This window comes from Cottoperca gobio, chromosome 13 (genome assembly GCF_900634415.1).
Source record: "Cottoperca gobio chromosome 13, fCotGob3.1, whole genome shotgun sequence".
In the NCBI taxonomy this organism is placed as follows: Eukaryota; Metazoa; Chordata; class Actinopteri; order Perciformes; family Bovichtidae; genus Cottoperca; species Cottoperca gobio.
Genome location: NC_041367.1, coordinates 11,626,964 through 11,690,144, shown reverse-complemented (window position 1 = coordinate 11,690,144; position 63,181 = coordinate 11,626,964). Strand labels below are relative to the sequence as shown.

At 40.4% G+C, this 63,181-nt stretch overlaps 3 protein-coding genes across 3 annotated transcripts; 2 read left to right on the top strand and 1 right to left on the bottom strand.

Moving 5' to 3' along the window:
• Positions 1-237: 237 nt before the first annotated feature.
• On the top strand, positions 238-6,923 carry rhoub (ras homolog family member Ub). The gene is made up of 3 exons (XM_029446058.1): positions 238-648; positions 2,548-2,606; positions 4,739-6,923. Exons 1-3 carry the CDS (start codon positions 432-434, stop codon positions 5,192-5,194), a joined length of 732 nt encoding a protein of 243 aa, XP_029301918.1. The 5' UTR covers positions 238-431; the 3' UTR covers positions 5,195-6,923.
• A 34,892-nt stretch (positions 6,924-41,815) lies between these two features.
• Positions 41,816-52,133, top strand: rab4b (RAB4B, member RAS oncogene family). Its single transcript, XM_029446148.1, has 8 exons — positions 41,816-42,010; positions 45,245-45,325; positions 46,314-46,428; positions 46,726-46,788; positions 48,400-48,554; positions 49,134-49,229; positions 49,364-49,540; positions 49,643-52,133. The coding sequence occupies exons 1-7, from the start codon at positions 41,995-41,997 to the stop codon at positions 49,477-49,479; spliced, it is 642 nt and encodes a 213-aa protein (XP_029302008.1). The 5' UTR covers positions 41,816-41,994; the 3' UTR covers positions 49,480-49,540; positions 49,643-52,133.
• A 743-nt stretch (positions 52,134-52,876) lies between these two features.
• Positions 52,877-58,833, bottom strand: ap2s1 (adaptor related protein complex 2 subunit sigma 1). Its single transcript, XM_029446149.1, has 5 exons — positions 58,675-58,833; positions 57,553-57,702; positions 57,016-57,129; positions 55,131-55,190; positions 52,877-54,382 (listed from the first exon to the last, which is right to left on the bottom strand). The coding sequence occupies exons 1-5, from the start codon at positions 58,675-58,677 to the stop codon at positions 54,281-54,283; spliced, it is 429 nt and encodes a 142-aa protein (XP_029302009.1). The 5' UTR covers positions 58,678-58,833; the 3' UTR covers positions 52,877-54,280.
• Between the last annotated feature and the right edge of the window lie 4,348 nt (positions 58,834-63,181).

The following is a 63,181-nucleotide window of genomic DNA, read 5'->3' as shown; positions in this document are numbered from 1 at the left end:
ATGGCAACTTCACAGTTAGTTGAAAGTGACACAGTTGGTTCCGCTGTGATGTACATATTAATAGCAAATAGCCCAGTACGAGTATAGATTTTTTTGTAAAGAAAACACTTTTTTAAAGCAGATTTATCAACCTCAACCTGTCTGTTCAGCCCTGTTGGGAGGTGAAGTGGGTGGGATTAGTCAAATCAATGTGAAGATATAATGCCTTAGACACGCCCTCGCATTGTAAACGGCATAGTTCCAGCCAGTCTTGATGCAGATCTTCCACAGTGGATTTGGTAGCGGGCAGGACAGGAGGAGAGGTTTTACGCACGAGTCCCTCTCGCGATTTTAAGCAATTGGCAAACTCGTAGTAGAGAAGGAATCTTGTTCTCATGGTGGGTCCTCCATCTGCCCGTCGAGGAGAGCACGGTGACGTGCTGGCTGATTGAATGTCACCTCCAGTCACAATGGATTACGGACGGACCATGGCCCCTCCGGTACCCCCGCACAACCCCACACAGACCCGGCCAGGGGAGGCGCAGGAGCGGCTGCTGAAGTGCGTCCTGCTCGGCGACGGAGCGGTGGGCAAAACCAGTCTGGTGGTCAGCTACACAACGAATGGCTACCCAACCAAATACGTCCCTACTGCATTTGATGACTTCTCAGGTAAAATTAAGATTTTGCAATTGCTTATTGCATTAAGCGTCTAAAATAGGGAAATAATCCTAAACTGGCTACAGTGAATATCACACCACGTTCCTGGACTGGAGGTTAGATTTAGTTAGAAGACAACATGAAGTCCAGTGAAAATGTGTGCATTGAGATTTGAGCCTATTTAGATATTAGATAGATAAAGTTGAATGAAACTTTAATGATATTTTTTTCACTTTAGAATTTAGTCCATTTGTGTCCACCTGCCTGACTAGCTCACTCATTTTCACTGAGCTCTTCTTCAGCGTTACACATTTTAAGAGCACCAGTCCTATTTTTCCATTGTTATTATAGATGTGTTTCCTATTATCTGCCTTCCATCTGTGTTAATCAGTTATCCTCCCTGATGTCGCCAGGTTTCCATTTGGCACCGTTCCACTTTCCAAACTGGTTCCACTTGTCCCAGCAAGCTCTGTTTACTGCCAAATAAGAGGAGAGAACAAAATCCTTCAAAGGGGAAACTTTATTTGAACTGATCAGTGTCGGCATGAAAAAATACACCTGTGACCTGTTGATCACCTTCATGATCATATCTTCAGACCGTCCCTCCTTAGCTTTTTCTTCAGCAACTCTGAAAACCTGACTCTGTTAGAGATATATTCTCATTGCTGTATAAACAGACAGTATTGATAAATGAATAAGCACACAAACATAAACACATGTTTATGCTTATCTAGAAAAAAGAAACAAATACTTGACATTGTGTCCTGTAAACTTGTAAATCTAAACATTTTTGTCATTAATCCAACGTAATTTTCTGACACTACGCTGATGAGCAGTAAAACTAACAAATTGGCCAACACACATCCTATAAAACACTTGCTGAGAACACACACCACCCTCCGACAAACACCGGCTCAACCCTCCCGTACAGAACAGAGAGCGTCTCTGGTTCAAGGTTTTTTGGATTGCACAACTCTGCCTATTGTTGTCAGCCTTGACCCGCGAGCCCTCTGCTCTATACTGGAATGGACACATCTGTTGCAGTGGCTCAGAGGCAGAGATTGTCTTTCGCCTTGGCTTGACAGAGAGTGATTGTGCAGTTGGGGCCCTTAATGGTGATGTCATTTCTCGGTGCCCTGGAATCAGAGCGTCCTCTTGAAAGCTGACTTCTGAGCAGTTACGCAATGCCACAGGTGGCAGAGACGCGGAGGAGCGAGAGGCTGGGAGAGGGGACGATAAGAGGGACTTTTGGTCCAGAAAATCAAAGGAGTATCATATGTCGGGGATTAAGAAATGATTGCACAATGGCGGCTCCCTCTCACTTGTCTTTCTTTCTCTCCTCCCGCTCTTTCCCCTTGCTTTTGTAAGGCTACCATGCCTGTCCTACTACATGAATAGTTCCAGCGAACTCTTTGATCAGGTGGTATGACCGACCACACACTCCAGGCGTATTGTAAATGTTTCCATGTGCCTGCTGCTCTGCATTGTGCTCACTCCTCTGAAAAGAATAAATGGCCCTATAATGAAACTGTAAAATTACTCATCCACTTTTCCAATCTGGAAATGAGGCCTATTGGAAGAGAGTCCCTGAACAAACCTCCTATTAGTAAACCTTGGAATGGCCTCTATCAAAACACAACAGAGAACAAAGCTCACAGAGTGGTCCGAGCAACAGTAAAGTGTTATGGTCTCAACAGTAACTGGCAGAGTGGGTGGGCGAGACGGAGCAGGCCGTCTGTGAGCGGGAAGAGCCGAGCAGGGGTCTTTGTGTTTTCAACTGGCAGGCTATTGTTTATTTGTGTGTGTGTGTGTGTGTGTGTGTGTGTGTGTGTGTGTGTAGACTACACAGACATGAAATCATGTTGACAGCTGTGACTTATTATCTCTGTGTGTCTGTCTCTATGTCTACAGCTGTGGTTCAGGTGGATGGAAACCCGGTGAGACTACAGTTGTGTGACACTGCAGGACAGGTGAGTTTTGTTCACACAAAAGCATATATTGCACTACATACTCGGCACACAATGTAGCCTATGCCTCTCAACCTGTCACACTTGAGCCATGCTAGTGGTGTGGCTCTGTGGATGGTTGGTCGGTCGGTCCACCACCACTATCTTAACAACTATCGAAGTGAATCCCATGACATTTTGTACAGACATTCATTGCCCACAGCGGATGAAGCCTTATGACTTTGGTGATCCCCTGACTTTTCATTTGACGGCCCAATTAGGTTCACATTTTTAGTTTTTAGGTAAATGTCTTGGATCCGTGTTCCATTCAAGACTCATTTTAAATACTCTGGCGATGCCTTGACTTAACATCTAGCGGCATCATCCGGTCAGAATTGAACTTTGTCCCACTGACATTCCCATTAGCCTCAGATGTACTTTGTGTTTAACATTATCATGTTAGCATTGTTATTGTGCGCATGAGTACAGCCTCACAGACCTGCCAGCGTGGCTGTTAGTTGTTACATGACCATTTTATGAATCTTTTAAACTATATATTAAACATAACTGCCAAACATTCACCCCCCCCCCCCCCCAGCTTCTCATGTGAGGATTTGTTGCTTTTCTTGTTTTTATATAATTGTAAATTCAAACACCAATTTGGGGCTGTTGGTCTGATAGAATTTGACCACGACACCTTGAGTTTTAGGACTTTTGAAGGGTCATGTGGGAGGCTTGTTGGATTAAACAAATAATCGATTAATTGAAAAAGAACAACTTCCAATAGTTTTGATTATTTGCAGATGTGAAGTTTTTGTGCTCCGCCCATGTTGCGTTTACTTCACATGGGCCTCTCTGAGCTTTTTCAGGTAGCTCATCTGTATATAAATGGCAACATTCCTGAGTTCTGCTGTCAATCTTCATTTGGAGTGAAAATAACACCTCTATAGAATAGGTATACTGTATCTTATGGTGGTGCAGTGACAGGGTGCTGAAGGAGAGGTAAAAGCCTGCAGGTAGATTGGAGGTTGGAGATAGGACACGGTGGTACAGAGAGCTTGCCAGGCAAAAGCTATTGACTCATTATTATGTTATTACTTAAGAGCAATCTTTGAAGGAACAGCTTGTGAAAGAGTGTGATTATCTCCCTGGAGCATGGGTGGTTGTTTCATAATCCCAACCCCAAAAAAAAACATGCCCTGGAACCAGCATATTTGACTTTCAAAAATTCTGCAAGGGCACTGCCAATTCAACGCACAATCAACTTGGCTGTAAAGTAGAACCAGGCATTTGAACAAGCTCCTAATACATGTAAAACCTTCCTGCATGTTGCAAGCTGCTGTTAAAACTGCACACACACATATGCACACACACACAGACGCAGGCAAGCTTGGGCAAATACGGGCAGATAGAAGTCGGCAAACACTTACTGTACTTGTGCAACTTCATAAGAGGGGAGCTTGTGCCAGAAACAGGTTGGGTGTGCCAAAAAAAAGAGGAGAGAGCGAAAAGACAGAAAGACAGAAACAGTCTCGAGAAAAATGATAACAGCTGCCGCCAAAGCTGATAAACAAAGTTGCTCTTTGCTCAAAGATGTTGATGTCTGTACGTTCTGCACATAGACGTCATCAGATCGCAAAAGAACAGCCAAAGCTTGCGTGGGAAGTGTCTACTGCAGTCGTTGAGCTTCGCATGTTGACTGTTTACTGATTATTTGGGCAGATTCGGTTTTATTTTAAAATATGGAGGAGCCGACACAGAGCATTGTTTGGGTGAAGCGGCATTAGGAGACGTGAGCTGCGAAAGGAGGGCGTTAAGAAAGGAAAGAAGGAGAGGTTTGTGTCAAGTTTCTGCCAACTTTAATCTGTGTGCTGAAGGGTATGGGAGGCTCCTTGTTAGTCAAAGCTTTGTGGCTCCAAAGTGTTAATTTTAGAGAGATTAGAGATCCAGTCTAGATGGTATAAGGAGTGGGCAGGGCTTGTGTATACTAGGTATTAGTATCAACCCTATGTAGACAGTTTCTTATTTGTTGTTTGCGAATGTACTTTTGTGAATAAGTCGTCACAAAGTAGATATTCAAAGCTAAACAGTAAGAGTAATTTGCCTAATATTTATATATCACCACATTGCTAACTATCTGTTTCTGTCTCCATTAGGATGAGTTTGACAAACTCCGCCACTTCTGCTACAGCCGGACTGATGCCTTGCTGCTCTGCTTCAGCGTGGTCAGCCCGGCGTCCTTTCAAAACGTCTGGGAGAAGTGGGTCCCCGAAATCCGCCGCCGCTGCCCCCTCACGCCCATCCTCCTCGTAGGCACACAGTGCGACCTGCGACAGGACGTCAAGGTGCTGATCGAGCTGGCGAGGCGGAGGGAGACGCCGGTGCTGGAGGAAGACGCCAGGGCGCTGTCAGAAAAAATTGGGGCAGTGACGTACGTTGAGTGCTCGGCGCTGACACAAAAGAATCTGAAGGAGGTGTTCGATGCGGCCATCGCTGTCGGGCTGAGGCAGTCTGACAGGAGAGTGAGGCGGGAGAGGAAGGTGCGCAGCACAGCTGATAAGATGAAGATGCTCTCCAAGTCCTGGTGGAAGAAGTATGTGTGTGTCCAGTAGGGAGGGAGGAGACGCATTTCTTGTACCTGATGACAAAGCTGCTGACTTATTGGCGGGGACAGAGTTGGATGTAAGGACTATTATTACGTTCACCTGGACGACCCCACATGTGGTAGACAGAATGACTTTAATTCAGTGGAGCAATAGCTCAGCAGAGAGTGTGCCTGCCTGAGCTGTAGAGTTGTTGCAGGAAAGCCTTTGTTGATGCCTAAAAGAAGAAGAGCATGAGGCTGTCTGCTCCTCGGAGCCAGTCTGAACTGTTAAATATGACTGATCAGCATTCAACCAAAAATAATGGAGCTAATAAAGTTTTATGGCACATGAACTGTATATCATACTGGACGTGTCCAAAGGAAACGTGAGCCGACTTGGAGGGGAGGTGTTCAGACGGTGACTGTTATGAACTAAAAGTATAGTCCTCCGACGCGTCTGATCCGATGCCTTTCTTTAACAAAGTATATTATTTTCTGTGTGTTACACTGTAATTCAGCCCCCAACACTTCTGATAGATTGATTTCACTGAAATCAGAACATGAAGTTAACGTAAAACTAGCTTGAATCTCCAATCAAAGATGCAATAATTCTACTGTCGAGAGCCAAAGCCAGTCCTGCACCTTGTTTCCTAAATCAGGAGCAACTCCAGTGACAAGTTGTTAAAAGTCAGATGTGGAACCGATCACATTTATTTGAACTCATTCTCTTTTGGATTACAATCAAATGTAAATGAGTATAAATTATTTTTAAATCTATGAGATCTTTAGGAATGTTGTAGTCCAGTTAAATATAAACTGCGAGCGTGTGTAGGGATTTCTCTACGCAAGCTTGTGTCTGTGCCACATTTTGAATTGTTGCTACAGCTGTCACACTTTGAGTCGACACAGTTAGAGGTCTGTGAGCTCCTCACCAATACACACCTACTACAGTTGATTGATGCCACCAACAATGAACAGAGTAAACCGAATGTCTATTGACGTTGATTTCCCAACCTATGCTGGATCACACAGGCCTACCTGTCAGCTTCAGTTTCTTCAGTTAGTTTTGAGAACTTTACCGTTATAATATTTCAGCAATACGTTGGGTGGTGCCACTGTAAATTGCCCTTATCACACACAGTCCAAACACGTCACTGTCGTCTCGCCATGCAATGGCCTGCGGAGCAGTGGTGTGGATTACATATAGAACAGGTAAATGCATCTGTGGTGTTTGAGATTTAGGTTTACTTGGTGTCACTGAAAGAGAAGTGGCTGATCTGCATGTCCCCTGCACTACCTACCGGTTTGGATGATCACAGGGTCTTTCTTTGTCATTGCAGTCAGGACCATAAACAGATAATTATCCATCTTTCTCAGCCAGCATATTGGAGCTCTCACCTCTTTTGAAATGATACAGTAAATGAGGTGAAATCACCAAAGAGACTGATTCTATGTTTGCTTCTTATTTTTCAGAAGCCCGTCATTCAGGTCTGTCTATTTATCTGTTCCTTCTGGGCCAATAACTGATCAGCAGATGTATGAAATATTGTATGTCATTATGTATGTTACATAGTACTCATTTATGATGTTTGTAATGTCATCAGGATAAATCTGTGTGTACATAAGTGACTCAGTCCTCGGCTGTGCTGTCCAACTCTAAATGGTACTTAACGGTATAAGTGTTTCAGTTGATTTTTGGCATGAGAGCAGTTTGCTGAGCTGTATGAGCGGAACAAAATAAAATGTGAAATATTTAACCTGTTTTCAGTCTCGACTCTTCCATGGAGATACAGTATGTTATCTCGACTGTCACACTGAAGAGGAAAAGACAAGAGGGGAGCAGTGTTTGTTACGCGCCTGCTTTCTGAGGTCAAAGGTTATAAGAGTATAAATAGGTGTTTAGAAAGATCTCATATGTTTTGTACTTCAGTAAGAAATTAGCTACACAGACAATTACCAAAAAGAAACAGAGACCTGGTCTGAATACAGATGTTTCCAACCCAAATGTAGATTATTTGTTAAATAGACCTGCAGCCTTGAAACACTTGTATACGTCTTAGGTGGAAAAACACTTTGTAGTATGAGGGTGACGTCCAAATGTATTCACTTAGTTTACTTTAGTATAATCGACTATATAGCATGCTCACTTTTTTGTTGTAAAATGATTATACCTTACATAGTTGACTCATTGTATCCCATAATGCAACGTAAAAAGAGCTAACTACCAACATGTAATACCTAGACTGAAAAGAAAGTCCACTAGGTAGTAGGCAGTAGAAGATGTATAATGACCTGAGTAGTCTTTTTAATTAGTCCCTTACATACATCATTTCCTATATAGTGAGATGTGAATAAGTAAACAATGTGAGCCACAGCCCGTCTCTAAAATGAACTAAAAGCTACATTTTTGCAAAGTTGGGAAAGAGTTAAATGTGACTTCAAAGATTTAGCCGCAGAGGTTTTGTCGGCACCAAGACTTCTAACTATGCGGGATCAGATGATTATAATTGCCTGAAATAGGCTTTTTCTCCTATTCATAGCTACGTGTCTGCACCACAGTATACAACAATGACAGTTAGCTAGGTATCTTATACTTGTTTAGAAGCGCTAATGATAGGGTAGTAGCTAAAAGAGAGTTTGTGTCGTCTGGCAGACTGCAGATGACTATGTTGTCCAGCCTCAGAGCGGGTGAAACTAAGGTAGAAGTGGTGCCAAGAGTTCTAATTATGATAGTCAGGATGGCTCCACTTTCCACCAATATTTTAGCAGGAACCCCCATTGTTGTGTCCTAGCAGAGCAGCCATCTTGCAACATGTCCTGTGATTTAGCATTGTGGTTTGTGTGTTTGACTGTAATATCTACCTGTCTGCTAAAAGTACAATGTCTGTGGTGGAAATCTTGAGCTGTCAATCATGAAACTGACAGACGGGAAACATGTCAGGGGTTAGGTCTACACATCTCTTAAATTTCACGGTGAGATTGTTACTGTGTATCCATGTAAAAGTGTCTCAGATCATCCAGACTGCTCTGCTTAATCCAATTTAATCCAGACTGCCAATGAGGTAGAAAAGTGAATAAATACTTCATAAAAGAGGAGAGATCAGTTTTAAGCAACCTTATGTACCCATAAACATGTCGATGACCCAGCACCACCTAACCTTTGTAGACTATGAAACCAACAACATATTCAGTGACAGTGGTAATCTAACTGAAAGAATTGGAGCTATCTAATGGTCACAGGTTAATTTAGGCAACACTGTAGTTACTCCACTGTGTGTTAGTTTCTCTCCGACTGGAGCTGGACCTTTAGTATCAGTTGTTAGTTTAAAAAGTATAACAACAGCTGCCAACAGCAGGTCCGTAACCAGGACTGTAGAAATACTGAGGTAATGAATTCACATTCCTCAAGCAACCCCACCCACCTACCAACCAGACGCTGTCAAATCTTCAAGAATTACAAAAATACCATGTTTTCTTTCAAAGCATTCTTTACACTGCCTGGTATTATGGTGGAGAAGTCTAATGTTTTAGCCCAAATCAAGTCAAATCCTGAAAGATTAGTTATAAAATACGCTTAGTCGCACGGGTTTAGCATATATTGAATGGACAGATATGAGAGTGGAATCGATGTTGGCAAGAAAGTATATAAGCATTATGTTTTTAACTATTCCTTAAAAAGGATTGACTATAAAAAAAACACAACATACTATATACAATATATTACCAGCAATTTGTTATATGTGCATAATCGTAGAACGTGAACTTCTTCATGTCTTATAACCTCCCAAGATTCCTAGAATTATTCCTGAAGTGTTACTGGTAGCTTCAGCCCTGGATGGAAACTGTTTTATAAATTAATGTTGGATGAGATAACGGTTTGAAATGAGCGGCCCAGCCAACTGTACTGTAACTGCTTCAGCTGTAAAACTCAGATGGTTGTTGAACTTTTCAGTCCTATTAACCCCGAGTCCTTACATAACTTCTGAGAATCATTTAGGTAACAAGTGAACTCTGACTCCACATGAAAGAGCGGCTCTGTAATCAGTCTTGATGTCTTAAAGTTGATGATGGATTTCTTCGGCACCCCTCAGATAATTGCCAGCATAATGACTGGAGCTCAGCTCATGGGGCGCGATTACTGAGGGACATTAACAATGTCGATCAAGTCTGTGGGGTGGATCCAACCAGTAGACTGTGGTCCACTTCGTACAATGTCTTTAGGATTAACAGTTGCCCAAGCTCTTGTAATGCGATGCAATATGTCTGAGGCCCTGATTAAAAGACACCCACACGTAGACTTAACCAACGATTGAGTACACTTCATTATTCTGGACAGAAATCTGATTTCAAAGTATGTTTAATACCTCAGTCTCAAAGTTACTTAAATAACCTGTTCTCATGTTCTCATATGTTCACAGGACTATAAGCGTTAAGTTCTCGGTCTCTTTGTGATTATGACACGCAGCTTTACTGAGGGGGAGGGATGGTTTAAAGCAGGGGTCGGCCATATGCAGAAATATATAAGGAGTCAAGGGCCAAACAAAAGTAAATGCAACCAGTTACATTGCAAGAAAATCAGTGTTTCTAGACCCGAAAACCCCATGGGCCATAGGAAATTCATTTTATATCAAAATAACTAGGCAACACTAATAAATAGTTTAACGTTTGACATTAGAATAGTTTATTGGTGTCCCCACAATCTACAAAAAGCATTTCTGTATCTGTTGCTTTTCTATTCAATTTAAATTAATGAAATACTTTTAACTTGAAAAGTAACTTTAAATATTATGTTATGTGCAAAGTTAAAACAGAGAACGCGTATCTATACGTCTAATATTAAGATGTAACAAACAGAAGAGGCAGAATTGATAAAATATTGGTTTCTGTGCCAATAAGTTAAGACAAAGATAATTTCACTACATTTAGTTGACATCTGTAATTGTATTATGCTGTGGTTTGAACACCCCACACGTAAAGGATTTAGTGTGCGTCAAATGTATGGCACCCCAAAATGTTCAATATTAAATGAAATTAAAAAAAGACACTGAATTAAAAGAATCATGCAAATTAAATTGTTCAAAATATATAAATAAACCAACAATTTGTGAAGCGTATGATCATTTTCATAATAACTCAATTATATTGGATATCACTATTATTACATCTCACATTGCCCTTTTTCAAAAGTCTGACTTTCCCTGCTTTCTCCGTCACCTGACTACCCATCTGCACACCTGCATCTCAGCCGCTCAGTTCATATAACAGCCCAGCTCCATTCATTCCCTGCTGCCAGACCATCGAAGTGGCCACGCTCCAACTGAAAATACCTCATGTGTTGATTTAAACCAGACTTTGAGTTGATATTTAACATTAACAATGAGTCAAATGACTGTGTGTAATACAAAAGGGTATCTTGCAAACCCACAGAGAATTAAAACCAAACTCTGCAGTTTGCCTTTGCTCTACAAAGCATTTTGGCGTCTTTCAGGTCATTGTTTTGGTTTTCCAGACTGAAACTTTACTGTTTTGGCTCACTCTCACTGCTCTCAGGAAAGTGACAAGCAAACAAAAGCTAACAATTAAACCGAAATACAGATGTTTAGCTTTCTCTAAGCGTTTTGCATCTACATCCAACACCTTATGTTTAACAGTATTATTCAGATCATTACAAGTTGTGGGAAATACAGAACTTCTGTACTACTAAACAAATGAATAAATAAAGGTTAAACAGCCATTCATATATTGTATCTGTTAGGTGAACAGAGATTACTGGAGAAAGAAATTAAATTAGTTTAAAAAACAAAAAAGGTGTTTGATTTTAGAAGTTGATTTATGATGATTACAAATGTTTTTGTCTAAGATCTCTTTTAATTTCTTCCGAGGACTAAAACCTGCTGTTAGCAAACACTGTGGTTGCAGGAGTGGCCTGTCTGGCATGCTACAGTATGGCTTTGCTAGCAGGATTATGTTTTAATAAGCTTATATAAACACCCCCCACAGTGCAGTCTCATTATGGGAAGCTAATTGAGTCGCTCTGTCTCGGGGTCAGCAGGGCCTCTTTGAACAGCTCAGTGTTTTGCTATAAAGAGGCCCATCTCTGCCTCCAGAACATCTGTCCTGTGGTCTGTGGAACATGTGTCTTTTCTTCAGGCAAACTATGTGGACATGCACATTTTTGTATCTTTGCACTTGCACACTTGTACAGTATATTTATGTGAAAGTGCTTCAACTGTAGCCTCCAGGTTTATTCATTTCAAAGTTACTAACTACGATACCTCAAGCTAATTCTTTGTAATCCGTATGCTTGACGGTTTTGGTGAATTTAATTAGATTTGTGTTCAGTTTGAATGCCGTATTTGCGCGTGTACTTGTCTATTTAGTAAGGAGAATAGTAGCCGCCGCCGCCGCCGCCGCCGCCCCTTGATTACAAAGTGTTTTACATAAACTATAAATAATATAAGTCTGGATTATTTTTAAATATATCCTAATGTGAATTTTCTCTATAGGGCTAGCAAAATAAATATAATTATGTATTTCCTCAACATTTTGATGGTGTTTTTATTATGCCACATACACATAACAACTATAGATGATAAAAAAGTTACAGAGAAACAACGTTTCGATTTTGCGACGGTTTAAAATGTTCTTTTGGGACTGTTACAGGATGGTGGTGAAAAACATTTGTCTAACACAACAGATAATATATATATATATATATATATATATATATATATATATATATATATATATATATATATATATATATCAATATCAGTAAAACCATTACACAAGTAAGCTTCAGTCCCATTCTTTCTTACAAGTTTAGATTTGATTGGCTAATGTTTTAGTAAACGGTAGTTTGCGATCAAAACTATTTTATGGATTTGTGTTTTTACATTCACATTCCAATTTTCTGTCATCATCGTGATTAATCAGGTAGTAAATGTAGAACATTAAACTAACTTGCAATTGCCAGAAATTCATAATTTGTTTTGCTTGATTCACAAAGAAACACACCTGTGGGCTTGTGACGTCTTTACGACATATTGGCTTTTAAAGAGGAGAACACAGGAGAAGGTTGTGTAATTTCACTCTGTTTATGGTTGAGCTCACAGCTGAAAAGATAATTAACTCGTTTCAAACCGATGAGATGACAGAAGCGGCTCCAAATCTGTTTCTTATCAGCAACTCTGCTTCACAATAGAAACTAATCTCCATTGAAGATCGTAGTTAATAATTGACTTGCGTCGTGTCAGAACGTCACATGTTGTCTCAAACATTCAGCTGTAAACATTTTGGATTTCTGTTCTCTGGCGCTCAGACACTAACCAGATGCTGCATGCTTCTTGATAAGGAGAGCATCTGCTGTTTGCTGAGCTTCTCAAGTTGCCTGCACTGTAGGCTTCTTGGTTTCGGTGTTTAAAGCCAAATTGTATCTGGGGCATGAAAAGTAGTTCCCTGACTCTAGAAAGTGATGTTGTTGTTGAAACTGGAGCACAGGAGTAGAGGCTTTAGGGTCTTATTCAAGTTTTGGATTTCCAAGAGGATCCACCCTTTTAAAGTTTTTCTTTCCTCAGTAGATCATATTCCCTGGTTTGAATCCAACTGTATGTCTGATGTCACTAAGAGAGATTGTGATTGGCTCACAGCTGCAGCCCACTTGGCTGATGTTATCTGATTGGCCTCCAGAGACATACATCGTTCTCTGTGTTGAAATGGCTCATGGGTGTAGTGACCTCACTTACCCTGGGACATATGTGAATATTTTCTTCTCCTTTCTTGTTTCAGTCTTTATCTCCTTATGATTGTATCTCTTCATCCTGAGCTTCCCCTTTCTTTCTGTTGCCTCTATCACTTGCTCTCACTATCAGTTTATTTTGTTGGCGTTCCCTCATTCTCTGTTTGATTGCCGTCAGCATGTGGAGCTTTGATCTCTCATATGGGACAGATAACTATACTGTGTGTGTGTGTGTGTGTGTGTGTGTGTGTGTGTGTGTGTGTGTGTGTGTGTGTGTGTGTGTGTGTGTGTGTGTGTGTTTGGACTGCAGATCCGATAGGCTTCAGTTTGACTGATTTACACAGGACAAAGACACCTCAGATAACATTAGGGTGACTCACTGGTTTTAACATTGATCACACACCCTGACTGTTTCCAAACGCAAATCCGTGCAGAATTGACATTATCGACAAAAGTGTAATTTTATTCTTGGAGTAAACATATGACAATGAAATCAGTCGACAGGTTTAGTGGTCACTGATAATGTCAGAGGTAGAAGCTGATTATTTACCCGCCCCTGTGACTCATCAGTGGCCTGACCAGCTCCACAGGTCCGATGGACCAAAGTGTTCCTTGTTGCGAAAGTAAACAAGATTATTTTGTTCCACACATGCAAGATTTACTGAGTCTGTGGTCGTCAATTCTTAAAATAAATGTTGACTCCTTCAAAAAAAGGACAGTGTCAATTGTTTCAGCAAATGTGTTTAAGTGATAAAGTCATCTAGCAGCTGTAGGAATCCAACTTTTGTCCATCTGGAGCAATGTAGGAAGTATTGTGACATTAATACAGAGCTACAAAGTCCGCAGAGGGAGGAGGTCGGGTTGATAGATGGGTCAGCAAAACATCTGTATTTGACATGGGGAGCATGGGAGAACAATCAGCATTGTTAGTTGTTTTTAAACCTTGACTACGATTGTTCCCTTAAATTAACCAAGTAGGTATTTTTAGCTGTGCCGGTGACAAGGCTCTAGTCTAGACAATGGGAGGGGAATGTTGGTGTATTGGTCAGTCTGTCTTCTGTCCAGACTGAAATATCTCAACAACTATTAGACGGATTGTCATCACATTTTGTTCAGACATTCATGCTCCCCAGAGGATGAAGCCGAATGAATTTGTTGATCCACACCCTCCTCTGGCGTCTCCATGAGTTTGACATTTGTGGTTTTGAGTTAAATATCTCAACATGGATGGATCACCATGCAGTATGGTACAGATATATATGTCGCCCTCAAGAATAACTTTACCCTGACCTTTTTGTATGTAGAGCCATCATCTGATCAAGATAGTTTCTGACCTGCAAAACTAATGACATTCCCATCAGCCTCAGCTGTACTTTGTGTTTAGTGCAGATTAGCAAATGTTAGCATGCTATTTTGCTAAGGAGATGAACAAGATAAACATTATTGCTCAACATTAGCATGCTAACATTGTGATTGTCAGCTTGTTAGCATGCTGACGTGAGCATTTAGTTAAAAAAAGCAGCCTCACAGAGATGCTACCATGGCTGTAGTCTTGTTATAACCCCGACGACGTTAGCCATAGCATCGTCAGATCAGAAAACACAAAAGACACTTTTATTTGTGCAACAGTGATTTGTTACACTTTTGAAAGGCAAATGATCATCAGAAAAAAAAGACATATTTTGTTATTTAATTATTATTTAATTAAGACTTTTTGGAAACAGGAAACTATTATTAGTTATTGTAGGGTTTAAAGGAATCATTGTTCCTTCGTCTAGTTTACCTCACCTTCTCATTTGTCATCTTGCAATGACACATTGAAGATATACACTTTACCTCATGCTAATACATTTTAGTAAACCGTCAGTGCCTGAAGCTGAGAAGTGTTGCATTGCCTCATCACTGTTTGAAATGAATAAGTGGATCAGTGTATTAAAGTGACTGTGTGACCTCTTTCTTAGTTCTTGGCACATGATCAACACATATACTCTCCTGCTGAGACGGAGGAGATGCATCTTGACGGGAGACAGAACCTCTCATGGCCGGGCACTTTCTGTTCTCCTCTGCACTAATTTACTTACTAATGGACACATGAAATCTGGATCTGGACCCATAGAGGCTTTGGCACTGCAAGCCCAGACCAAGCCAGCTGTTGGCAGTTACGGGGCCAGTTATGCAAGCGTGTCCTTCTCTCCCTATGGAGCTCAGCTCCTCACATCATGCCACACTGTGCATAAAGCTCTTTATCGGTAACTGAGATAACACCTGCAGCAGCGCTCCACTTCCCGGTCCCTGTCGTGAAGCAATTTGACAGATCGCTGGAAAACAACTTGTGCTTTTAACGTACTTTTAGTTCTTCACCACTTTTTCTTTTATACATTTTGTTGTTTGATTTGTGCTCCTCTGGATTCTCTCTCACCCTCTTTATCATCTCACTCTTGGCAGTCTTTCTCTTGTCCTCTTTTGTTACTTCCACACCCACACTCCACCCCATTGCCACCCCCCACTTCGCTCTCTTTCTAGAGTTGCCCTTTATCCCACTTCTGAATATCTGCATTCACTTTCCCAATCCAATACCAAAAACAATGACTTATTCTTCAGGCTCTGGCCAGCAGAATGACCTTTACCTTCTCCTCTCTGCCCTTCCAGTCTCTTTCTTTTATTTCTTTTTCATTCACTCTCCACCTCCAAGTTTCAGGGCCTGCTGACAGTGGTGTTTGTGTTTCCCCCCCCAACTATTGTAACACACTTCATCCTAGTATACTTCTTATTCTCTCTCTGTTGTCCTATACTTCTTAGCCACACTCTTCTATAAACCACAATGGCATTTACTAGTCCATCCTCCATCACCACCACTAAAACCACTAACACACACACACACACACACACACACACACACACACACACACACATACACACACACACACACACACACACACACACACACACACACACACACACACACACACACACACACACACATGCACACACTCCTGAAACTACCAGAGCTAGTAGTCTTTCATCCCTGAGAGTGAGCTCACACTGAGGCTGTGTTTGTCCACTGAAGTCAAAAGCAGAGCTGCCCTCAATGATTGATTGCTCAGTAATCTCACAGTAACGACACAACACACACTAAAATATCTATTGTAGCGTGTGCAATGCCGCACATCAGGTAACGAGCACCCAGAGACAGATCACATGATTGGCCTAAACAGCCTGACGTTCATCGCTGTGCCCCTCTTTCACCAGAGGATATATAAATGCTTCCATTTTTAGTGTTTAATTGCGGAAGCCATTACTGTGATTCAGAAAAACACAGCGGCCTTAACTAGAGGCGAACTGCCCTGCCGTGACCCAGCGACCTCAGCCCCCAGCAAGCTTTGAAACCTGAGAAAGCAGCCCTGACCTTTGACCTGCAGCCCCCCACCTCCCACGGTAAGAGAAACCCCCTCTCGCTCCCCCTTCGGACAGGATGTGACCTACGAGAGGAGCTCTGTAGGAGGGCCTTGACCCCAGACACTGTCCAGACTGAGTGTCTGGCCCAACCTGATCTGAGAAGACAACAAGATGCAAGAGAGTCACATCAGTGTTAAAATAACAATTGGTGTTTATATCATGTCGTTTATTTACTATCAATTATGTATACTTTAAATCCCTGCTGATCATTTCACAGGTTATTTTGTAGTGTTTAATCTTTCTGAACATGTTTCTCCCATTATCCTAGCCATTGGTTACCATTCATTTCCATGTGTGTCTTGAAAAACACAAAGAACCGTTTATTCTGGTAAACGGTATGTTATTGTTGCATAGCTTAAGGTGTTGAAAGTGATTGATGTGAAATATGTGCACTGTACTACCAGGCAATGTTAACTTATCTTTGACAACAGACAGACATGATGTTAACTGTGATGGATTACTGATCTCAAGCAGGTTTCAAGTGACTGGAAGATGATTTTCTTAACATACTGAAATAATTGAAAACTAATGTCTGAGAAATGCATCCAGACTCAAAATGGTTAAAAGAGGTGCATTTGTCAGTTTCAATTATGTTTATTATATTTGCTTTTTTATTCACTAAACGTCGTTTTTCTTCACAAAACTATTAGAAGAACATTTCTCCAGGTGTACACTTTTATTCTCTTTGTGTGTTATTACCTCACTCTCTTACACTATTGTTTTCATTCTTCCCAGTGTCCTCTTTGACCCATTCTTCGCTGTTTCCGATCCACCACTTAACGTTATGAATGTATCCAGTCACTTCCAGTAAAGTTTATAAGAGCAAAGACTCTTTGTGATGCCACTGGGTAACATGAATCCACACCATCCATTTGCTTATATCTCTGTATTTAGCTAAGGCTTATCTCAGAGTGCACCACTGAAAGTTATAAACCACCATCCAAGCTTCGCTATACAATTCAGAAAATGGCTTTGATGCTTTTGACTGAGGTGTTTTTGTCCGATTCCTTTTCAGTTTGCACCGTTAATTCTTTTCTTTGTTGGTCTGCAGTGCGTCAGCCAACAAAACATCAGGAAGAGCTGAGTTGTTAAGAACAGGGAGAGGGTTTGGACGCGTTGCGAAAGGGGTCATGACGTCTGGTGTGTGTCAGTAGCAAAGCTGCTTTCATCACCAGGGGAATGAGAACAAAGACCCACTGCAGGATTTCACTGAACCTAAATACCTACAGTTCAATAATATGATGTGGTGATAAATAAATAAAATGGTTTAGTGGTTTAACTAAAAGCTAAAAACATTTACTCGAGTGCTGCTCTTAAGCTCTTTGCTGAACTAGCTTTAACTTCTACTTCACTACATTTCAGGGTGAAGTATTTTACTGTTTACTTCATTACATTATTTGACAGCTTTATTTGATGATGCAATAGTTCATTATTGACCTGTGTTCTACAGTGTTTCCACATTCATCTAATGTTTTACAAGTTAATCAGCGAGTAATGTTGTGTGCAAGGACTGTGACATTCTCCATGATTTAAATGCATAGATGCTTTATTGTGTTTATGCTTGCCCTGTTGCTGCCAATAAAGCACATTGTTGCTGTGGAAAACTTCTCTCTGTACTGTAGTGCTATACAGTAAATTGAATTTACACCACAGAATATATTAAACTGTTAAAATTAGCTTCCCTTTGATGAGCTACAACATTAAAACGGGTTGTCCAGCTATTGTACTGCAATTAAGTATTGTACTTTTATAATGTGGTTGCAAGAGACAGATTGAAAAAAGAATCATCAAAGCAGCAGAATCTAATTTATCCTGTCTTGTATATGGTCCAAGCCGCAAATACTCTCCTCCATTTCCCACAATGCAACACAGGTCTCTTTCTTTAGACCTTCCCTGCCTCCAGAGCCAAAGAAGACACAATTAATTACATCTCATTAGTGTTGTGTTAACTGAACATATGTTGAATCGATTACGTGCCTATTAGTAATAATAATCAAATATTCTAATACATATATAATAATATAATAGTATAACACAGACAAGGGTCATTCTGCTGCATAATTATTACTCTTACTTTAAAATACATTTTGCTGATGATACATGTGTATTTTTACTTAACCTAAACATTTAAATGTACTACTTTTCTGTTAGTATTTTACTTTTATCACCACAGATTAAGTGAATATGCAGAGGTTCATTGTCTCAGTCAAGGTTGAACAGCACGGATGGTTCTTAATGGATACATGCAGGCCACTGTGGGAATCAAATAGTGTGTGTGTGTGTGTGTGTGTGTCTGTGTGTGTGTGTCTGTGTGTGTGTGTGTGTGTGTGTGTGTGTGACTGTGTGTGTGTGTGTGTGTGTGTGTGTGTGTGTGTGACTGTGTGTGTGTGTGTGTGTGTGTGTGTGTGTGTGTGTGTCTGTGTGTGTGTGTGTGTGTGTGTGTGTGTGTCTGTGTGTGTGACTGTGTGTGTGTGTGTTTGTCTGTGTGTGTGTGACTGTGTGTGTGTGTGTTTGTCTGTGTGTGTGTGACTGTGTGTGTGTGTGTGTGTGTGTGTGTGTGTGTGTGTGTGTGTGTTGTGTGTGTGTGTGTGTGTGTGTGATCGTTCATATGGGACACTGGGCTGGTGGGAGTGAACCACAGAGAGACAAGAAGGGAGGGAGAGGGAAGGAGAGAATTAGATACAAAAAGTTTTGGAAAGACAGAGGGAGGTAGAGACGGAGCGCAGTAGACAGTGAGGGAGTGTGATGTGAGTAAAAATGTGAGGTCGAATCATAAGCGGTGCCATTTTGCCCGGCTGTGGGAAAAAGGGTCACATGACAGCTGCAGCCGTCATCCAAATTCAAGGAGAAGCGGTATTTATTGTTTTTAAGGTTTTTGTAAAAATGTGGATCGTTTCCGAGGACAAAGTGAGGCTTTATTCCTGGGAGACACAGAAAGAAAGAGATTGAATACCTCTTTGCGGCAGCCTCCTAATTGCTCTCATTACTGTGTAACTTCCTGGTGAATGCAGGCCGCTCTGACCTTGGCCTTTGAAATATAGACTCATGGCGTCTCCGAGCTCCCGGCCGAGGGAGGACATGGAGGAACAACCACTCTCTCTGTCAGCGTGTGTGTGTGTGTGTGTGTGTGTGTGTGTGTGTGTGTGTGCGTGGATATGTGTGAATGAGCATAATGTGTGTCTTCATGGGTTATTCTGTGTTTCTATGTGCTTGTCTGTGTATCCAAGTAAGACTGGGGCATGTGTGGGAGTTAGTGGTGATCCGTCAGACGTAAATCTGGTACACTGATACAGAATCTGTTTCCACGTCCAGTCTCCTGCTGAATATGAATACCATGGTGAGACTCAGGGGGGCTGAGCCCTGGATTACACAGCCAGCAGCAATAGTTTATATCTGTCACTCAATTCCACAGATTGACTGAGGCTGATGGCTGTTGACACACACTGTGCTTGGACCTCTAACTTTTACATTTTTCTGTAATCCATGGATTTAAAACTTCCACATTCACATCCCTCCACTCTTGTATTTTCACTACAACAGCTCAAAGAGTGTGCATGGTGCACTTTTGCAGATGTTTTTTTTCTGCTGCCACACACAGTGGGTGCCTGTCACTTGAGTGAAGAGCAGGGAAATGTCCCTTAGGCCATACACAACTCCATAACCACTGCTCTGTAATCATACATGATTCATTACATTCTACTAGATCAAAAATCGATTTCTACACTCTTCAGTGTTCCCTCTCTTTCTTTGTATCTGTCCTTCTTGTTCTGGCTTTTTATGAATTTGACTCATTCTGTCTTCTCCGCCAACCTATCATTATCTTCGTCCTTGGGCATAGTTGTGGTAAATTTGAGGTGATGTCTGATGACTTCTACAGTAAAGACATTGAAATTGTATATTCTTGCAGTTTATGTGAGAGATTTATCGGAGTACATCACACATACTACATACAAGAGCATACATTTGAGCTAAAAACAAAAATAAAACATATTGTCAATGAGTGCACATACATTCAGTATAATATTGCAACTTGTTATAATTAAAGTAAAAATCCTTAAAACACTCTAGACACTCTATACTTACCTCTCTACAATGCAGTCTTCATTTTTAATGACCATGCTTGCTGTTACCACTAACAACAGTTGAAATCTGAAGGATTATAACTTTCAAAATGTTTTCTCATAATGTTGACAAAAACACATTTCAGATGGCATTCCCTTTCTCTCAAGATGCGGTTGCAAATTAGTAGTATATATAAAAAGTAATGTTGAGTGGAGCTTCAGCTGTATGTCATGTCCATCCACTGCACTGCTTCAGCTCTCTTTAATTGAAATAAATCCATTATTTATTGCACTGTAACAAAAAGGTTAAAAGACCTCCTGTCATTGTGGACTTTTTGTTTGCTTAATTATAACAAATTATGTAGTTTGCAGCTCATTTTCTATCTCATTACACACTCATACTCATTTCCCTCTTCGCCTTAACAATAGGTTATCCTTCCTTCCCCAAATATCTCATACCTCCCCTGTCATTCCCTCAGAACAACGCTCTTATTCTGTTTATTCCTTCTCTCTCATTTGGACGTCCTGCCATTCTGTGTAGCCGTCTGTAGCCTAAAATGAATGTTTGCCCGGTGACTGCGTTGGCCAGCTGCTGCAGATGTCTCAGTGGGCCTATAGATAGAATCACTCTAAACTGGCAGGTCTATCTCCACACTGAAATCAGCTCATCTAACTACACACACACACACTCACACACTCGCACACACTGTGGAAATCAGTCAGGTAGTAAAAATCCAGACTTATTTAAGGCCGTAATACATTATCAAACTGCTCAAAAAACATCCACGAGTGCATGCTAACATGACATGACTATTGATATGTTGTAACACTACTGTACAGTCAAAGTGATGCATAAAATCACCTTTTACATTGTAGTGTATCAAATGCCAAAGTAACCTGATTGTTGTCGTTAGCATTATGTTGCAGCTGAGCGAGTCAAAGTTGAGCTGGTGCTCTGTTAGACATGGAAAACCTGAGTCCAAGTGACACCTGACATCTGTTTAAACAGTGTTGTCATCGCGGGTGTCGGTCTGACCCTTCCACATGGGTCTGTGCCAATAACAATGTGTTATTGTACAAAACTGGTTTATCAGCTCTTATCTATAACAAGCCCTGAGCAAGCAGCTGACTTATATTAGTTTGTGGATCAGAAACCAAAGAAAAACAGGACACTCCTACGTGTTAATTTAAGAAACATGGGTGGGTTGCTATTTATAAAAAATATTACACTCAGTATGTTTGTGTTTTTGAATGGAGGCGGGACGCAAAATGAGAGCGTTCAGGGCTTCAGGGGTCAGCTGGTGGGAGTGAACGGCAGGTTGACGAATGACACACAGTGTATCTGTGTCTCTGTCAAAGAGCCTTATTGATGAGTTGTGGAGCCAAGAAGCAGATAAACAAAAGGTGGCATTCTCTCATCCCAACATGTCACAGCATGGAAAGACTGTGTACTGTATGTCTGCCCTGATGCATTACTCTGTTCTTCCATCAACCCCCCCCAACCAAGCACTACTGTTATGTACTATTCATCCACACACACACACGCTAATGAACAATAGACTGACACATGCACACAACCCACGTCGTTTGAAAACAGCATTTTAAGCATTTGCAGATCATTTAAAATGTGTTTTAAAGTCGAAATGCATTAAACTTTTATGCAATGACGGCACATTGCAGCTGCTTCAGACCCCACTGACTGTGGAGTGACTCAGACACTAGAAACACCCAGTAACATAAATATAGTAAGATAAACAGACCCGACAAGCTGCTGGATGAGGCTGCTGTGTTATATAAAGCCGATGGCCTATTTAAGACATGCTGGCGAATGCAAATGCTGTCTCATCTCTGCACCTGGAATTAGACATGCAATCACAGCAACACACAACTTACTACTAAAGAAACTATAGAAAAGAGGTCAGAAAAACAGTATAGTGACATTTTGTTTGTGCATGTGTGCTGATGGAAAGTGGGCAGGGTCGGATGAGTGCTGTTTTATTGCCTGTTGAATGACATGAGCCCCGGGGCTGCAGACAGAGGCTATGACATAACTAGGGGATGTAGAAAAAGTAAATAATGAGCACAATGGTGCAACTCCAGTCAAGACAAATCTGAGCTTGGGGGAGAATAGGGGCGTTTAAAGAAGGAGATAGAGGACACACAATGGGGGAGGGAAGCATACAAGAAGGGGCAGAGGGAACAGATAAGGAGGTGGGAGGTGAGATGTAGCTTAGAGTTTTAGTAAAGTGTGGAAAGTTGGGTGGAGAGAGTTGAAGAAGAAGAAGTGGGGAAAGAGACTGTCATGAATCTTGTTAGTCAAGCAGATACAGGCTGTAAAAACTGTAGCCGGAATGAATTGCTGTGATATACACACTTCAGCCTCGTCAGTATCGCTGCAATACTGACGTCAGAGTCTCTCAGTAAGAGGGAGAACAGTAAATATCAGGCCGGGTTTGAAAGAGGTTTGTGAGGATTAGGCCTAACAAAGGACACCTGCTCACTATGGCTGCTGCTGCGAAAAGCTGTAAGGCCACTTACTAGAAGTCAAACACACACACACACACACACACACACACACACACACACACACGCACACACACTCTCTCTCTCTCTCGCTCTCTCTCGCTCTCGTTCTTGTTAAAGGGTTATTAAGGTGAAACTAGTGGACTTTGTTCTCCTATGGACAGAGGGAGCCCCTTCCAACAGTACAGATAAGACCAGAGAGGCATGTGTGTCAGTGTGATCATGGGAGCGTGTAATAAATGCAGCTCCGGAATGCCTTTACATATCCATTTGTTTATTTAAACCTACTCACTAACTCACACACACACACACACACACACACACACACACACACACACACACACACACACACATACACACACACACACACACACACACACACACCAACACACCAAAGAGGACGGTCAGGTGTGTGTTTGTGTGCGTGTGCGTGTGCGTGGGTGTGTGTGTGTGTGTGTGTGTGTGTGTGTGTGTGTGTGTGTGTGTGTGTGTGTGTGTGTGTGATCACAAAGTCATGTAAAGTCATTATAACACAAGTGATTCGAAAGAAGAGGGTCCAGATTCCTGCTGAAGAGACTGTGAGGATTATTTCGGACATCGCGTTGGTCGCTGATCTTGGTTCAGACTGAAAATGTCTGGACGTAGATGTACACAAGAAACATTTGACACATCACCCTTTCACACTTGTCCCCTAACTCCCAGAAGAGGAGAGTATGGGGGACGGGGGCTGGAGAGAGGACAGAGATTACACACCCCTGCCGGGCCATTGAGGGTAAATAAGAGGCATGTCACACTGCTGAGAGCAGAGCCCCTTTAAGCCCAATCTCAAGGGTTTATCCCACAGCTCAGGGTTTTAAACCACATATCAGTCTTCATGCCAAATATCAGATTTAAGGCTATATAGGGCATACATATTACTGAGCAAATTTATTTGGTTTTTGTCCTCTCTCATATCTCTCTCAAGTCTAAATGTGAGGTCATATCACTTCCTGATTCTTTGGAAGTTTTCATAGCGCGTGATAAGTGCTCAGAGTGGGAAATGCTACTATATTCAATGTTTACTAAATAATGCACTATAACATCCCCTTTGCTCCACATAGCCTTAAGTCTGATGTTTGGCATACAATCTGACATGTGCCTGATATGAGCCAAAACAGTGTCTCTGTTCAAATATGGTTTGAGTTCACTGAATATCAATAGAAGAAAGTCTCCTATTTCTCCATCCCACTGTCGCCATCAACCCCCTCAAAACAAATAATATCAATAGGCAAATTATTTGCTTCGTCTGTCAGCACTGTAAAGATTTGGTCAGCACCTTCCTGTTTGCAACGTGACCTCCTCTTACAGGACAAACAGACTTTGTATTTGTGGAAACAGACAAACACAGGCACGTGTTGACGGATTCCCAATCAAACAGGGAGAAAGGGAGGGACAAATGAAGGAGTACATTTCTTGTTTGTAGTCAAGCAGTGTGCTCGGGGCGGTGTGAAGCAGTATTGTTGTGCTTAAAGACCACCTACAACACAATCAATGTTATAGAAATAGATAGATAGAAAGCCTTTATTGCCATTATACTGAATACAACAAACAATTAGGAGCTCTTGTCCTGATCAGTGCAATTAAAATCACAGGAAAAACACCACAAATAACAAAATAACAAAGCAAACGTCCGCAGACTTCTGACAGGTTCTAAAAGAAGTGTTACATTTTTTCTACTCCAAAATTCCATTCAAATTCCTAACATTTAATTGGTGCACATGAAGAGACCAGTGCATTGATTAACTTTTTGTGAGACTCAAATTGGTTGAGCTACTTGCACCTGATTCTTAAACTCTTGTCCATCATCCTCACAGATTTAGCGTGGGAATCCCCTGACAACTGCTATCTCTGCTTCAGGCATCTGCCCTGTGCACTATCATATGTCACACATGTATGCAACATACATAACATATGCACATATATGAAACAACACACACATACTATGTTCCCCCAGCTGCTGTGGGTCACTTGTTTTTGTCACTGTGACCCCATGTCTTCTGTCGCTGTGGAGAAAACCAGAGCTTGTCTCAGGTTGCAACATCTGCCATCTTCGACGCACATCTTTCTCCCTCTCTCACACACACACACACACGCACACGCACATTTTTTCAATGTGTTCCTCAATGTGTCCCAATCAGTGGTGAAAAACACACTTAGATCCTTTTGGCAAATATAAATATTCCGATACAAGTTTAAGTTCTGAATTCATTTATTTTTTTATTCAAAAGTAAAAGTAATGAAGTACCCAGAAAAACATGGCCAAAGGTGTGTGGACACCCAAACATTATACCCTTATCTAATTGATTAACATTTCATTCCAAAATCATGCTCATTAATATGCTGCTTTTCTACTTTTCTGAGAAGGCTTTCCACAAAACTGTGGAGCCTAGCTGTAAGGATTTGTTCCCGATCAGCCACTAAAGCATTATTGAGGTCGGACACTGATGTTAGGGGATGAGGCCTGGCGCGCAATTTATGCCAAAAGTGTTGGCTGACGTTGAGGTCACAGCTCTGTGCAGGGCTCGGGCGGCGATGTTCTGCCACACCGACTGGGAATATAATTTCATTATGAACCTGGATTTGTGCTGGGAAGCATTTCCATCTTAAAAAATGTTTCCCCAAACTGTGCTGGAGGCACACTATCGTCTAAAATATCATCGTATGTGGACAAAAGAGTGTCCAAATAGATTTGGCCATACAGAATATAGTATAAAGAATGGCCATTTGAAAGAAAAAGTCTTGCCGATAGTTAGATGAGAAGATTAATACCACTCGTAGCAAAATATGACCAGTCATCATCATCGTGACCAGCAGAGTCTCCAGGAAGTTAGTCCAAACAGAGACACATTCCGGCACATAACCCCGCTTAAAACATCCATTTGTGTTTTTTACACTTCAGTTTTTATACTGACTCAAATCAAGATACCCTGATGTTCTGTTATTATATGTATTGGATTATTATTGTTGGTGCATGAATGTTTAAGCAGCATGTTAATGTAGCTGGTAGAGGAGCTGATTTTAAAATCCTGATCTGCAGTAACTATAGCTGCCAAATAAAGGTTGCGGAGCATAAAGCACTTTTTGAAATGTACTAGAAGAGAAGTGTAAAGCGGCATCAAATGGAAAATATTCATACACAAAACTGTCCTTTCCCTTGACATGTGGTTTTGAGGATGCCCGTTTGCCTTTTTTTGTGAGTTGGAGGGTTTACAAGACACAAAGATTTGTTTAGGGGGATTTTGAGGCTTGGTATATTTAGTTTCCCCTCATACAAGGAAATCTAAATCAACTCTGCCTTAAATATGACAGAGAAAAATATTAGAAACACAATATCTCTCCTGTCAGACTGTTCACCAAAATCCCCCTTGTTTCCCAAGAAAGTCCCCACTGTGTTGATTCCCTAAAACAACCACGTACATTTGTACAGCATACCTCCATGTCTAAATGAGATGTTTGTGTGTAATAAAGAACTCCAATACACATCCTTACATCATCTTCTCTCTGTATCTGTGCCAGAAAATGTGTTAATCCACTCTGTGATTTGATTTAATTAAAGAGCAGCGAGAGCAGCTCATTTGAAGGAGTTACTGCACAGCGGAAATCACATTTTTTAGAGTTCAGAAAAAACCACACAGGTAAATCAAATATCTGTGCTTATTTTAGAATGAAACTGACAAAAGTCTGAAAGATTTCCTCCCCACCTTATCGCTGCATCAATTAATCAATGGCTCATGTCTGTTGCAGACATGCACACACACACACATGCACACAGTCATGTGCTGATATGAATAGCAGCCATTGATGCGTTCCCCTTTGAGGCCTGCTCCCAGTGTGAGTGCTGTGCTGAGCAGGTAAGTGGTGGTGGGTAAACCGATATACCCCTGGGCTCTGCTACACCCCACCTCCCAACCCAACCGCACACACACACACACACACACACACACACACACACACACACACACACACACCGTTGCTATTGTTCCCCCCTCCATGTTTGCCCATGTCTCTCTGCTTCCTGGGCCCCTGCACTACCTGCCGGCACATTCCTGGCCCGGCCCTGTCAAATCTCTTTGTGTTCACACTCTTTGTTGCTCTGTTTCCACTGTCACTCTTTCTTTATTACCCTGTTTGCCTGTTACCCGCTTCCCCTTCTGTGTGTGTTACCTGTTATTCTCAGTCCACCGCCGACCTGCCACACTGACACACCAAAACACAACAAGGCACACGGTCAGGACAGCGTGACATCAGCTTCATGCGGGCTCTGATCATGAGATCATTGTAGTGCATCACAAGACAGTCAACAATCATTTCTGCTCTTTATAAAGAGATTTTTATTGCGTATTTTGGGTTCTACAGCTCAAAGCATTCCACATGTCAGTCAAATGAATTTAAATCATATTAAAAGCCTGATTTTATACAATGATATATAAAAGTCTACTCGTGTATTTTTGCTCCTATTTGAGTAAAGAAGGGTTTTAGGAAAATACTGATGCTTTGTAAAAAAATGTTTTTAATTAAACTATATTTTTGTAACCCATTTAAAATATTTGTGTGTGTAGTAACCAACAGGCACCAGGCAGGGTGATGAAGTCAGAATGCATTGAGAGACAGACGTTGGTGTTGGTCTCTTCATGAGATTTGTTGCCATTGACTATAAATTAAATTGTGTTACTTTACATTCATTTCAATACATGAAAACATATTGTAAACAATATGTAAACAATATGTTTTCCAGGAGAAATGAGAGAACACTGATCATGATTAAGAAAATAGGTGAGATTTGATGTTTCTTGCATAAAATGGTTGCTGTTTCTAAAACCTTAGATTCCAAGATATCTGATCACAACATTACCCCTGCAACAATAATGTAACTGACAAAAAAATAATGGTGAAATGTAAATGACTGTGGCTATGATAATGATGTGTCGGCACAATCTGGCAGCTTTATTGGGGCGCCTTCCTGCCTGAGTGAACGCCCTGGGACTATTATTTGGTTGGTGATAAAGGAGAGATTTACAACCCAGGGACAGATTCAGTCGATCTTCACTCCATCACTCCTCCTCACTCCTGAACTAATGTTATCACTTCACCCTCAAGCACCAACCATAATTGACTTCAATCAGTGAGGTTTTTTCCTCTCTCAGATACAGAGTAACAAAATCACACAAATCAAGTCGGACCCGCCCTCAGGCGTGGCAAGAGAGATACACGCTTCAGGACGAGCATTTTCCCAGATGTGAGTGTTTACTGTTTCTGTCTGTCCTCCGGTCATTTAGTGAAGCACTTAGTGACCCCCGACACCCATTCACAAAGTTTAAAGCCCCTCTCAACCCTAACCCGTCCCCTTACCTCCCCCTTTCACTGTTTTTTCATCTCCCACCTTTCCACCACCACCAAATACATGTCTCTGATCTTCTTCCCCTTCCCCATCTCACTATAGTGCTGTCCGCTGAAGTCTTACCCCCACACCCCTCAGCCGTCCCATCCCCAGGGGGCCCCCTAAGAGTCTAACTGGGTGGTCGCCCCCTATCCCAATCCAACCCCCCTCAGTAAGGTCAGGAGTCAGAGGTGAACCCCGACAGTGTGTGGGAAACGTACTTTGCTGGGCCAGGCAGGGAAGTGAGGAAGGAGTTCAAGCTGCCCCGTTTCCTCCCTGTACCTATACTAGAGCTCTTTAATGGGGCGTCTGGGGTCAGCGGGACAGAGAAACACAGGCGTGGTGCTGGTGTTGGTTACAGTTTTGATTTATTGGACCAATTTCTTCTCCAAATGTGAACTTGTTTGAGTTGACAGGGAGGCAGAGCAGACTGGCTTAGGCTGAGGGGATCAAGAGAGACGCCGTACAGGATGATGTGGGGAGATTGTGTGTGTACTTGTCTCTGTTCATGTGCTTATGTGTATAAAAGTGTCTGATGTCTGTATATGTGTGTGGCAACCTAGATCCCTTGCTGAGTGTGCGTTAACTTGAAGCATTTATTAGAGACTGTCTAGCCAGTGCCGTGTCAAAGAAGCTTAAAGTGATTTATTTGAATGGCTAGTAGAAGCTGGTTATTTTACTGGCAAATTGCTGTGTATTTTAGAAATGATGGCCTTGATTCTGTCCAGTGGGGAGGATAACAAGCCTGGCAGGCAATACCTGGGCTGCACTGGAAAATCTGTGATAATAACAGCTCCGGACAGCTAACTGAGATGATATGATCCCACCTTTAAAATATTTCTAAAAAACACAAATAGACGGACTCCAGCTGGAGATACGAATGTATGGTTTAAATATGCAACTCAAACTCACTGACACACAAATACATACCAACACTCAGATCCATTCACTGTGCGAATGATATAATATTAGTACAATAATGAAGTAAAAACAATACTAGTACTCATATGCTCACAGTTTTAATACTTTGTGATAGCTGAAAAACAAAAATAAATACCCCAGCAGTAAACAACACAGTGTGAGTTACTGCCTGGTGTATATTTATGCTGTGGCTTTCATGTACTGTATGTTTGCATTCCAGTACTGATCCAAAAAGAGGATCATTATATACAATTGCAACAAACTGTGCATATTAACAAAAACACTTTAGTCTGGAGATGTGTATTTAAAGTTGAATTAAGAATATGAATAAATGAATTACATAACTACCTATAATGGCAGAGGGGTTATTGTACTGCAGATCCCAGTGAAAATTAAAACCCTAATTCTGCTCTGTGTTTCTTTCAGTCATTTTTAAATCATTGCTTTGCTTTTGCATACAGTTGAGTCGCTTCACATCTTGCATGTTCATTTAAAACATGTAAAACTACGAGCTGCTGCTCTCAGCTCAGAAGCTCACTGCTCCAGATATCTTTTTGCTACCATCCCAGGTAACTGCATAATTTCAAGATAGCCAAAAATATATTTTTCTTGACATTATCTGGAGCAAAAGCAGCTACGATCAGACTTGTAGTGAGAAATAGAAAGCTAACAGCATACTAATGTTACACTGACAGACAAGCAGAAGTGGGCAGGTTATTGTCAACATATTACCTATAAGATATAAATTATATATTTATATAATTATAAGAACTGGATAAGTTGTTGTTGTTTATCTAGGTGCACTATTGTATTATTATGGGAGTCTAGTTTCAGCCCTCCAGCAGTTCATTAAACTTCAGAATACTGTATGTAGGTTTGTGCACACACTCCCTCTGACATGCACACACACATCCAAGTATACCTATAAACATACTTATTATTGCAAAACACATGATCTCATTCAAAATCCATATGTGCTGATAGATTTGTGTTTTGTTTCGCAGTCACATACAAAAGGAACATTTATCCTCTGCCGGTTTGTTTTTTGGAGAACAGCCCTCCAGTGAAACATTTTAATTAATAGCATTTCATCACTTCCTAATATGTAAAGAATGTGCATTGTATTGAGAAGAGCGTTGGTTGTGTTAATGTGTTGGTTGATCATAAAATGTGTAGTAAAACAGATGTCCCAAAGTGACACATAGTATAAACCTTCACTGATGTCATTATAGGTATGACCAATTTTAAATTCAGCATAAATATTATTTATGTAGCACTATTTATGTCATTTAGATCACATAGTTTACACACTGTGTGATCTATGTGAACTGTTATTTATTTCTACATGTTTCACCAGCACGGGGACAGACATTGCCAAATCCTTAAACTAAATCTTTTGTTCTATTAAATTGTAATTGATGAATTGGTTTGTAACCTTGTGGAGGGCTCTTAAGATCTTCTGTATTTCTTTAGCTTTTACCACCAATTGTCAAGTGGAGTTAAATCAGTACAACCTCAGAGACAAAAACAATGTGTGGAAGCCCGGAGTAAACTTCCTGAGTATCTCCGACCATTCTCTTCTCATTTGAAACCCACAAAAACAAACACTTAAAAATAGCTGCGATGCTATTCGAGACTCTTGGCAGCTCTACTCAGTCACGTGCGGTGTTGTTTTGTGGGCTTGAACTTTAGTCACTTCAAGAAAATGTACATTTTACTTCTGAACTTTCTCCTGTTCACTTTCACACTGAAATGCTATAAAGTTTATTATAACATCGTTTCTCACTAAATAATTGCTAGTATATGTTTTTATTGAAGTGGATGCAATCATCAAAGCACACGATACAGACAAGGAAGTTTGAGTGGAGCTTTTTCAAAAAGACCGATTTTACCTGTTTATGAGGGAACTAGGTATAAGGTGTGTGTGTGTGCGTGTGTGTGTGTGTGTGAGGGGAAGTGACATCATGGAAAGTGAGTGCTGTGCAAACAGAGGTTGCAGCCCCCAGGTGGGCTGTATGATTAAGAGATTACAGAGGAAATGAAAGACCTTTGCACACGCACACACACACACACACACACGCACACACACGCACACGCACACGCATACCCTTGTGCACATGCAATAACTAACCCAAGCCTTTAGTGTGTATGAATGTCTAGAAGTAGTGTAAGTTGTGTGTGTGTGTGTGTGTGTGTGTGTGTGTGTGTGTGTGTGTGTGTGTGTGTGTGTCTCGAAGGTAGAGGAAGTTAGGTCACAGGGGTTGCCTGTCCTGGCCGGCAGCCACTCGCAGCTCTGAGTCAAGAATGGAAGGAGCTGATTCAGCATGGCTACAGGCAAACAAACACCAAATAAGCCTCCTCATACCTCCATTCATCTACACCTCAGAAAAGATGCTGTCTCCACCTGACCTTCCCAAGACTTTAACTTCATTTTTCATCCTTGACAGTTAAATTTCACCTGAGAGCTCCACCCAGACATTTTCCACCTGAGCGACTTTGTTCCATTGTATGAAGACGTGTGTGCTCTGTTGCTATTAGTTACATGTGTGGTGATCAAAGAGAACAGCTTGCACAGTTTCCACTGCAATCACAACATCAGAGCGATATTTGGCTTGGCATCTAATCAATACCACATTTACACGGAAAAAATAATTGCGCTTTCGTTGAATAACTTGCAGGCGAAGAAGCAGGCATCTTGTGAGGTACGCTCCACATGTTGTCCATATGTTCTCATATTGTTTACTGTAAGGTAAAGTCACACTTTAAGCTGAGAAACACCAAAAGGCTCTCATCTCTTCAGCTGCTGAACGCGGGAATGTGATCAGCAGCTCTGCTCCGTGAAGCCTCCTGCTGTCAGATCCCAGCAGAGGTTATTTGTTTCTGCCTTGAGGAGTGGGAGTGGGTGTTTTCTGCCTAAAGGTCTGCTTTTGTCTCAAGTGATGAGCAGGTTAATCAGAAACAAAGTGTGAAACTCTGCGAAAAAAGTGGATAAAAGTAGTGCAGAGTGGTAAAAATCATAGCTGATTGAGTGAATAATAACAAGATGCATGTGTAACTCACATAAAACAAATCTCAAGGACTGCCTTCTTTCATCTACGTAACATTGCAAAAATAGACACATCCTGTCTCAAAATGATGCAGAAAAACTAGTCCATGCATTTGTTACTTCAAGGCTGGATTACTGCAACTCATTGTTATCAGGTTGTCCCAAAAAATCGATTAAGACTCTTCAGTTGATCCAAAATGCAGCGGCACGTGTATTGACAAGAACAAGGAAACAGGATCATATTACTCCTGTATTAGCTGCTCTGCGCTGGCTCCCGGTAAAATACAGAATAGAATTCAAAATCCTTCTCCTGACTTACAAATCAATTAATGGCCAGGCTCCAGCATATCTTAAAGATCTCATAGTACCTTATAAACCAACTAGAGCATTGCGCTCCCAGACTGCAGAGTTACTTGTGGTTCCTAGAGTCTCTAAGAGTACAATGGGAGCCAGAGCCTTCAGCTATCAAGCTCCTCTCCAGTGGAACCAGCTTCCAGTTTGTGTTCGGGAGGCAGACACCCTCTCCACATTTAAGAGTAGGCTAAAGACTTTCCTTTTTGATAAAGCTTATAGTTAGGGCTGGCTCAGGTTTGCCTTGGATCAGCCCCTAGTTATGCTTAGACTGCTGGGGGACATCTCCCTGCTCTCCTTCTCTTCCCGTCTCCTCCCCTCCCTCTCTATCTGTATGCATTTATGTAAATGTATGTTACTAACTCATCATCCGGGGTATCATCCCCGGAGTTTCTGTGTCTCATGTGGCAGGTTGCCACTGATAAAGTCAGGATCAGGAATCGTGGCTGCGCCTGCTGCCCTGGTCCTGCTGGACACCGGGAAGCCTTTTTGTAATTTTCCTGGATTCAGCCAAACTTTCTCTTTTTTCAACACAACATCATTTTCTGTCAAATGTTGTATTTGTACTATGTCGTTTATCCTGTACACACGACATCTATTGCACATCTGTCCGTCCTGGGAGAGGGATCCCTCCTCAGTTGCTCTCCCTGAGGTTTCTTCCATTTTTCCCCCTTTAATTATGGGTTTTTTTTAGGAAGTTTTTCCTTGTGCGATGCGAGGGTCTAAGGACAGAGGGTGTCGTATCCTGTATAGTCTGTAAAGCTCACTGAGACAAATGAATAATTTGTGATATTGGGCTATATAAATACATTTGATTTGATTTGATTTGATGTGTACACTCGTGTTTGGGTAAGACATTGCTGTTATAGTAACTAAAGAAGGGATTGACTAAATTTCCACTTTCCCAAGTGAGCTTTGGAGGGCTCTTGACCCGTACTCAGTCTCAAAACTTTGTCATCTCCACAAAAGATAATCCATGTGCTCCATTGTGTTATTCAGCCACCATTCAGGCCCCTGGAGGCGAGCCACTAAGAGCAGTGAGGCCAGCTAATTCAACTCTCGGCTTCCAAAGGCCTACTGTTGGACCAGGGTGTAACTCTATTAACCGAGAGTCCTTTGAGGCAGTCAAGTCAGCCCTGACCCTTCAAGGAAACAAGTCTTTATAAAACGAATCAGGAAAATGGTGACGCTAAAGACAGACGGGGGAAGCGGGGGTGGACAAGTTTAGTCTTGTTTAGCCTTTTAATTAAGCCAAGATGACAAGTGTGTTACTAATGTTTGCAGTGGGGACTTGAGGCAGAGGTGGTGGTTGAGAAGAGGTTCAGCAAACACACAGAGGCACACTCCTGCTGGAAATGAGAGGCAGTTTTGTTTGCACAGACTCAGTCATTTGAGGTGAACAGCAATTGGAAGTTAAAGGACATAAAGACAGAGCTCCAGCTGGACTCCTTCAAACGCAGAGGAAAACAAACACATCATCACCACCCCACCACAATAAGGTGTTTTTATCCTTAGGTGACCTTGGAAAAATGATCCATGCTGTTATATCATTTTGTTTAAAGTATTTTTATTTTTAAATAAAATAAAATAAGAGAAATATAATACAATCATAATAAAATACAATCTTTAATACTTGTAACCCTCATAGCGTTATACACCATTGTTTTGAAAACCAAATGCTAGTTACAGTTTCCTAAATTGATATTAGTATTGTTCCATAATGTAACCCCAACAATAACAAATACATCTCTTTTTAATTCCTTTTTTTTATTATCTTTTGTACAGTAAACATATTTGTACTCATGTTTTGAAAAAAAATACTTCCCCTCCACCTTTGTGAACAGTATTTGCATTATTTCATAATACATCAAATCATTACATTTCCTTACAATTATGGGTAAACAATGGATTTGTGATCATAGCAATCAGCCTTTTTAATAATATGTATATGACATGTACAGTATATACTGTAGACTCAAACGTTGTTATACTTTGACATCTATTCATCTGAAAGGTCTACATGCAACACTATCATACAGTTTGTCTTACGTCAGCTACACAGTGGCACTGTACACATTCCTCTGTGTGAGAAGAAAGGAAAAGAGTAGAATAAAGAGAACTGGCAGTGCGAGACGGGGCTGAGTTTGTGTTTGGAGCTTTTCGAGGGGATGTGGGATGAGAACACAATTAGAGGAGCTTAAGGGAGGACAGAGTGGCCGGGAGGGGATGAGGGTGAGCCACACTCACCTGCATGAGCGGCCCAACCAAAGCATAGGTGCTGCACACCTGGGCCTTTGGATGTCCCCATTACCCTTAACCCGCCTAACTGAGGTCAATGACCCTCTCTCCTGTTACAGATAGAGAGGGGATTTTGTGAGGTGGAATTAGGACACATTAGCAGGTTTAGGCTGTTGACAGCACCTCTTTAAAGTTCACAGATCCATGTATCATAATGCGAAATCATGTCAATTATTCTGTTTTTATTGAATTATTAATCCATGTAATGTCTAGTATAAAATAATGAATAAAATGCCCATCAAATAGTCCCAGAACCCAAAATTATGTCTTCAAATTGCTTCCCAAACATATTCAATTTACAATGATACAAAACTGTTGAAATCGTTACATTTAAAAAGCTGGAACCAACATTTAGTTGGTATTCTTGCTCGCTAATCCACAAATCTTCTCAGCACTAATTACATGGTAAATGGATTAAACTTTAATTTGCATTAATTGTGTGTTTGATTTAATTATTTTGCACCATTATACAACCACATGTCTACCTTGATAGTTGTGCACTGGTTTAGAATTACGATGAAAAGAGACAAACTTTTCGAGACACAAAGAGGAAGTGCACAGACATGTTTTTGATTTGTGGATATGGGTGTTGTGATCAGTGATGTCATCCATCATGGCCTCTGACATCATCCTTAGGGGGCGACTGTTTTTTCTCACTGACACTTTGCTGCAGGGCCAGCCAAGGGCATGCAGCAACTTGCAAGAGGCAAACATGTGAACGCCACGACTTGGAATAGGGCTCCTGTTCGCAAACTGACATAGCTTGCGCCTGCTCTCCTGGGCTTCATCATCTTTCAATCAACTTCAGTTTGGGATCTGTTTTAGCAACATGCGTTCCCTCAGGTGTATAACCGTTAAATATGAATTCACTAAATAATTATCCCTTCATGCAGGGATTTGTGTATGATTTGTATTTACTACATACATATAATAGCTAACCATAGACTAAAATAGGCAATGCAAGTTGTCTTTACATAAAAAAGTGAGATAAATAAATATCAGGATTATATATCTTTTTTTGGAGAGAGGATACATTTTCAGGCTTTCTGACAGGTGTGAGAGGAAGGGGAAAGATTGAGGAGAGTTTGGCATATGTTTGTGCCTGAGGGAGGTATATGAGAATGTGAGAGATAACCTCTGAGATTAGAGTTATTGGCAAAGAAAGCAATTCCGGTTAAGGAAAAGATACCATCAAAGGCACAGATTGAGTAACTTATAATTAGGCTGTTTGTTTTTGTTCTACATAGATACCATATATATGTATTCAGGAGTGGAAGGTAATGAGGCTATGTGGGCAGCAAGGAATTCCTCCCCCCTCTACACACACACACACACACACACACACACACACACACACACACACACACACACACACACACACACACACACACACACACACACATACAATGTAAAGGAAAGAGTCTTTTCTTCTCAGGAAGCATCAGCCATTGTATAAGTGCATTCTGGCGTGTCCCTTGATGTTTTCTGGAGGAGTCTTTTCACTTAAGCGTGTGTTGAAAGATGAACTGACAATCACATTTGCAGAATACCCCCTAAATGAGGAAATATAAGTTCTTCTTATTTGCAGTGCTGGAGCTGAAAAGTGAACAAGCACTGACAGTCAGAAAGTTTGGAGATTTGGCGCTTCTTGCTTTACTCTTTTTTTAGTTTTTACCCCCGGGGACTGCAAGATGATCTTCACTGCAGATCTGTATGAATTCCACACATTGTGAATGACATCATGCAAAGATTCTTTAACAAGGTACAGCCAGTGAGAGCCAATGATAAGACTTTCCATATGTCAATATGTGTCACAACATGAGGAAAAAGACTGTGATTGATTATTTTAATGGAGCCAAGAAGAAGACAGAAACACATCAGGGCATGTTGCTAATTGGAATATTATGTTGTAAAGTTTTTTGTTCCGCTCATGATTACAGCAATAACATTTGGCTGATGATTCCAAACTTTTATGCAAGTGACTGACGCAACATGTGAAATGAACTATTTAATATGAACTTCGAAGAAGAATGCATGTTTTGAACAATGGGAACCTGTAGCAGTAACATCCTGAGTAAGACATTGTGGCATTGTCTTCTTTCAGGATGTATGCTGCATTCACTTTTCACTTCATTGTTCCCTTTCCCTCCCCCAGCCAATAATTCTCTCACCCCAACTAATTGTCTACACTGTTCTTTTGACCTTTCATGTCTTTGTTTTACATGAAAAAAATAGCTTTCTTCAAAAAAAGAATGAAAAGTTTGTGAATTTTAGCATGAGAAAAGGAGCAGATTTAACTCATTGTGGATGCGTCAAAATGTAATTAGTGAAAAATGCCTACTGTTTTAGTCAAGTCTAGTTTGAATACTATTTTTTTACACATTTTACTTCCAAGTTAAAAAATAATTATAGTTTCAGCGTAAAAACCTTCATTAAGGCTCCAAACAGCATTAGTTTGCGCTCATTTTCTCCTCCAGACTGTGGAGTGACAGTGTGAAAAGCGGAAGGAGAACAGAATTGGTGGCTTGGAGGTGAAGAGAGGTGAGTTCGAGCACTGACAGTAGAAGATATATGGAGGAGGCTTCTGGGGTTAAGATTGCAATCTGCCGCTGGGGAGGTCAGGGGACTCTTTCCGTTAACACAGCCGGTCGAGTCAACCTCTGATCTCCTCTGACCACATCTCTACCTTAAATCACCTCCTTCTCACTGAAAACTATATTTGTTAAAGAGCCTAATACACATACATTTAGTCTAACCTTGATATAAATAGGGTGGACACAATATTAGAAATACAGCTCAACAGCAGCAAAGACAGATTTGTTGCCCATGTATTAGACTGCATTAGGTAAATAAGTAAAGTAAATATGGATAAACTCTATGTGACTCTGACTAAAGATTGTCGTAAATCCTTAGTTCAGTCAGCCACCTCATGTGTAATGGATTTACTATGTGAATATCGAATATGCACAGAGTTGATATACTTGGTGTCTGGGCTCCGAATTCTTCCCTGAAGAATAAAACTTTGGAGATTTGGAGTGACGATTATAAGTGATGTTGCCAAGCCCACAAACAGAGGACAGAGCCAAGAGATCTACTCGTGATATCCATGTTAGCCCAAGTAACAAAAGCTTGTTGAAATGAATCAGTGATCCTTAACGTTTCTGCACGGAGCAGCTACCAACAGCACAGAGAGAGAATAATTCAGCTACTATTCATTGGGGCAGAACTTTTGCAAAGGGTGTGTTGAATATATGTTTCAGCAAGCAGAGTTTTGCCATGTGTGCATGTAGCAGTGCAGCTGACCTGAATGATCTAGCTTGCAGGCTTTGCTCCATTACATTTTAAACCTTTAGCATCACCTTGGCTTCTGGAGCTGTGGTTGTTATGAGATGCCTGGGCTGTTGCTGTTTTGGGTTTGCTTGGACCCTTGAACTCATTGACATTCTTCTGTTCCTTTGGAACTTGGTCTCACTTCAGTACTTCTTCACGGCCACCTACAGAGTGAGCTCTCAGTTGAGTCTGTGCTTGTGTTCAGTATTAAATCTAAAAGATATGAACACATGTTTTCTAATGTGCAACTGACAAATGCGAAGTCACTTTAATTACGCAGCAAAAATAATAGTGAGTTAATAGTTAGTGAATGTCCTTGTCTGCCAAGTGAAAACCAATAGGTATGTGGGCTTCTGGGTAACTTGTGATGCCTTCGTTCTATTTGGGATTATCTCTCCACAGCACCCTGTCTGCTGTGGTCTTAAAGGAAGTCGCCTTTTAGCATGTAATCTTCACGTCAAAATGACTTATTATGGGGGAAATAGTTTACTTATAGATAGATAGAACTTCCACACTAAACCAAGATTGAACTCTATTAAACTACTACTACTACTAAACCTGTTATAAAGGTTCAGAACACAGAGATGCTTCAAATGTATAGTAAAATAGAAAGGAGTTAATCTGAGAAAAATCATGTTAAGTAAAAGAAATAATTAAATGTAACATGGGACTGGTTCCCAGCTGACCCTCCAGGAGAGGATAAGCAGGTATAGCTAATGGATGGCAGGATGGAAAACAAACAACACAAAGAAACCGCGCTGTCAGTATGATGTGAGCATGATAAAATAGCCATCCCATTATGGTCTTATTTTCAAAGATGAAAATGTGGTACAGTAGGCTGTAGTGTATTTATAGCTGACATTACATCTGTTGATAATAATGGAAGATGAAAGACATGAACTATGAATAGCTAAAAGGAACTTGATATGACAGACCTTTCTCTTTTATGTGTAACCCTCAGTATGACTTCAAGAGATGCTCTCTTATTTATTTCAAAGACCGCAGCCCCCCTTTTGTCCCACTCCATTTACTTACAGTAATTCAAATAGCCTGGGGTATCTGCTCGAATGTGTGCCGACCTACAAGGGCTTTTACTGACTTCAGTGCAGAATGAAGTGAGGTGAGGTGGGATAGAAACTGAAGCGGATGCCCTGGCATGCAAACAAACAGTTGTACAAGTGCTACTGTGCAGAGTAGGTATGTACATAAATACACCCCCTCAGTCTGAATCAGAGCTGTACTGTTCACTCTGCACTCCAACACACATAACGGTCTGTCTGAGAGCCTCATTCACTGTTTGACAGTTTGGGTTTTGGATTGTGATTTTTCAAACTTCAATAGCCGCAGTCACAGCGCCTCTATATGTGGAGTCTGTACTTGTTTCAACTCATTACTGCATTCACACCTTTTGGCTATGTTTACACCGCAGTGTATCTTAATAGCCCTTACTTCATAGAATGCCTTTGTGTCTGTATATAAAACAGCACGTCGTCAGGCATCCCTCTGTTTTACTGTATGGCCTATGACTCATGATGTGCCAAACACCTTTATATTTACAGTGATGCCAGCCAACCGCAGAGCCCACCTGTCTCAAAAAGTGATTCACTTAAATTGTCCTCTGGAAAATGAGTCATTGTTTGTTGTAAACATCGTGAATGATGTTTGGTTTAAGTGGGGCTTCCCCAATGTGCTCATCATGAACACATTTCTTTTCATCTCAAATTGAAACCGTCTGGATGTGACATGAAAGGCCCCCCTTCTATTCAGTTATTTTCTGCTTTACATGTCTTTCTTAAAGCATGTGAATCCAGCAGGCCTCTCTGCTGTTAGTATGAACTGTTAGGGACAGGATAGTCCAAGGTCAAAATCCTCAAACAACACACAGACATACGCAAAACGCACCTTTGTTTGCTCTGCAGTCCAAACAAATATCTGCTCTGATGATGACACCTGCATTAAGGACAAGAAAGATGAACAAGAAAGCCACAATGAACACTGAGAGACCAACAAAGGTGAGCAGAGCACCTAACGGAAGCAAACACATCGGTCTTTTCTTTCTGCCTGCTGCACACCTTTGAGGCCAGCCTTTCTTGTAGCCCACCTTAGGAAAACATCCGTGCCCCCACACGACGCTGAGCCTTGTGTTTCCTTCTGTCTTTAATCTTAGTGAAAAGAGCTTTTAACAAGACTGGGGAGGATGAGGGGATCTGCCAAAGCAGAACAAAGGCAGGCAGAACTGGGAGAGATAGTAGCAGAGTGGAAGGCTCTGTAATTTATCACCTGTTGCCCTTGGGCGGCCCTGCACTCCACGCCCTGGGCCCTGTGTGTGTGTGTCTGTGTGTGTGTGTGTGTGTGTGTGTGTATGTCTGTGTGTGTGTGTGTGTGTGTGTGTATGTGTGTGTGTGTGTGTGTGTGTGTGTGTGCGTGCGTGCGTGCGTGCGTATGTCTGTGAAAAGGTGACGAATGAATAAGCAAAGATCAAGAAAACAGACATTCCTCATTCCTCTAAAACCTCAAAAGACATTGCTTTGAGCAATTATTTCAAGGGGAAAGTAGTCATCTGCTTGCCTATCTGCTCACCACATTTATGCATAACTCCCTTACCACAGATTTGACACTACATGTTTGTGTACTGATTCTTTTTTGGGAGGTTTTGGCCTAGATTTGGGGATTATGATACAATCAGAATGGGCAACTTTTATTAGTTTCTATAGAAGATGTCTGAAGTACAACGGCAACATAATGCAATTTGATAAACATAAGAAATAAGAAATTCTATAAAATGAAATAATAAAAATGAACTCACATTTTCATAAAATATTATGTCACGTTATGTTGAAGCTTCAGCATCTAACCAGGTTAGACTACACTACGCTGTCTCGAGAAAATTCAAGTCTCAAGTCCCTTTATCTTTGCCTGCCACCTTGTGGCTTGTAGTTGCACCAACAGACATGTATAACTACAGAAGTACAGTATCAATAACGCTTAAATTTAGACTATAATAGAAATAACTGAATCAATTCATACTGAATAAAGACTGAATACTGATTTGATTGACATTGAGAAATGCTGGTAATTAACCAAAGGTGATACCAAATAATGCTGCCTTCCTGTTCTCTAAGTAAGCTTGTTCTTTTCACCACTGCAAAATACTTTTTGCGAATTTTAAATAATTAACGACTAAACTAAATGTCATCTGTAGTACAGTGGCCTTTTGGTATCTTTTGCTTTAATGTTAAATGAACGGGAACACACTTTTGACACACTGAAGAATACAAATGTGATAATTAAGCCAATTGGGTCAAATCTTCATTTGATCTATAGTGGCATTAACGGCATTTCTGACACATAGTCAAAATGTGAGACATGTACAGATCACAACTCATCAGATTTCTGTTATTCTAAACTCCCTTATTGTTCGACTACTTTGTCGGGTTAGTCATGTTTTACCTGGTTAAATTTCCTACATGGCCAACAAAACACGAAGGCAACACTATAGTACGAATGACGTAGCACGCAGCTGCAGTGTTTGGTTGTGGTCGGAGCAAAAGAAGCTAGGAAGGAAGCCTCTAGCATCGTAGATAAACACCCCGAAGAGGTGTGAACCCAGCGAGCACACAGCTGTCACAATACCAAGAGAACAGTAAAAAAAAGACCTGATTGAGTCCTTCATACAGCGAGGGTCAACATGTCTGAGACATACGGTATGTTTGTGCGGGGCGGCAGGCTGTAATTTCATGCTTGCTAGCCGTCACTACTCTGGTGTGATGAGACTGACTGGCTCTTAGCAACGTTGCTAGTTAGCTAGCTATATGATGAGCTTAGCGTAGCTGCAGGCTGCCACCTCACCATGTCTGTGTGTTTTGATAGTAATAGTTAAGGTTTGTAAGTGACATTTCATTTAAAGAAACTGATGTACTTTAAGTGCTACGTGAATTGTATTAACTGACACCTCTGTCCTACGATGGCGGAGTGTATTGCTTCCTTAAACTGTCATGAGCAAACAGATGGCGATAGGTTTCCAGGTAAAAGTTGGACAAACTTCAGACACAGAGCTTCATGCATGTCTACACGTGTATAATGTGTTTGCAGACTCTGGATTAACCTGAGTTTATTTAGATTCAAGCAGATTGGATGTCTCTGCAAGCTGCACGAATGTTGCATTCAGTCTCAGGTGATGTTTACTCTTTGGCAAGTTAGCTTTTAGCTACAAGGCCTCTATAAGGAAGTCAGTGGTTGATCATCCCACGGTTACCTGTAGAGTAGCAGCTGTTAGGTGTGTCTGTTTACATCCTGATCCAACTAACTGCCCTTCTCTCTACAATACATATTAATGCTGATGGAAGACCTGGTTGCACCTGTCTGTGAGCATTGACAATATAACAGACCACCAGTACTACTGATACATTTTTCTGCATACATTCATTCAACATGACTCTGCTTGATAGGATCAATAGCACAATAGGCCTGACACTGTAGACCCAGTTATTTTGAAATGGCACACCATCAGTCTTTCTTGTTGCACTCTGTCACACACACTCTCTCCATCTGTTTCTACTTGTACCCTGTCTCCTTCATTCCTTGATGAAACTTTATCCCAGCAGGCAGAATTTAGGTAAAAGTACCAGTGCTAATGGTAGCTGTAATAGCCTTTTATTGATTTCTGTCTCACTCCTGTGCTGTCTCCTCTCCTGGAGGGCCAGTAGTGGAACTTGCAAAAAGCAATATGAATGCAATTTGTACATGGCCAGGTTAAATGCGCCCACAGGTAATTCATTATATATTTTTTAATCAATTTGTGTTTCAATTTTTTGGTCCGCCTGGCACACTTTCATTAGTTTATCTTGTATAGTTACAGAATGTGGATTATATAAGATAATGGAAATAGATAATATTCTGTTCTGGCAGTTTTTCAGTGTAGTTAAAATTCGGAATTAGACTGACACTACTTTTAAAAAGCAAAATATACTAGACACTTTGTTTGGTGTTATTGGACAATTGATGAACAACTTAGAAAACCTATTATTTCGTCCATATTGCTTCATGTAGGCAATTTGTGAGTAGATACTTGGTGCTGCAACTAATGCTTATTCATTTTCATTATTGAGTCATCTCTCAATACTCTTTTTGATTAATGGCTTCGTCTACAAAATGTCAGAAAATAGTAGAAAATGTCCTTTTTGTATTGGAGTATTTGTGTTGCTTGGCATTGATTTTGGCCTCTGTTACATCTGACTTTCTAAATCATATTTTGTTACTTGTGAAATTTAATCTAATCTCTCCAGTTTCCATATTTTCCTTCGGTCTTGTGCAATAAGGCAAACCTCTTGTGTAACTTCAAGTGCAAATTCCCTGTACACTTTGTCCTTAGATCAGAGGACACATCATCAGACATAAACCTTGGGTAGATCTGGGCCTGAGTGTGTTAAGTGTTGTCACAGTGTAAGTGAATGCAGATAACAGTGTTATTCTGTTCCCTCAGGGGGTATTTAATATTGATGTGTAAAGAAAGCTTGAAAGGCTGCTTTTGAGAGGACAGTGCTTTATTCCTCTCTCCCCAATGCTTTGACAGCTTGATTGTTGTATGCAGATCTCACATGGGAATCTGTGATGTCTGGGAAGACGCTGAAAAGCCGAGGCAAGCTTTTAAAACCGAGCTGTTAGCTTTTGATTCTGTCAGTTCTGTTGTCACGACCGTTGACAACGTGTGGTTGTAATGTTGACTGTTGTTGCAGAAGAAAACTATTAAGTGCTCGGCTCCTTAAATTAGTTTGAGCATTTCTGTTACTGTGAATATGACCGTGTGTGTGTGTGTGTGTGTGTGTGTGTGTGTGTGTGTGTGTGTGTGTGTGTGTGTGTGTGTGTGTGTGTGTGTGTGTGTGTGTGTGTGTGTGTGTGTGTGTGTGTGTGTGTGTGTGTGTGTGTGTGTGTGTGTGTTGCTTAAGAAAACACCTGCCTCGCCAAACAAAGGTGCACCATAAATGGAGCTGGCGGTGGTGTGTGTCGGCCGATGAAGGTGGCTCCAAGTGCACTAGCATAACACATTTGGCATTCAAATGAATGCCGCACAGGAACTAAAGATCAACCTCATCTTCTCCTCTGTTTTCTTTTCTAAACTACTGTTTCTGAGCAAAGCCAAAGCCCAAGGGCGGAGCCAAATACTCACAGGATGTTCACCTGGCTGGTAATCTCAACCGTAGTCACTAATCATTTGCCAGGCCAGCAGTTCTGCCTGGAGAGCCAGCGCTTAAGCTTTAGCCAAAATTGCACACTGCCTTCAAATTCCAGCTGAAGCAGGCTCTCAGGAGGAAAGCTGTAATTTGCAATCATTATTCGTATCAACCTCCGCATATCCTGTCCTACTTGTACTACCTTTCTGTGTATCACTCATTATGATTCTCTCACATACACACACGCCATATTGTTTCATATCTAGTTTTTTACGTATTTAAATGCTCCCTGTCTATCGTTGGTCATAGCTCACAAAGACTGTCTGTGCCGTGGAAGGCCTTACATGTTAGGGGTCTCCAGAGCAAGGGCCCATTCTCCACAACAACATCTGTACAGCCAGCTGGCTGTGGTCATTCAATCCCAAATCAGTTAACCTAAGCCATGTTCAATAACTTAAAAGCTTTGGCTTTGCTCTAATGACATGCATTATTAAGTGTTCAAGGCTTCAAACATAGACATTTTCCACCTCCAGACAAACAAGCACATTCAATCAGAATCATAAGTAGCAGGTTATACTGATTACATGTGAGGCTCTGTGATTAGAAGGCTATATGGGGTTGTAGAATACTGTGCAAGTAGAAGCTCAATGGGATTAAGAGGAAATCTAAGGATTGTCTCTGAGGATGGAAGAGCAAAGAGCAGCAGGTTCAGATTCTCCCCCGACGTTGGTGTTGCATTGATCTCTACCTCCTCTCTTCTGCTTGCAGACTTCCTGTTTAAGTTCCTGGTGATTGGCAGTGCTGGGACGGGGAAATCCTGCCTCCTCCACCAGTTCATAGAGAACAAGTGTAAGTGTTGCCTCATTAAAGCCTATTAGTCCCATCAGGTGTGCATAAGAGTGAAAACATAATTGTGCTATTACACAGACGCACAAACATTGACATGGTAACAATTAGTGTTGTTGATTTAATGAGTTGTGACTCATGCCACATACCAAATAAACCCTCTCACTCTGCTGTGAGTTTTTTGTTTTCAACATGTTCCTCCTGGGAAAGTTATTCATTTACGTCCATGTGCAATCAAACCAAACTGACAGGATCGTGTGTGTGTGTGTGTAGGTAATTATTGAGCCGCAAAATACATCACATGATAACTATTTTCTATTATTATATTATAATTCTAATTATGTTTCTGTTCAGCTGTATTTTTATTTTTAAATTACAATGACTTTAAACACACACTTTCTGTTTAGTTCAATCCAATAACACAACTAACAATGGCTTCAAAAAGTTAAATCTTCACCTCTCGTAAGCCTCACAGTCAGGATTTATTGCAGAGCTCTTGGATTGCATTAAATTGTCCAAGTGCCCATAATAAACCTGTAGTTCGGTGTATCCATTATAAAAAACCATTTTAACTATCCATTGAACTTTAGAATTGTGACGATGTTGATAAGTAAGTAACCAAGCCAGTAAGCGCTAAGCATGTCCCATAATTAAAACTTGTTTCGCTCACACACACATGCTTGTGTTAATTTGATTAAAGACATGTTAGGTCCCTGTGCTGTGAAGGGAGGGCAGGTTGACAGTTAATCTCATCTAAGTGTTTAAACAAAACAGCTTAGGTCTTTGAAACAAGCACAACACAACACAGCAACACATTATAAATTAGAGTTAAAATTCTGGGAACAGACTTGAAAGGGTTGTTTCAACAGCACATCAATTTTGCCAGGAAAAGAATACATAACGGCATACTACAAGAACTGTGCTGTAGTTAGTTGCTGTGCTATTACATCACGTTCTCTCCTTTTGTTCACTGTCTGCGTTCATGTTTCAGTTAAACAGGACTCCAACCACACCATCGGCGTGGAGTTTGGTTCCCGAGTGGTCAATGTTGGTGGGAAGACGGTCAAACTGCAGATCTGGGACACTGCTGGGCAGGAGCGATTCCGGTAATGGCTTGCAAAATGCCCTGCTAAGAGTTTGGCAAACTCGTTAGAAATAGAACATGAATAACTGAGCTCATGCTGTCTTTGGGCAACATCCTGCTTCAAACTGTTACCGACACTTTCCTGTGGAGATGTCACGCTCTCTGAGCAGCTCCATCGCAGTAATCATGCACCTGACTGATGATAATAATTAAAAGCAAGGGATGGTTTTTCATTCACCTTCCCCAGCCACATTTCCCCAGCTGATTTTGATATTGTGAATACAATATTTAAAGCAAGATTTCTGCATTCTCTCCACAGTTCTGTTACACGCAGCTACTACAGAGGAGCAGCTGGAGCGCTCCTCGTCTATGATATTACCAGGTAAAATTCTACCTTTCCACAGATCAATTATACTGCAAATTTGTTTAACAGAATGAACATTAACAAACATACTATCCACATTGTGGGATATAGACACAAGCACATTTTCCTGCCAGTGCAGGGAATATCTCCCCGACTTGAGATCATTTTTCCTCATTTAATGACAAAATAATTTTTTTAAAAACTGAAAATGCAACATCGTAGTAAGACATTCACAGCAATGATATTTTAAAGGGTTGAAATTGGATCTGGCCGGACTTTGTCATTTTAATTCACTAACCCATAAAGCTTTACTGTAAATCGTATTTCACTTTATGAGCACCTAGTTGTTTTCAGTCTGTTGTTTTCAGTCTGTGAGGTGTAAAATATATATATATATATATATATATACCTCCAGAAATTGTGCAATTTAATGACTATGTACTGGGACTCGCACAGTGAAATATGAATACCAGAGCCCACTCACAGGCAGTGTATTTCATAAGCTTTGTGTAGCGATAAGAAGGGTTGTGAAATCAAGATGGAGTGAGTGCAGTAATCCAGAGAGACAGGAATGTAATCCAGTTTGTGTTTGTGAGAATGAACTGGCTCTTGTGGAGGGAGAGATGGAGTGCAGAGTGGCAGGAGCTATAATATAAAGGCATCCTCTGGCAGACGGCAGCGGTCGGGAAAGCAAAAGGTCCATCATAGAAAGTGTCATCTGAGGAAAAAATAGGGAGAGTGGAGGGAGAACTGCAGATGGAGGAGGAGATGGAAAACGAGAGAGTGAGTGGGAGATGGAGACATTTATCCCGTCTCACAGGTGAAAAGGTTAGCCGGAAGATGGACAGGAAAGTATTTAAAAGTGAGAGAGTGAGAGAGAGAGAGAGAGAGAGAGAGTCGTGTGGATAAGAAGTGACGTCCTTCTCTGGCTGTTTGTGAAAGCAGCTGTTAGACATCACTCTGCTGACCTCACTGGCCTCATGTTACCATGGACACCAGGGTCCTGTCTCCATGGTGACCAGCGGCTTTAACCCGTCGAAGTTTCCATGAAGGTTGTGTGACGATCGTCAACAGACTGCTCTGTGTAATAATTAATCTGATCCAGAGAGCTGAGAAGGGAAGCAGACTCGTTTCAGAAGCAAAGCTTCGGACACTTGTTTCACTAGTGACTCTCAACTTGCTCTAAATAACACAATGCTCGTGTTTCAAAGTTTGTCTTTGTCAGTCATTTACACATATTCGAGTATTAGGAGACAAAGACGGAATGAAATCCACCTAAAATGTTACATTTTGATTGGTTTAATAAGTCAGACTGAACGATCCGTCACTTTATATTTGGCATATTTATTAACCCTTTGAAGACACTTGTGATATAAAGTATGTCAGATAGTGGTTCTAATAATCTGGGAAGCTGGATGGTGTATATATATTTTATATATTTGATAGATTAATGTGATCAATTGAAATGTATTATTTATATTATTGAGTACTTTAAAGGCTCAGATATACAAATGCAGGCCTGTCACTTGGACCCTTGAGGTTATGCTGACAGAGAAAATCATTTGAGCATAACATGTTACGGGGTGAGTCTTTAAGCCGCACTGTGTGTCCATCTGTCCTGTCTTACAGTCGGGAGACATACAATGCACTGACCAACTGGCTGACGGATGCACGGACTCTGGCGAGCCCCAACATTGTTATTATCCTGTGTGGCAACAAGAAAGACCTGGATGCAGACAGAGAGGTGACCTTCCTGGAAGCGTCGCGCTTTGCTCAAGAGAACGGTAACTGATGTTAACTCTACATTATTTCTGTCTGTATTATGCTTTCTTTTCATAATATCTGCCAGACCATCCTGTCTTTGGTTTCTCCTTCTGTCTTTTTTCCTCCACCTTAAATGTGGGGAAACAGCCGTGGCCGGAGGCACTATATTTTTGGGTTGTCAGTCCCGTTCGAGTGAATCGCAAAACGCCTGAAGGAAAGTTCTTCACATTTGGCACAAACTATGAACTGATTAGGATTTGGTGTCCAAGGTCACTGTGACATCACTTAACAAGTTTGTGGTTATAACTCAAGAATTCATCTTACACTTACATGCCTCGAGGGAATTCAACGAAATCTGGCACAAACCTCCACTTGCACGATGAACTGATTATAATTTAGTTGTCAAAGGTGACTGTGACCTCACATAACAAGTTTGTAGTTATAACTCAAGAATTCATACGCTAATCATGACAATTTCATAAATTAAAATTTTAAAATGAAAAATAATGACCTTTCTGGACAGACATGGATGTAAACTGCTTAACTGGTTGGTTTAGGCAAACAAGCGCAAGGTGTTAATTCTAGTCTGACCTATTTAGAGCTGATATTCCTGGAGACCAGCGCTCTGACGGGGGAGAATGTCGAGGAGGGTTTCCTGAAGTGCGCTCGCATCATCCTCAACAAGATAGAGTCAGGTACACTGCTGATTTATCACTACTTAAGATCTCTGTGTTTGAGTGCAGGAAGGCCTGTGGATGTGCCTTTTGTTGTACTCTGTATACCTGTGTGTCTGCATTGCTGACATTTCTCACTACGGTTCATTTCAAAGGTGAGTTAGACCCGGAGAGGATGGGTTCAGGTATCCAGTATGGAGATGCTTCGTTGAGGCAGCTGCGACAGCCGAGAGGCACCACCTCACCGAATAAACAGCAGTGTAATTGCTAAGGATCGGGGGCCCGCCCTCACCTCAGCCCACAGGCCCACACGGACAGCACGCCCCCTACAGGTGAGTGGCATGTCATCAACTCAGGCTGCTTATACTTTTAAATAAGAGACCTCTCTTTCTTTTTAAACTTGCCTCACCTTCTCGTGTCCTTATTCTATCCAGCTCCAGGTGTTTTTTGGTGTGTGGGACCCTTCTCTCTGCAGTCTCACACACCTTGGATCACCTGGATGAGTGGTCATGGAGGTCACTGCAACCCCTGACCCTTGATCTCTGGTAAGACTCTCTACTTCTGACCTGAGGGGGTCAGCTATGCCCCTGTGTCTGGGCAGGGAAACCCCTCAGTGTGAACACGCTTGGATCATAAAGAAGGAAAGAAAATTGCGACTTACCAGACGAGGACGAGTCAAGGGTTGTGTGTACGGGATGCCCCACTGTTGTTTTATCTCTGTGTTCTTCATTCTGGTTTTAGTAACCCCTTCATGCTTTCTACGTTTGCACATCATTGTTTCTAAATTATTATTGGTGCGTATTCATTGTTCAACCTATCTGGTTATGATTCATGATTAGTTTGGTAGTAAGGGTTTTAAAATTCATAAAGGCTCCCGTTGATTTAGCTTTTATCCTTTTTCTTATTTTTTATTTAATTGTAAATTAAGCCTGTGATTGATGGTGACGAAGTGATAAACAGTCCAAACACGTCCTATGAGTGAAATGAAGTCAACTTGCACAGATCTCGATTAAGAATTCATGTAGATGTTGAACACCAGATACATCAGATACATCTTTGTAAAGGAAGCAACATTGTTCCTGATCCAAATGGAAGCAGCGGAGTTAGTTAAGATTTATAAAGTCAGTGAGGCCCAAATGTAGAGCGCTGTTCTTTTACCCACTCTGCGAAGTGTGTTGCGTTGAGTCATTTGACTTTTTGGTTCGCATTCAAATGAGTGTTGGCCTTAGTAATATACTTGATATTGGGAATCTATTCCTACTCACCACGTCTCTAAACTGTCAAAGAGAACCATCCCATCACTCCACATAGACACACCTGTGGTTTAGGTTTAAAGCACAAAAAAAAGAGATTTTGCTCTTTATTCTACTTTATTCCCAAAGTCTGCAGATATGCAGCATCAGATTAATCCCGTGGTAAAGTCCCGGTGTCTCCGGTCCCATCACAGTGTAAGGTTAAGAAAGGATCATCAATTTTCGCAAAGCTAACAATGCCCTTGACTCCTCTTGCTGGGCTTTTTCTCCATTTTTTTTCTTCTTCCTTTAACTCCCTTTAATTTACGCTGCACATTCTGTGTTAGTGGACGTCACAGGAAACCACAGTTGGTTTTGCTTCTGTGCCATGTTTGGGGAAACGTTCATGCTGCCCACTCAGTTCCCTCGCACTGTTTAATGCAAGGTTGTAAGTGCGCCCTGATAAAAGTCAGGATGCTGTTTTTAACTTTCTTAGTCAAGCAAAGAAGCAGCTCTGCTATAAAATGTAATTGATTTTTTGCCGAGCCGACCCAGATATTTTCTCCTTTTTAGAACAGGCCCCGTGTTGCCCCCGAGAGAATCAGGGGATTTCCACTGAAACAGGGTTTCCTCCTTGCAGCACTGACAGCATGGTTTGCGGTGGTGGTGGTGGTGGTGGTGGTGGTGGTGTTGCTGCCGGAGGAAAAAACGAGGTTGCAAGTTAATAACTTCTAAACTTCCCGCCCTACTGTTGAGTCAAAGGCACTGCTTTTGTCTGAACCGCTGACCCGGCGAAGAGGAGATCAAAACAAACTTATTTCTCATGTCCTCTCCTCAAATGTAAGCATATGTCCTCCCAGACAAACCATATGTGTTTTAAGCTCAAGTGAGCCAGCACACTGAAGGGAGAAAGATGGTGAGTCGTGCAAACATAAGATAGTAAAGATAGTATAGGATATCAAGAGACAGATGGTCAAAGATTATTTTCAGTTTTCATAAAATATTGGCATTGTGGGATAGTCTGTCTCCTTCTGCAAGTGCACTTTTACTTTTGAATTTTCATGTTTTTGTTTTGTTTATATGCTGCAACTATAGAATTGTACATTTTATTTTACTTGGAACAGTATAATGTAATAAAGATTTTAATTGTAGTTGTTATAATTTCTTACTAAATAACAACTGAGGTTCTTAATTTGATTTCCTTGTTTCCGCTGCCACGAGGCAACTCCTGCGGTCTGATTCTGCTTGTTTATTGTTCGCTGCTGGCGTGGAGGTAGCAATGAAAGGATGTTCACTTCCTGAGCTGTGGGAGGCCGTCAGCAGCAACTCCGATAATAACAAGGTGGTGTTTATATTCAGTTAACAAGTCCTCAAAATGCTGTTGAACCAGTTAGCTTGCATTCATATGTATGTATTTATTGTACAGTTCATAATAAGCACTCATCAAAAATAGCCATATAAGCATCATTTTCTCACTTCCTGTCAAGATTCAATCGTGATGAACGCAATCCAACTCAGTTGTTGCTTAGTAACTAATGTTATATAATCAACCCAAAATACTACTGTACATCTCAAGTAACATATGCTGTAAATAAGATTTGTCTATTGTCCATTGAGGGTGAGTGTTGCTCATTGATTGTAATGAATATGCAATTCCCAGTAAACTGCTTGTTTTTTCAGTCAATCCCTCTCACCTGTCTCCTGGATATTTATGTTTCTGTCTCTGAGTGACTTACGGTTCCTGTTTTAAGTGCTCAGTGTGTTGCCCAAGGGAGTTTCAATACATCAGATTCTAAATCTAGGTAATTCCCACTTGCTTTTTACCTCTCCTATGAGCAATAACTTATTACACATCAGGTTTATAGGCAGCTGACTTCAGACTCTGAGTTTAACAATAGAGTCCATGTAGGTGGTTGATTTGCCTTATCTTTTATTCTTCAATGGCGTCATTTCTCTCAAAGGCAGTGAGGGTAGGATATCAGAGGACTCATGAGATGAAGAGTAAATGTCCTCTGTGTCCAATTGTCAGGATTTATGTTCTCAGGTCGATGGAGTAACAGCTAGAGTGGTTTAATGTAGCTGAAGTGGATATATTGACTGATTTATTGATCCTAGATAGGCTGTCAGGATGACCTCATAACCAAATTGCATCATTTACTGTGGAAGAGCTGCTGCTTTACCACTAGATGGTGCTAAAGCATTGGGTATACATATATCTGATCCTTATATTAAAGACTATCACTTAAAGGTCATCTTATGAGGTTCAGTGAATAGTTTTCTTTTAGTCTTGTTAAAAGCTGTGCTTGTTAGGCCAACACGTTCAGGGAGAATATTTAATACATATTTTAAGACATAATTAAGGTTTGTTGGGAATGTCATTTTAATTTGAATACAATTCCCCTTTTACAGAGCTTAATCTTTAATTAAAAGCAGAAATAGTTGATATTCATGTATTTTATTTACATATAATGGGATGTATTGATGTGGGTAGTTGAACTGGAGACAGTAATAGATACACACACACACACATCTTCCATCAACAAACACACAGGTGGACAAGGGAAGCAGTATATATATTTCACAATTGCCTAATCATTAAAAGAAAAAATACAAAAGTTCAACAACAGTAACATTTGAAACCACCTTTGACTATATGGTATGACAAGTCATTTCATAACATTAAAGTCGAGCTGTCAAAGTTCATGAGGCTTGGAGGATTTTAAAAGCCAATTTATTTTACGCAATGGCAAAGGAATTTATGGATCTTACACAAGTAAATACTCATCAAATGTTATAGTGAGCAAGAACCACTCTTTCTGGAATGCATTTGTTAATTTCACAATATTCAACATACGCACGATACACTGTATGTACACACCAGAAGCAAACTTCACAGTACTGCTTTAATGTAAAATATACTCTACGTCCAGCTCTTCTGAGTGTTTAAAGTGACCAACAAGCACCATTTAATGTTATGAGTAGCATCAAACCATCTTGATAATTTTGAATGCAATGAAAACAATTACCACATCCTCGGTGCAGCCATCTGAGCTAACATAGCCTACAGTGTTCATCATCGGCCATGAGGACAGCACAGGTTGCCATAACACACCTTCAAAGTGACACTCATCCTAAGTACACTCCATTCAATTATGAACTTGCCGTGGCGGGTCAATTGCTTTAAAGGGCTTTCTAGTTGTAGTTTGCTTGTACTGTGATCCAGATAGAGATGCATCTAATACCACTTAACTAACAAAGTCTTTCTTTACATGGATTTATATAAATGGCTGCAAGGCTCTTACAGGCAGTTGCTCTTTATACGTGGTGCTTGTTAGTTACAGTAGTGTCTTTAAATGAATGTTGACGTTAATGAAGAGAGAGTAGGAGGGCAGGAGAGAAATCAGTGTTTCACACGGCACAGAGATAAATGCAAAGACAACTGCTTACATAAAATGACTCATTTTTGCAGCCTCTGGCTTTGGAAAAAGTGAACAGAGTATAAAGTTGATTGTAACTAAGGCGGCAGATGAAATGTTAACATGTTGAAATGTACAGCCTTTTAATACTGGGAGACTTCATTAGTTCAACAAATACAGAATATTGCAACCTATAGACTGCTGTGACGAACAGGTTATCTGCATTTCCATATTATATATCCATACGTAAACAATATTGTGCATTTCTATTTCTAAAAGCACCCCCCTCCTGAAGTTTTGTAAGAGTGAAGTCTGCGCCGAAGGAGCAGGAAAATGATTTCCAGAGTGACGGGAATAAATGGAGATGGTCGGTTTAGGTACCAGGGCAGCAGATTGGTGGACAGGGAGGATGGTTGTCTGTTTTCTACTCAAGCGACTGGAGCATGAGGAGCTGCTTGAGGACCTTGGTCTGACTGGTCTCCCTGATCTCTCCCGCCAGGAACATCTCATCCACCACCGTGTACACCTTAAAGTGTAGACACAGGCATTGAATTAGAGGGCGGACATGGCCGGACATTGTGATGACAGGAAATGAGAGGATTCAGGAGTACAAATACTACAAACCACGTGTGGGACCTGAAACCAAAAAAGGGACATTATCTCCATCCCTGCACATGAAAAGGTTTTACATTTGTCCTACATACTGACAAGTCATCACCTAACCTGTGGTCATCATTACTCAACTGCACCTCTGCGTAGTAAAGATGTAAGATGAACTGCTGGGTGACTAAACACAGAGATAATTAATGGGACAAATGTGATGGGATAAATCAGTCTTTCCTTGCCACACACACCTGCGAGTGACTGAGCTTGTGAAATAGTTTGCCCGAGTAGCAGCAGAACATCAGTGGATGAAATAGGAAGGCCCTTACTGTCCAAAAATGTGGATTTTCTTTAATTTGTCTGGGTGTAAAACGTCAAATGTGGCAGTGCATGGATATTTAAGCATGTGCGCGGTTGTTCAAAATCCCTTAGAAACACTAGCAGTAGTCCAGAGGTGTTTGTTGCTTAGCATTTCCCTTTATGAAAAATATATGTAAAATATATATCCATCCCCCATTTAAATGTTTAGGATGAATCTCAATGAACGACTTGAGTTGTTGTAGTGATTTCCATGTCACGTCCGTACTCCTCTGCTCCTTCTGTCTGATCAAGGTGTTTTTAAATTATTTTGAAAATCTCACAAAGCAAAAATCACCTTACGATGTCCTTACCTTGTAGAAGTTGAACACAAGGTCCAATTCACACACGTTGTGGAAATACTCATTCAGCACCTTACAGGAAAGAACGGAGAGGAACAGAAAAAAAAAAAAAAATTATAATAGTGTGCTGTGAGAAGACATAATGTTTGATAATTGTATATCTTAATGTGATGCGATAGTGCAGAAATTAAGTGACGCTGTGGTAGCAGCAGAATCTACTTCACAACCATGTAAGCGGCCGATTCCCAGTACAACCGTCTAAATGAATTCAAATGAACGTTTTGCTCGTCTCATCATGTTTCTACATGAGGTCATTTTTTAAGCTGTAGTATGGAGTAATTAACAATGGAAGAATTTGCTAAGTAAATGTTGGAACGAGCACCACAGAGTCCGGCTGTGAGCTCATGCAGCGCTCAGCTCGGTGTATCTTATTGCGAGTGCAGTGACTTAAAATAAATAAACCTAAGCTTAGAAAGTGCAACTTAAGACTGCCGCGCATTCCTTCACAGTCAAACATTACATCAAATGACCTTCACTGGTCACGGCTCAGGATAGAAAACTAGCCTTCTGTTTGTTTTAGCCAAAAACAAGCTCACAATTTTAGTTCGTATTTCAGTTGATTTATAAAATGTAATATTATCATGCCTCCACATAATGTCCACCCTGTTGTGTAAGTACGACACTTCTATCTTGGATTTATGGGGTTTGAAATCTCTGCTACAGACACAAACCCAGGTATGATGATATCACGTCCCACATTCAGTATACACTATACTATGGTGGAAAGTAATCATACGCCGCAGTTACGTGAAGGACAAATTATTAGAGACGCAATGATCAATACAGGCTGCTGTGTCCCGCGGTCCAGCTCACACAGCTTTTGAATGGAGATCTGGAAGTCTCATTTTTCATCAAAACCACATTCTCGTTGGTCTTTGGCACCGATGTTCCTACTAATCTACCCTGAACATATTTAAGCCTTATGACTCGTTATAAATGTCTAATATACTTGTGAAAGTAGCTTAGTTGATTCCCTTCACTGACCTCTAATTAAACTCCTTTAAGTAGGTTAACGTTTGAGGAAAACATTTAATCCTATGAACTGAAACAATTAGGCTTTCACAATTAAATATACTAGGACTAATGTTTGTTTATTGCATTACACTGATGAACAGACTTTTAAAAAGCGGTTTTAATTATGCAATCACTACTACTTGTAAAATAGGATATAAAAAACACCCAGAGTCAGATGTAATTATTGGTAGATGTGTTGTTACGCAACATCTGAAATGATGAGCAGCAGAAAATAATTAAATGCATTTAGTTTGCTGTTTTTCATTATAACAATATTGGCTTCCCAAATCTCAGATTGCTGCATCATTGCCATAGACATTTCAGTGTTTGTGCAATGCCTATGCAGTCGCTTTCAGACTCAGTTTGTAATTAGTGATCAATTTGTCATTTTATTGCTGAAGGCTTATTTCCAACATCACTGGACCTAGCATTATCTAACCCTGATCAACGTCAATAATGACATACCCTGAACATAAGAATTTTAAAGAAATGATTCTATGAATTTGTACTGAGACAGTGTGTCATGCTAATCGGATAAACTGTCACTTATTTGTTATCCTTGCAACAATCGGACAATCCATATTCTGTTAAAGACAAATTTGATGTGCCTTTATCACAGAAATGTTGATATTATATTGCACTAAATATCAATTGACCGCAGTCCATATTTTCCAAAAGAATGCAGGTTTGATTTAAAGAGCTGCAAGGCAGTAGAGGAAGAAAATCATTAACAGACATTCCTGGAAATAATCAGACCATGATAAGTAAATCATCATAGTTCACTTACTAAGTCTATATATCATGTGTTGTGTGTGTCAGTTACCTCTACAAAGTTGTGGATTCCCTCGAGGTATGCCAAGTTGTTATCGGTCACGTCCACACAAATACAGAAGTACAGACCAGCATAACGCCGGTAAATGATCTTGAAGTTCCTGAACTGTGAGAACAACACAGATAAAGCCACTTAACAACTTTTTCTCTCATATTATGGCAACAACAGCAGCTTTGCTTGGATTTAAGCTTCCCAGCTTTAAGGTAAAACACACCCAGTATATTTCATAACTGTGGAACAAAATGCATAATAAAACTAATCCAGACAAGGATTTATTTTTTATTTTCACAGCGTATTGTTTGTTTATTATGTGGTACACACATGAGTCATTCAATTATTTTACTGTAAAAAGAACCATGACAGAGACTTTTAACGACAGTGTGGTTTAAATCATTATACTGCTCTTGATAGGATTTAGAAAAAAAGTTCTGGTTCAACTGAACAAAGTCACATATTGGGGCATGTCACAGAACCACCCATGAAAAAATAACCAAACAACCATGCATATGATACTGACTAATCACATACCTCCACAAAGTTGGTGTGCTTGGCATCCCTGACCGTTACCACAGCATGCACTTCCTCAATCAACTTCTGTTTCTCATCATCGTCAAACTGCATGTACCATTTGGCCAGTCGTGTTTTCCCTGCTCGGTTCTGGATGAGGATGAAGCGGATCTGTGCAATACAAATTTAAAAAGGAGACTAGATGAAATTACAACAAAAATAGTCCACTGAAATACTTGTCCTAGGTGTCTTAAGGGATTTGAGACTCAAATTATTAATAGATCATCAGACACAACTATTGTTTAAGTGTCATTTGTTTTACACACATAAATACAAATCACATGAAACAACCTCTAAATATCTAAAACTATAAAAAAGGTAAATATGTATTCTTATATCTCGCTTTAAAGACAAACGTACAGGTCTGAAGAATGCAAATGTCAAAGATAGTGCAACAACTGCAATAAAACAAAAAGGTATAACAGCTTTGAAAACGTTGCCAATCTAATTCACTTTCTGCAGAAGCAATATTTAGTTCAGATAATTGGAAAAATATTTTCCCATACAATATTACAGTATTTTATATATATGAATGTATTAAGGTTAAACTATAATATAATGTTAAACTATAAAACATGTAGGCTACTGTGCATACAAACTCAAAATGTTCTCAGAATCCCAAGAGATTTAGTGAATTTATTGCTAACTAATGATACTTTGTAAGCCAATAACTGTCATACAATTTAACGTTAGAAGTTATTAATGTCTTGTTTTAGCTATAACTGAACATCTAGCCGTAGTAAGCAACGCTAGCTAGAGAAATACTGGTACCGTTAGCTTTAGCTGTAAGCTAGTGATAGCTAAACCACACCCATTTATTTTGACAGCATGATTGTGTAAGACCTTTTACAAAGTTAAAATGATTGACAGGCGATCTATTGTCAGGTCTCTTTGATAAAACATTACGACTTCAGATCTGTGGCCTTTAGCCTGCTAAGGTAAGCTAACTAACTAGCTAGCTAACGTTTTCTCCAGACTGAATTAAGACGTTATCAAGCGAACTCGAAAATGCTAGCAAGCTAGCGGTAATACGCTACTATTATGATAAGAAAATAGCACAGTGTTCATCTGTGACATACTTACCATTGTCGTCTCCTAAATATGGTCCTAAAAGGCTCCAGAATAGCACGTTTCTGAACAATTATGCTACGATTTTACATAAATACATCAGTAAATTCTTTGACCGCTCGTCCACTATCTTCCCCGAGCTAACAGGAAGTGCAAAACTACGCCAAGTTGCGTTTCATGGTGGGGACTGTAGTTTTTGTCGACACATCTACGGCCAACAGAAGGTTGTATGGCACTACAAGAACCATCTTCCCTCCACGTTGTCGCTTGTTGAGTCGTACTTTGAATCACATGACAAGAAAACGGACCGCTACTGTTATATTATGTAGTAGATAAATTATGTGCGGTTTCTCATCACGAATTTCAACAAACTATGATTATAGGATAAGGATAAAAAACATTAAACAGATTTTTATGTGACACTTAACATCACTCAATCTATTTAAGGAAACGAAATAGCTTTATTTAAATTGAATTACTACAAGATTGTCCAAGTATCATTAAGATGTCATAGACTTACGCAGTATGTTTGACCTTAACACATGTAAAACAAATATGTTATCTTCGTTTCTGACTTAAAGTGCTATCCAGGTGTTGTCTGATATCAGACAGAATTGTCAACTCAGTTTCCATCTTCCTGTTATGTCACTTTATTCAGGCTAACACCTCATTTATGAGATTTAATTGTAGACCTACTATAAAACCTGATTACAGTATCATAGCCTACTAGAAAACAGCGTTACACAATCATACTGTAAATGACAATTACAGTAGAGCATTTATAGCCTACTGTGAAGCATGCTCACAGTAAAGCTGTTTAACTGTAAAACGTCATTACAGTAAAGGAACTGTAAACAGGTTATATAAAAATACAATAAAATGTCTAACATTTTTACTTGAGGTGGAATATTTTCACAGTGTTGTATTGCTACTCTTACTTAAGTGAAGGATCTGAATACTTCTTCCACAACATACAGTGGTATGATGTTAATAAAGGAATGTGTACGTAGGCTATGTCTTGACTTGTATGTGATGTGTATAAATGCATCATCTTTGTAAAAGTGCATTGTTTACCTTCCTGAACATTTCCACAACTTAGATATTATTTGTGTCTTCCTGGTGCACTATACAAATATGTACTGCCATTATAATGTTTGTTCATCATTCACACATTGTGAGTAGCAAAGGTTGAGGGTTGCAGCAGAGAAAATGTAGTCTTTAGGTCGGCTTTGGTTATAGTATCTAAACTTCCACAAATTCTGGTGCGTGCATGTTTATGGTATATTTTCAGATGCTGAGGACTACACTGGCAAATCTGAATTGTCAATATTTGCATATTAATATATTTTATGTAAACCGCCATCTGTTTGAGGAATATCAGGGGGACAATGCTGAATCATTTTACAATCCATGTTAAACAAATAGAACACAGGCATGAATATAGTTCCTTTGTTTTATTGAATGTACTTCCAAACATCCAGGTCATACATGGTATGGCATTATTGAACTTTATTCAACACAATTATCTTGAAGCGGATATTTGTTCAAGTTCAGCATTGCAAGATAAAATTATCCCAATATTGGTCAACTTTGTCCATAAACCTGTAATTCTTTAGCCTTTGTCAGAATGGCAAAAAGTAAGGTCTCGTTACAGGGTCTGACACGGCCCTTCTTTATGTCGGGGTGTAGTCTTATCTATTTTTCATTGCCGCTTGGTAATCCTTGTTAATACGTAGTTACATGCAATATCACTAGCGTAGCCATCCAGACCTCACATCTTTTGGCTTTTCACTGGTTTGCATTCCCAACTTAAGAAGGTGAATGTGTCTGTGTATACGTGGGTGTTATGTGCCTCAGCTGGGGTCACTGACTTGGCAGAGAATACTGGACCCCCAGGTACAGGCCCAGCGGTGAGGAGGACCACCCCGTACACCATGAACTGTGTCCATAATCAACAAATAATTCATCATGTATTATTACAGGTTAAGATAAAACTTTATTGATCCCTTGGTGAAATTTACAAGCTACTCTGCAGTATATTAGAAAAGAAGCTCCTCCTTTACCAGCTGCAACATTTAAACAAAACACATTAATGCATCCATTATTATAATATGATAATATAATATATATTATTCTGAAATGGTCATTACAGTAAAGGAACTGTAAACAGGTTATATAAAAATACAATAAAATGTCTAACATTTTTACTTGAGGTGGAATATTTTCACAGTGTTGTATTGCTACTCTTACTTAAGTGAAGGATCTGAATACTTCTTCCACAAAATACAGTGGTATGATGTTAATAAAGGAATGTGTACGTAGGCTCCTCCTTTACCAGCTGCAACATTTAAACAAAACACATTAATGCATCCATTATTATAATATGATAATATAATATATATTATTCTGAAATGGTCCGTTGTGCAGATTGAGTACATTTTGATACTAACACTTATGTGCTTTTACTTAGGTAGGATTTTACTTATAACAGAGTATTCCTACACTGTGGCATTACTTAAGTAAAAGATCTGAATATTTCGTCCACTACTTTGATAGAGGAATGTAGATTTGATTTCAAATGTAATTCAGTCAAGCCATGTTTACCAATTTGACTGCTTTGTGTCAGTTTTGTGGTGCGTGCATGCATTGTCCCTTATCAGCTGCCAGAGGGGAGTAGGCCTAGTTTGAAGAGGTGGTGGCAGGGTGATTCGGGGGATGTTGGGGCCTGGTAGCTGTGTAAGCTACCACATTTGTGACACACCTCAGAATTACTTTCATACACAATACAAAATGAAAAAGTTGCAATATCGGTTGGCTATATATTTCCACCCTCTTGAGGTTACATCATTCGTGGTTGTTTTCTGCAGAATCAGGGCTCAGAGTTTGTTTACTGGTCTGGTTGGGCCTTTTCACCGCAGAACATTGCCCAGACAGCTCGGACAGCTTGCCTCTCTGAGCATTTAGGGAGTCAGAGGGGGATGGGGGAACTGTGATTGTCACGGATTGCACAACTGCGAGTGAAGGAATGTGTTTGCCCTTGGGACCCAGACATATTTCAGCTGCAAATACAGAGAGGGTTGATAGGGAAACGATATAAAATGAAAGAGAAAAACTACCAAATGACAAAAGTAGAGATTTTACTCAATATAATGTTTGCAGTTGTGTTGGTGTGTCCAAGGTTATAAAAGCAAAACAAATGTGGTAATATTTAGAAAATTAAATAGCACAAATAACCTCATGTGTCTTTATTTAATCTCACAAATAAACTGTGTCACAATTTAATAGCTAAATTAGTAAGTTTTACATGAAAAACAGTGGTAAACTTTGACCCCTGCTAATCTTACTCTGTGTGATTGGAGTCGTGCAAATATTGCTGAGAACACATTGACTAATGTGATTGGACAGAAGCATGTGGACTTATTCAAACGAAGGGCAGCGCACCTTGAACCCTGTCTGACTGTGTATTTCATGGTGGGTCACATTTCAAACTGTCAAAGCACACATAGTTCACTTTATACAATATCATTTTACAACTCATGTAGGATTATTAGAACTTCTTCACAAATGTCTTATGGTGTGTTTTGGTTTCGCTATTCAACGGCCTCAAACTGAATATTGTAACTTAGATGGCAAGCCTCTGACATGATGTCTGTATTGTTTCAAGGTTGCAGTGTTGCAGTGTTGAATATCAAATTTCATTTCAAAATCAACAAATGATGTTTTACAGCCCTATAAAGTATTTGTTTTCATATCAGACAGAGTTTAGATTATCAGATACTATTGCATTTTTTAAGAAAGGAGGAAGGTTTTAGTACAGGCAGTTGTCTTGTACAACATTGCAGCCATTTCAAGTATGTGGCAGTAGCGGCATTGTCTTTCTGAAGAAATAACATATACCATAGGAGCTTCAAGTTGTATTATGTCATGGCTGAAATCATCAAAGGACAGATGATTTCACAGCGAGTCTTTCACCAAGAGGATGACCCTGGCCGCAACAATTAGGACAAACCTTTGAGATGATGGATTTTCTCAGGAAAGGCATTAAATATTTCCCCTATGTGCTGCTCGATACGGTTTAAGGTAGGAGTCCTCGGGTGACCGCTCCACAAATCTATTACCGGTTAGCCACGGCACATTAAAATCTGTTAGAGGATGACAAATGTTTCAGTTTGTACAGGGACAAGGGGATCAGTTGTGAAAGGAAGTGATGTGTGACACATGGGGCCAAGAGGGCAAATGGACCAAAATAAAGTAAATTAATTACGATCATGATCATATTAAGATGTTTCTTTTTCTTTCTGCAGTGTTGCAATACGACATGCTGGAATACAAAAACAATTGTCTGATATCAATTTGAAATGTATTTGTTCATGACTTTATTCATAATTTCTGTGAAAGTATTGATATTAATGTAGGCCCAGGATAATTACCCTCAAGTATTTATGTAATCATCAGTGGCAACAGTAACCTTGATGTAAAAATGTTCCATTACAAGTAAAAGTCCTCCATTCCTTTTACTAAA

What these genes read in the sequence shown, in the direction of transcription:
- rhoub (XM_029446058.1), top strand. Translation starts at nt 432, where the DNA reads ATGTCACCTCCAGTCACAATGGATTACGGACGGACCATGGCCCCTCCG. An exon ending in TGCATTTGATGACTTCTCAG is followed by an intron (nt 649 to 2,547) that starts GTAAAATTAAGA and finishes CTATGTCTACAG; the next exon opens with CTGTGGTTCAGGTGGATGGA. An exon ending in TGTGTGACACTGCAGGACAG is followed by an intron (nt 2,607 to 4,738) that starts GTGAGTTTTGTT and finishes TGTCTCCATTAG; the next exon opens with GATGAGTTTGACAAACTCCG.
- rab4b (XM_029446148.1), top strand. An exon ending in CTCGTCTATGATATTACCAG is followed by an intron (nt 46,789 to 48,399) that starts GTAAAATTCTAC and finishes CCTGTCTTACAG; the next exon opens with TCGGGAGACATACAATGCAC. An exon ending in GCGCTTTGCTCAAGAGAACG is followed by an intron (nt 48,555 to 49,133) that starts GTAACTGATGTT and finishes TGACCTATTTAG; the next exon opens with AGCTGATATTCCTGGAGACC.
- ap2s1 (XM_029446149.1), bottom strand. An exon ending in GAATCCACAACTTTGTAGAG is followed by an intron (nt 55,191 to 57,015) that starts GTAACTGACACA and finishes CTTTCCTGTAAG; the next exon opens with GTGCTGAATGAGTATTTCCA. An exon ending in TTGTGTTCAACTTCTACAAG is followed by an intron (nt 54,383 to 55,130) that starts GTAAGGACATCG and finishes CTACACTTTAAG; the next exon opens with GTGTACACGGTGGTGGATGA.